Here is a 72,089-nt window from a genome sequence, read left to right as displayed (position 1 = left end):
ATAATGTGAGATTTATGATGGCAGAAATAATTGAAGGAACAATGTTGAAAGGTAAGATACCAGATTATGGCAGTCCTTTCTGAGGTATTATGCATGTTTAACTATTCTCGGAAATATTTTTACGGTTACTGCCCTACTGATAAAATCATTGTTTTATGGGAGTGCTTTCTAATCATGATGTATAGAATGTATTGATAGCCCGACTGGTATATAATCTGTATTGCTCTATGTCTCTCTAGCATTCCATTACATTCCATCTAATGGGACTTTATGAAATAATACGCATGAATTGATGCTCTATTCAATATACATATATGGGAAGGTATATTATCCTTATTGCATTTAATCCTAGTGGGTTGGATTGATGTATTCTTCTGGACTTCTTTTCTCTGAAGAATTATCAAGATCCTTCATATTTTTCTTATGAACATTTTTTTGGGTCTTTCATTATGATATGGTATCTTGGATTATTGTACCTTGGATATCTTTATCTTGGATTCCTCTCTCGAATTTCTTTATTCTGGTTTTTCTTGTTATCTTCATCTCGTAAATTACCAATGATCACTTGTATCCAAGGTATGTTCTTCAACTTATGATGACTATGTCGATTATGAACATGCGTCTAGGTTGATTATAGTAACGTGATGACCCCCGTATCTGGATTTCTCTAAATTTTCATGTAAAGAACTGATATCAATAAAGGCATAAATGATGAAATTGCAGTTTCAGTTTGTATGGTAGATTCCTTTCCTCGAGTAAGTTAATCAAAGCTAATGCATTCAATTGAGGCATTTTTGTTATCTTGAGCTAATGCAATTGAAATGGACTTTCGCTAGTATGATAAGTGAGCTTTGAATGGTTTCATATCAAACGATCCTATCAACTGAAAAAGAGGATCTCTTAAAATGTCATTTATTGATGATTAATACCGACTTAGTGGTTCAAGTGGTATTGATTATTATTTGAAAGATTAAATAAGGTATTAGTGTCTGGGAACAAGATTTTACCTCTTTTCGGGTAAAAGATAGATAGTCTGAATGAAAAGTGGATATATCTTAGAAGACCTTGTTACGATTTAAAGTTATTCTAAGTGATAAATTTTTCATCTTGTGAAAGTTGAATGGTCTATTACATGTCATTAAAGCTTTGAATGAACGAGAACGTTATTGACCAAAGTCTTTGAATCGATGGAGTATGCGCTGAACAAAAACTTCTTGAATTTCAATAATGTGTTATTGAATAAATTGTGTTGTGTTCTAAGTCAATAAATCAATGGGATGGCTAATGTATCTACTATCATAAAGAGAATTGGGTGTGAGATTGTGCAAATGACTTAAGTTGGTTATTACCTGATCCCTGAGAAGGGAAAAATATGGTTACAAGTACTTCAGATAAAAAAAAATTGGGCTTATGTAGAGAGTTTGCAAGAAATATCACAGGAGTAATACATTGATGATCGAGTTTAGAATTAGACATTTCTGATCTTTGTAATTGAATACATGAAAGGTTATCAGGACTATCGCTGAACATTGGTTAATATCAAAACGATCTTCGTCAGTAGTGATATTAGAATGGAAATGAGAACGAGATGATTATGGATTTCTTGTCTGGATTACTCTTATATTTGGAAGAGAAAAAGGATATATGGATTTCTGGTTGACATATGATGAAATTCGTAAATCGTTTTGGTAAATGTTAAATCTACCCAACAGGCTAATGGAATCATGTATTTATGAGATTATCAGATTTCTCGGAAAGCTAGTCTTGGTTAATTGGATTGAGATTCGGACTTTTATATATCATGAGTTATTAGGAAAGCTAAATAAGACCCCAGATTTTAATGAAGGCTAAAGTAAAAGTTCTTTAGCACTAATTATGAGATAGTAAAGATTATGAGGAACTAAACCACTCTTTTGGTAAAATTTTCAGGGACGAAAATCATTAAAGGGGGGAGAAATGTAACATCCCGAATTAGGGCCTAGTCGGAGCAGTGGTTTGAGACCAGAAATTTGAAGTAGAAATAATTTTATGATTATTATAAGGTCTATGATATGTTTCCATGCTTATGTGAAACTTTTGTGAAGAAAATTTATGTCTAAGGTGCTCGATTAAGCTTTAAAGACTAAATTGAATAAATTGCAAAATATGAGTTCTAGAAGTTTTTAGTATGGTATTGAATTGAATTTTTAATTAGAGGGTCTTAAATAGAATTTGACCAAGTTCTAAAATTTTGGACAAAAATGAGCTTGGATGGATAAAATTTTAGAGAAAGGCTAAAAGGGCATTTTGGTCATTTGGTCATTAAATGGACTAAAAGACAAAATAAAAGCCAAATTTTTTGTCCATCTTCTACCTATGGCCGAATATTGCATGGGAGAAGACATGGTTAGGGTTTTCAAGCTTCCAAGCTCAATAGTAAGTGCATTCAAGCCCCTTTTTTGATGTTCTTTACATTTTTAAAATCTCGGTAACATGCTCTACTCATTTCTACCATTATTTTGAACTAAGGTTTATGTTTAAAAATTTACCCATGAATGATATGCATGTATTTTGATGTTTAATGGTAGAATATGAAGGCTCAGTGTATAATAAACAAATTTTGCTAAGTGATTTTTAGTAAAAATGCTTAAAAAGGACGAAATCATAAAAGTTATAAATTAGTCATAAAAGGGTGATTTAGCGGAAATTGGGGTCTGCCATAGTTATGAAAATGATTTGGCTAGGCTTGAAATGCAAGGAAATTGAATAAAAATCATTTTACGAGCATTGGGGAAAAAGTGCAAATATGTGAAAGTTAAGCAGTCAAAATGCAAATTTGTAAAAATATGATTTTTGGACTCATATGAATAATGTGACTAATTAGTAGGCTAAATGTGATATTACAGATCAAGGAAAACAAGATTCTGGCTTAGAACAAGGTTGAACAAGGTTAAGCACAAACTCGAAATAAATAGTCGTACTCGAAACCGAGGAAAGTTCATATGTCAATGATAATACAACAATGTTATTGTTCATACTTGAACTTAAATTGATGTGTTAGCATAGTGTGATGGATATTTATTTAGTTGATGTAAAGATTATATATTGTAAGAAATGCCTAAATATAATTATATGCAATACCATGTTTATTTCATGGACTAATGTCTAAATAAACATGGGAATGTGTTGAATTGGATGTACTTTGCATGATTAGCTATGCATAATGAGATGCTTGATGAAAAGAGAAAATCCCGGTTGAATAAAAAGGGAAATCCGATGAATAAACCACGGCTTACATGACTTGAGATCCTGCATGTGTTGCAAAAAATGATTTAGCCCAGACGGGTAATCCGTTGATCTCAAATATCAAAAAGGATCTAGCTCGGGCGGGTGTTCCTTGAGTGATCAAGCCTCCCGAAGAATATGTGTGCATTAAGGATTTAGCCCGGATGGATAATTCGATTAGGATCTGAATTTAGCCAGGACTGGTAATTCAGATCCAATCTCATTTGAGTATATGTCATTGTAGGGGATTTAGCCTGGACTGGTAATCCCACCGTAAGATGTGAGGTTCACGGGAGTGCGTACTTGAGATGATCAATTGTATGACTTGACGGTAAATTCAACGGGTATTATAAAGAATAATGCGATGAAAGTCCCGAGATGGGTGCAGTGATAAAGGTAAAGTTAATTGATATGCTACGAATATGTGCAAGTACGTACATTATACTCATAAGTGATGCCTTATTGAAATGTGATAAATGATGAGTAAGCAAAATCATGCATATGTATGTGTATACATGATAAACAAGTAAAAAGGTTTGAAATATGAACCATGCTTATGCTTATGATTATGAATTGTGTTGTAATATCATGTTAACTTACATTGTGTAATGAGAAATGGGTTTCATGAAATGATGAGTCCATGATCAATGAGCTTATTATAGTTACTATGAATTTGCACTGAAATAGTTTTAGACAGCAACAATAGTCTGAATTTGAAAATCCACCAAAAATAGTGGAAATTGAGTTAGAGGCTGAATAAAATATGAAATTAAATCTTATTGGGTCTAGTTTTAGATAAAGGAAATGGTGCTAGTAAAGGAATTTCATGATGAGATATTTAAATTCTTGTGAGACAGAGTCAAAATGAGTTCGGAATCCCTGTTTTAATTTGGGAAAATTACTAAAAATTGTACAAAAATAATTATGAGTTAGGAATCATATGAATGAAATCCTTGATGAGTCTACTTTCAGGATAAAGAGGCAGGAACATTATCTTAGTCTCGTACTATGAGATAAATAAACTTTAGTGAAGTAAGGTCGAAGCTGTCAAATTGTGAAATAGGGGAGACTTTGAATAATAAACTGTACTTATTGGCTAGACCAAAAATTCTAGAAATTTTATTGTAAGAAGATAAATGAGACTTGTTTCATTGAAAATTAACAGGTCTTAATTTGGAGTTCTGTAACTCCAAAAATAAATAAATTAATAACTATGACTTGAGAAAATAGCTTAACCAGAATATGAGTAAAAGTGTCATTATGGTTGATTGCCTAAGGAAACATGTTGTTATAATGCTTATTATTTTCAGATGAACTTACTAAGCTTGAAGCTTACTCCCTCCTCTCCATTTCCTTAGTGTTCTCAGGTTGGCTCGGGGTTGGAGATCGTCGGAGGCAGCATCACACTATCAAGCTATCAACTCCAGAGTATTCCCATACGTGTATTAAACACTTTCAAGTGAGTGGCATGTATAAGGACTAGTTTTTGCATTAGATGATGTTATGATTAGCCAAATGTACAGGCTTATATTGATCTATTGTATATAGCCATGAGATGTGGCTTATTATGGTTATGGCTTGTAAGCCTAATTATTCCTTCTATGGGTTAATGCATGTCGTGTGATTATAATTGGTTGCTATGAATAATTAGTATAACACATGTATGTGATTAATGTCCTAGAACCATTTGAGGTGGTCGCGGCCATGGAATGAATATGTGGCCTAGTAGTAAGTTGATAATGATTAAACATGGACAATTGTAGAATGTGTATAGATTAAATGCTGGGTAATAAACACATGTAAGACAATATGCAAATTATTTATTTGAATCTTTGTCAAGGTCGATTAACTATTAAATTGATGCTATAAGTTGGGTCAATGATGTCTAAAGTATGGGAAAGAATTAAGGACAACATACGGCTTGGAAAATAGCCTAAGTGTTGGCCACACAAGCAGAGACACAGCCATGTGTCTCAGCCGTGTGGAGGACACGGTCTAGCACATGGGTGTGTGGCTTGACTATGTGGATCAATTTGTTTAGATGACGTCATAAGCAGAGAGTTACACGAACGGAGGATACGGGCGTGTAATGACCTAAATTTTACTGTTATCAGAAAGTGAATTTTTGGGTCTCCATTTTTGAAAAATGGATTCGTAAATATTTATTAAAAATATTTACGAAATTAAATGAGTGGTTAATTAAAGTTTAATGAAGTGAATTAGCTTAAATTAAGGATAATTGGATAAAAGGATTAAATTGAATATAGTGTGAAAGTTTAATTATAGAATAAAGAAAATTGAAGGGACTAAATAAGTAAATAAGCCAAAGTGAATGCCAAGTGTGTGATAAAAATAAAATACATGTGTAATAAATATTGTACATATATTTGTAATACATGTATGTATTTATTTATTATTTAAGTAAATACTATTATTGTATATTAATTAAATAAAGAAAATAAATAAAATAAGGACAAGTGTGTGGTGGTGATGATAGAAAAATGTAAATTATATGTGTGTACAAATGTAAAATAAGTATTTGTTATTAAATAGATTTTTATTATAGATATTTATTATTGTTATTATTATATTATATATATATAAAGTAAATAAAAGAAAGAAAAAGAAATAGAATATGAGACGAAACAGGGGAAAGGAAGGAAAGAAAGAAAAATAAAAGGAAAAATGGGATTTTAAAGCTTTAAACTTTAATAGGAAAGTCAATCAAGCCCTTTTTACTTAATTTTGATGTTTTAGAAGCTTTGGAATAAGGTTTTGATGAAATTAAGTTAATATTTTGAAAGTTATTAGATTTTTAGATATTGTTCATGTTGAATAAATTGAAGAATTAGAGGTTAAATTGATAGAATTTCAAGTTAGAAGTGAAATAAGGATTGAATTGTAAAATAAATCATAAGTTTTGAATAGTAGGGACTAAATTGAAAGAATTTCAAAATTATGGTTTTATCATGAAATTAGTTTAAAGTGGAAATTGAATGGAAATATTGAGTTAAATGTGAAGAATAAAAGTTAGTCTCGGTTTAGGGACTAAATTGGAATTTAGACAAAAGTTGAATAAAATTTGAAACATTCAATGTGAAAATTGTACTTTATTAATGATCATGAATTGTATTAATTCTGTAGCTAACAGGGTGCCGAAAAACTCGACTAAGAAAGGAAAAGACGAAGTTAACGAGGGTTAGCTCGGAAATTGTTGAATTTATTACTTAATGTGTAGGGTAATGCATTGAAAGGTGAAATTGATTATTAATTATTGTATGTTAATTAAATATTTTTGTAAGTAATTAAAGTATGAATTATTGGATTTTATGATTGAAATGGATTGATTTGGAATGTGTTAAATTTATTGAATTGATGATAAATAAATTGAAAATGATATTGAATTAAGAAAGTGAACCGAAAACCCTATTAACAGTATTGGGCTAAGTCAGATATTGGCATGCCATAGGATTGGAAGTGTTCAGGGATACTCCGACTTTGTGTCGATGAGACATTATAAGTGTCGACTACTATTACTGTTCCAGATTCATTCCTAAGAGGTACCCCGTACCTTACTATTACTGTTACTGTTCCGGATTTATTCTGATAAGGTACTCTGTGTACCGTTACTACTACTGTTACTATTACTGTTACTGTTACCGTTACGGTGTATTTTGGCTTTGGCCGATGAAACACTGTATGTTATCCCGGTGTGTGGGTTGGATTCATGTATCCGTCTAGGTCCGAGTATGTTAATAGGGGGTAAATTACTTTACTGAACAATTGAATGATGTTGACAATTACTGAATAATTGACTGATACTGAACAATTGATCGTTACTGAATGATATTGATAAAGTGATTAATATTGAGAATACTGACTGTTACTAGAATGGATAAACACAGAATATTTATTGATAATTGAATCGTTGAATAATATTTATTGATATTGAATAGTGAACTGAAGTATGAATAAGACACATGAGTTAAGTATCTTTGAATTGAATATGAATGAAGAGTATCATTGTTCAATGGTTGGTGAATTTATTATCAAAAGCTATTTCGGATTAATAGATAATAAGAATTGAATTAGTTACAAGGAATTTATCTATGTATTGAATAATTATATAAATGTGAAGGATATATGATTTTTATGTTAATGTTATTTTTTCATATTATTAAGTGTTCGGATTATAGAGATACCACTGAGTTCACACTTAGCGTAGGGTTTCTTTCTGTGCGTAGGTTAGGTTAAAGATAGACCGTCGAATCAGCATCCCAGGCCGATCTCGAACTCCATAAGGTGAAATATGTTAATTGTTGGTAATGGCATGTACTTAGGATGTTTATGTGTATCATTTAGTGCCGTCATTATAATGATGAAATAAGTAGAATTAAGCTTGGTAATGATATATTGTATGAATAGGCGTAATTGAAATGAATTTGAACTAATTGATAATGTATGTGAATTATTTAAAAAGATCCATTCCAGAGGTTCATAAAATGACTTGTTGGTCATGATTTGGTTAAATTCAAATACGATTCAAAATGATTGAATGATTGGTTTTTAGATTGTTTGGTGTTATTGAATTGGAGGGTTGGTAAACTTGATGTTTAAGGCTCATTTTGAGTCCACAGGTCTAGCACACAGGCATGTGACCGGACCGTGTGAGACACATGGCTTGCACACAGGCATGTTGTTAGACCGTGTGTCCCCTGCACCTAAAATGCTACAAAACAGATTGCCACACGAGTTGAGCACACAGGCGTGTGTCCTGGCCGTGTGAAATTACTTTGTTCATAGGTAAAAGTCAGAGAGCTCCAAGGGTAGAGGACACGGGCGTGTTCAAGCCGTGTAAGCCACACGGTGTGGCCATATGGGCGTGTCACATAAGCCACACGGGCGGTGGTACTGTTCATTAAAGGGAAATTTTAAGAATTTTATGAAAATTTTTATAAGCTTCCGATTGAGTCCTGGTTTGGTTTTAACATACATTTTAAGTCTCGAGGGCCCATTGTGACAGCCCAAAATTGACCCTAGTCGGGAAGTGGTTTCGGGACCACAAAACCGAGTCATAATAATAATTAGCCATCATATTTATGCTTATTATATGTATATATGCATGTGTGAAAATTTCATGTTTGAATTTTGTTAATTGTAAGTGAATTTTATTAAATAGGACTTATGTGAGAAAATTTAGAAATGTGCTAGGCAAATGTGAAGTGGCCTATTAATGCATGTTATGAAAATGATGGGTTTGCATGTCAAATTACCCAAAATTTGAGCTAGTGGCCGGCCATGCTATGGGTGGAAACATGTTGGGAACATGTTGGCTTAGTGTGTTATGTTAGAAAGAATAAATAAAGGGTTAGTAATTAAGTAATGAAAAGGGAGGGGTGATGAAAACAAAGTTGTCTCATCCATCTCCCCCCTCCATTTGCCGTAACTAGACAAAGAAAAGAAAAAAAAAAAGAAAGGGTGTTCATCCTTTAACACCTTGGCCGAAAATTTGAAGGAGGAAGGAAGAAGAAAGGTTGAAGAGATTCGGCCATGCATGTAACTAGGCTAAGGTATGTTTGATGATGTTCCATGAGATGCATGCATGTTTTAGTTGTTAGTTTGAGTTCTACCTAGCCCATGGTCTAAATCTTGCTATGTGACGGAGATGATATTCGGCCATGGGTGTTGTCTTTCTTGGTTGGTGTTTTGATGTTGTGGTGATGAGGCATGAAGATGATTGAGCTTGAGTGTTTAATAAAAAGGTTTGGATGTGAGAGTGTGTGAGGAGTAGAAATGAGGGGTCTTAGCAACTTCATGAAGGTTCGGCCATGGTGCTTCAATATTGCACTTGTGTTTAACCCTAGGATTAATTAGTTATATGGTTAGTATGGGTATGGGTGACCGAATATGAGAGCATGAATAGATGGAGAGTTTGGTGAATCGATATGTGGTAAATGTTAAGTGTTAAATGAGATAGAAATGATAGATTAATGTTGCACATTCAGCTATAGTTAGGCATGTTGATGATCTTATCTTGACTTAGATAATTTGGCATAAAAGGGTGGTAATGAGGTTGAGGTTGTTGAATGGTTAGTTGGGTAACAAATGAAGCATTCGGCCATCACTTGGGAGCTTATGTGATGTTGAGTTTAAAATTAGCAAAGGTGATTACCGAATGTCCAAGTATGCATATGCATGTGTGATTAGATTATTGATAGTATGGTAATTGCATGAGGTTATTAGCCGAATAGCTAAGAACATAAAGTAGCAAGATGAAAATTTTACCATGTCGTTTCGTATGTCATAAAATCATTAAAATGTGGATACCAATATATGTAGCAAAGCGGTTAAATGAGTTAATTTATTTGTTTAAGCTCAAGACTCTAAAGGAGAGGCGTCCAACAAGGGAAAATCGAAGGTCATCGAGTAGCCGACTTGGAACTATTTTACCTAACACAAGGCAAGTCATTAAGCATATCTTTGGTATTGATTTAAATGATCGTAATACCTATACAATTGTGTTTAATGAGATGAAATGTATACAAATGTATATGTATGTAGAGATGAAATTTGTCGAATGTAAAAAGGAAGTGAAGCCTATAGAGTGGCTGGTTTTCGGCACTAAGTGTGCGGGCAATAAGTGTTCACGGTTGTGAGATCGGCACTAGGTGTGCGAACTTGAAATGCATGGCACTAAGTGTGCGAGTTTAAAGTACATGGCACTAAGTGTGCGTGGTTGATTATTAAGCACTATGTGTGCGAACCCACTATATATATATACTTTCTATAAATTATTTACATTAAGGATGCGACATTACCGAGTCGATTTTGGACAGCGGAAAAGGTAAGTACCTTGAGTTCATGGCTAATAGGCGCTACGTTTATATTTGGAGTTGAGCTTGGTAAGTTTTGAACCTATGTGACAATTATACTTGAAGTCACGTATATAAGATTTATCGTGGAATAGGTGAAAGGTCGTCTAGTTGTATGATTGTAATGAAAATAAAATGATGTATGAAAATGCCTCAAATATCCTATCAATTAGTATATGGAATGTGAATGCATGACTTGGTATGAGATGGAACCGATAGGCCTAAGGAACTATGGTATGGTTCGGTGTGGATGGAGTAACTAGCCTCGTTCCATTTTGTTTCCTCTTGTGATAATGTTATTAATGGATGGTAGTGCATTGCTTATGACTTACTGAGTTATATACTCACTCGGTGTTTTCCTTGTCACCTATTTTAGGCTTCTTGGATTCGTTTCCTTCGCGTGGTCGGGCCGTCATCGAAGTCATCACAGCAGCTAGCAAGTTTTGGTACTTTCTTCTTAGTCGGCTTAGGAGAACATTTCGGCATGTATAGGCTATTATGTTGTGTTTGAACTTTGGTATGTAAACTTTTAGCCATGCGAAAATGGCATAAATGTTCGGTTGGATTTGGTTTTATAATGTTAGGTCGTAAGTCTTGGTAATTCGATTTTTTTATGCCATATGTCATGGTTGATTATTTTTGGTGTTAAGATTCATGATATGGAAATAGTGTAGTAGGGAGATGTTTGACAATGATTAGCCTTTGGTATGGCTAGTCATGATTATAATTTTGTGATATGTATGATGAATTACTAGTTAGATCAATGAGAAATCACGAAATAGGCATAGTTGCTTCAGTAACAGATGCTGGCAGCAGCAGTGACGTGAGATTGAAAAATTACAAAAATTATTAGGAATGGAATTAAATAGTGAATAAATTATGTAATCGAAGCTCGATGAGTCTATTTTCATATAGAAGTAACGAAACGATCATATGGACAGTATGTTAAGAGATATTCAGGTTCTCGTGAGACAGGGCCAGAACGGTTTCTGGATTCCCTGTTCCAAATTTGGAAATTCATTATAAATTAACCAGAGATAATTAGAAGTCATGCCATATATTTATAGATTCCTCTATGAGTCTAGTTTCTATAGAAACAAACGGCATCAGTATTGAAGCTCTGTGCAGGGATTTATCCAAATCGTAATGCATGAAGGTCAGTGTAGTCGCACCCTGTAATAGGGGAGAATTTAACTAATAAACTGTAGTAATTGGCCCCACCAAAAATTCTACAAAAATTCTACCATATAGGTATATGAGTCTAGTTCCAGGGAAAATTTACGGAACTGGATTTCGAGTTTCAGAACTCAAGATATGATTTTTAAAGCTACTAGTACGCAGATTGGCAGCTTGTCTGGGAAATGTCAAATAAGTGGTTTGAAGTTTGTTAACACCTCGTGTTCGACTCCGGCGACGGTCTCGGGTTCGGGGTGTTACACCCATTAAATGAACATTAAGATATATTTTATGAACTGAATTGTATTTTCTTTCTTTATTAATCGTAATCGAACTGTAGTGACCGGTAATACTCCGTAATCCTGTTCCGACTACGGGATAGGGTTAAGGGGTGTTACAGGACATGTCCCAAGCCACACGAGCGTGTCCCAAGCCACACGGGCGTGTCTAACCACTCGGCCCTACCCACATGGGCATGTGATTCTCCAAAGCAAGAAAATTGGTTATGTTGTCAAAAGTTTGTCGAAAGTTCTCGGTTTAGTCCCAAGCCACCCTGATGTATGTTATAGGCTTCAAAGGCTTGTATAAGGGACGATATGCATGTGTTTGAGATGTTTTAATTTCGAGCAAAAATTTTGTGGCCTGGTTTTGCATGTTGTGAATGTTTAAGTCCGATAACGCCTCGAACCCTGTCCCAGTGTCGGATACAGGTATGGGGTGTTACATAAAGCTTAGTAAGTTTGCATGTAAAAAAATAACTACATTCTAAATGAATTATCAAGATAACCTGAACCTTTCGAACGTGGACTTATCTTACCTTCCCTTTTGGTACACTCTTTGAATTTTCCGTTGAACCATTTGGAATACTAAGGATACATGGGTACCTTTCCTTTTTAAACTTACCATTGACATGTCTTGACATGGTCTTACGTGGTATCCTTGCCTTATGAACTCACCATTGCCATACCTTGGCATGGTCTTACATGGGATCTTTGCCTTATAGTAGTTTATTAATGCCATGTCTTGACAAGGTCTTACATGATTTCCTTGCCTTGTAAAACTTACCAATGTCATGCCTTGGCATGGTCTTACTTGGTATCCTTAAACTCTAATGTCATGACATTTGTATCCTATACATTCCTAAGGTTCAACTGAGACTTTTAAGTATCATTTCTCCGTCAATTCTTACTTGAATCATCAAGGAATAAATTTATAAAATAAATATATAGATGCTGAAAAGTAACATCATTAATTATAAATAATAAAACATTGCATTTATTTACCGCAAACTTACCTCGATACAAAATACGATCAAATATTTTCATTTAGTCGTCAACCTTTTTCTTTCCTCGGTCTAACTCTGAATTTCGTTCTTCTTGATCTATAATAGCAAATTGAACTTATTAAATATTCACATTTATCAAAATAGTCCTTAACTCTAACTTTGAAAAAATTACAATTTTGTCCCTAAACTTTTACATATTTACACTTTTGTCCCAAGGCTCGAAAATGAAACTTTGTCCCTAATTCTTATGTTTTATGACATGTTGATCATTTATTTACCTACGGCAACATCAAATTCCCACTCTAACATGTACTTATGACCATTAGGTATTTTTACCGATTATGTCATTTTACTCGTTTTCACTTAAAATCACTCAGCTCAAGCCGTTTAACATAATTTCAAGCTTAATATTCTACCATAAAACATCAAAATAAACACATTTCACCTATGGGTATTTTTCCAAATATGAGTTCTAGGTTAAATTATTGCTAGAATAAGCTAAATCAAGTTACCGAGACATCAAAAACATAAAGAACATTAAAAACGAGGCTTGGAATCACTTACTATGAAGCTTGGAAGCTTGACAAAACCCTAGCTATGAAAAACCCTTGAAATTTTAGCCTAATGAAGAAGATTGGACATTTTGTCATCTTTTTCCCTTTTTAATCTTTTAATTACCAAATGACTAAAATACCTTTCATTAAAACTTTAGCTATTTTTATCTATGCATGTCCATTGTTGTCCATGAAAACCTAATGGTCTAAATCCATTTAAGGACCTCTACTTCAATTATACTATTCAATTTAATCCTTTAGCATCTAAAACTCATATTTATCAACTTTTGCAATTAAGCCCTAGTAGGCAAATTAAGCATGCTATCTATAATATTTTCCATCGATACTCTAACACATGCATCTAATCACCTGGTAAATTATAAAAATTAATCGAAATAAACTTTTCTATCTCAGATTCACGATTTCGCAACAACTGTTCCGTTTAGGCCCTATTTTGGGATGTTACAACAACACAACTTAAATAAAACACAATCCAAAATATATCAAAACAATTTATACATATACAAAACATATAATACATAAATAACTTCATTATTGGAATATTAGACCTATTTTTATATAAGTCATGCGCATACACAAGATATACATCAATTGAAATAAATTTCATTACTAACCCATTAATTCATATATGCGGCATTAATATATTAGTCTGTATAAAATTCATATGTTTTGCATATTAACACAAATTAAAAACAAGCATTCAGTTATATGTAAACCCATTTCACTTCTTTGTCCATTCGGCTAACACAATTCATTTATACATATTCATAAACTTACAAATAACTAACGAATCTATATAACCATGCACATATACATGTCAACCATAATATAAACACATATATACATACATGTCAACATATAAAAACTCAACTAACATGACATGACCGAATACCAAGTGTACATATCCTTTATCATTAACTCAAACTCCTTATATAAATCTAAGTCCCAATGTGTCTTACTTATCATAACAACAAATCATATGTCATTCATATCATTAATAAAGTCCATAATTGTATACCAAATTTATACCATGCAAATGTCTTGACTATTACCTAACAAATACATGACCTACCTTAGCTCAATTATCATCCATTATAAACCAGATGGCCGAAACACATAGCAACTTCACAAACATCATATATTTTGGATACACTTTCAATATAGGCTCAAACCAAAACCAAACATATGTATAACATAGTCGATTCATTCATGCCACATCCGAATTCAACAACCAACCACAATATACGATCACATAACACAAATTATAATTATCCATAGAACATGGCATAATAACCAAAATAGACTTAAACCATAATTAAACTAAAACAGATTTCAAGCATAGAAGTTAAGCCATTTTCGCATGGCTCCACTTATGCATAAACAAAATATTCCAGCCTATACATGCCATAATTCAAGTTCAACTTATTATGTACCAAAACAGTAGATAGTGTGATGAACTTTGCTGAAGATCCTCGAGCTCGTAACTTGAAATCCAAGAATCTATAAAACAGAGTAAGCATGAACACACAGAGTAAGCTATCATAGCTTAGTAAGTCATAAGCAAATAAACAACCCAATGATATAATCAACTCATTTTAAACTAAATCGAAATTACATTAATATTACCATGCTTAGTTTCAAACTTACAAATTTTATAAATAATACATTATCATACTCAAATCCTACCTTGGCCGAATGCTCACATATTCAAGTTAATATATTATTATTCATCTTCCAAAGCCAAATAGTCATCATAAAACCTAGTCCACATACACTCAAATACATAAGTTCATGTATCAAAATATAACTTCATATACATATGTTAGTTATGTGGCCTAATATACATGATAATATATGCACATAGTTAAGATTCATTTCAATAATATCCACAAGAAGAATACACTTACCAAATTCACATATATTCTTCATTTGCATCACACATAATTTATAACAACTATCAAGTTACTTACTTACCTTATTTCAAGTAGACAACAAGCTAATTCATACCTGGCCATTTAGCTCACTTTACACATTCGTTCATAACTTATCGTTGCCCATTGAACCATTCAGAATTGGATAGGACACTCAAATAATCACATATATCGTACAATGCCAGCGTCCCAGACGTGGTCTTACATGTAATCACATATTGATGCCACTGTCCCAGACATGGTCTTACTTGCACACAAATATCGAAATCACATATTGATGCCATGGTCTTACTTGCACATCACATATCAGAATCCTATGTCATGACATATGTATCCTAACTATTCATAAGGTTCATACAGGGCTTTCGGACGTCATAACTCGATCGTAACGAATTCATAAATATAGTTGCCAAGCTAACTCACATTCGGCTATTGCATATATTAAATCACACATTTCATTTCAGCATATATAATTTTCATTTAATTAAAATTCAGTACGTCTATTTGCTTATAAACTTACTTCGGACGATATAAAACGGAACGGGACGGCTAGTCGACAACTTTTGTTTTCCCCCGATCCAAATCCGATTTCTTTGGTTCTTAATCTAAACATATTCAAATTAAACTCATTCAAACATATTTTCACTCAATTTAGTCCAAAAACACATAAATGGGAAAATTACCATTTTACCCTTGATATTTTACACTTTTTACAGTTTAGTCCGTATTGCACAAAACACAAAATAGCAAAATTTCACTATACCCATGTTAGGCCGAATGTTCCTAGTATTCATACAAGTCCATATATTTTGTTTATTTCGTATTTTAGTCCTTCAAATTGTTATTTTTGCAATTTAGTCCTAATTACTCAAAATCATCAAAAACTCCAATACAAAACATGTTAACCCAAAACATATATTTAATATTTCATTATCAAACAATAAAAATCACAAGCTTTCAACAATGGCATAACTCAAAATATTCACCAAAATAAAAAATTCAAGCATGGGTCTTGAAGATAACTTAGCAACGATCTCAAAAATGTAAAAATTATCAAAAACCGAGTAAGAACGAACCTTGAATCAAGCTTGGAAGGTGGCAAAACCTAGCTTTCTTTTATTTCTTTCTTTTGATGATTATTTCGGTGGATGACAATGTAAAATAATGAATATATTAACTTTGGTTTTATTTAATATAAGTTTATTAACTAAATTACATATATAACCTTTATAATATAATTTAAAACCATCATAAACCTTTATTTAATATAAGTTTATTAACTAAATTACATATATAACCTTTATAATATAATTTAAAACCATCATAAACCTTCGCTATTACCGTCCAATACAATTTTCAATGGTCTAATTGCAACATAAGATTTAAAGAACAACCACTATTCAGCTCCTTTTTATAATTAACCACCAAATTTTCATTTTACGCGATTAAGTCTTTTTATTTAATCGGACACCCAAACGATAAAATTAAAGCACACACATACAAATTCACACAAAATAAACACAGAAAATAATTTCTAATTATTTTTTTGACTCGGATTCATGACCCCAAAACCACCGTTCCGATTAGGGTCTAAATCGTGCTGTTACAATGGCACTCACATAAATCATTTATTTTTTGTCGATGATGCCCTTCTTTTTATTAGGAACAAAAAAAGTGAAGTCGAAGTCTTCATGAAAATCCTTAGGGAGTTTGTGCAGGTTTTGGGTCAAAAAATAAACCTGGACAAGTCAATGGTGTTCTTCAACCCGAATACTCTCATAGACCAACATCAGCTTTATGGTGATTTGCTTCGCATGAGAGTGGTTGACAATTTGGAAAACTATCTTGGGTTACCCCTCTACGTTGGAAAGAAAAAATCTATGGCTTTTCATAGCATTCTTAGTCGCTTTTCTTATAGGATCAATATCTGGTCTAAGAGGCTCTTTTCCTACGATGGTAAAGATTTTTTTATAAAATCTATCATTCGATCACTCCCGACTTATGCACTTTCTATTTTCGTTACTCCTAAGGTCTCTCTAGAGGAGATGCAATCTAAAATCTGTAGGATGTGGTGGATATGCAAAGACAAAGGACGAAGGTGGGCAATGCTTGCATGGGACAAAGTTTGCTTCCCCAAGGGCATGGGAGGGCTTGGCTTTAGAGACCTTCGGCTTTTTAACCTTGCTTTCCTTGGTAGACTAGTTTGGAGGCTCTTCACCATCAAATACACGTTGTGCTATCATGTGCTCAGCTCAAAATATTTCCCTAGTGGCGACCTCTTCCACCCTAAAAAGGTTGACAAACTGTCTTACACACGAACTAGTATTGCTACTGCTGCTAAAGCCCTCGAAAATGGCTTCGATTGGCAAGTTGGTGATGGGAATAGTATTGATATTCACAAAGACAATTGGGGCTTTGAAGGTTTAGACGGTGACTCACTGCGCTGCACTACTCTGAATTTTTATGAAAGAAAAGTGCACGATTTATGGGTTAATAATCGTACAAGCTGGAATAAAAATAAGGTGCATGAAATTTATGGCTGCAGTATCGTATTTGTAATTTACCTATTCTATCCAATGGCCCAAACGACAGCATGGTTTGATTCCATAACCCTCATGGATTTTACACCTCTAAGTCGGCCTATTCGTGGCTTCTTCTTAAGCAGATGGGTTTTGGTCCTCATAGATTCTTTGGAAGACTATTTGGAAGCTAAAAACCCTTCCAAAATTTCAGGTTTTTACTTGGCGTATGGGACATGAGCTTCTCCCTATGAATGCAAAGATCTCCTCTATAACACAGAACTTTAGAAGGGATTGCCCTAGGTATGGTGCAAGTGTTGAAACCCTTGTCCACACCCTTAAAGATTGTCCAACTGCTCGAGCCATTCTTACCCTCGGTGGACTTGATGGTAGGCTTCTCAACAAAGACTACTTATGTTGCATTGACTGGATCGAAGATGCCATGTGTTTATTGGATAAGAAAGCTATAGTAGATTTTATAACAACGTTGTGGAATAGTTGGAACAACCGAAACAATTATATTTTTCATGGTAAGAAAGAAGAAGCACAGGTCATTTGGGATAGGGCCATAACTCTTTGTTAAGATTTTTAGATTCAAAATATGGTCAACAAGCCGGTGTTACCTTTAACCCCTGCTCTTAAGAACTGGGAGAAGCCATTAAGCGGGACAGTAAAGATAAACTTTGATGCTATTGTTTCCAACGATAAAACGGGGTTTGGTGTAATTGTACGTGACTCTGATTGCTTCGTTATTAATGGGGGCTGTGGTTTCAAAAATGAGAAGATGATGGTAGATTGGGCAAAGCTATATGCATTTGAAAAAAGCCCTAAGATTGCGCGCTCCCTTAACATTGCAAATGCCATCTTCGAAACTGATTATGCTAGCCTCGCAAACAAGATTAAGAAACCAAGAGAGGATATTACAATCATTGGTCATTATATTAATGAGTCTTTGAAAACCATGGAGATGTTAAATAATGTCGTTGTTAATTGAGTCAACCGAAGTTTTAATAAGGATGCGGACTTCATGTGAAATATGCCATTACTAATTATTGTAATTTGGTCTTTAGTATGGACTACCCTACGAAAATCCATGATCTTGTAATTGATGATTTTATTAATTGAATTTTACTCTTTCCGATTTTTTTTTTCAAAAAAAAAAGTCTTTATCGCATTAGATTTTTTGGCTAGATTTTAACTAGCCATATTCATAGGTAGTAGTCACCCAAGAGGGAGTATCATGCACTTTATATGTTGTAAATGACTAGATACATAAAAAATAATTTTTAGTATATATTACGAGATTCATGTACTCGTATGATATATAAATTATAAAATGGACCACCTTCTTCTATCCATGTAATACATGTATGTGTTATTTATTGAATTGTAAAATCTATCATCCTTTATGTATTTATAACTCTAGAGTAAAAACATGTTTCAAACAATAAGAGTAATAAAAAAAATTAGTAGCACAACAAATTCCTAAAAAATTAAAATTACTAAAAACACCTTTGTTTTAATCTTTCTCTACTTTTCACATCTATTGATCATATTAAGGTGTTCATGCTAAGTTTGATGAGTATTGTTTTTTCCATATATTTTAATATATGAACTAACAATAAATTAATTCAATTGATAACATTTAGTTAATTTTATGACTTAATTTTAGTAAAGAGTAGAAAAAGTAAATTTCGGAGATTTTATTTTTGACTAAAAATTTTATTTATATTTCTAATTTCGAGCTTAAATTTATATGACTATTCTTTAATTTATGTCTAGTTATGATAATACATACATAATAAATAAATAAAAATTATGACCAAAGAAAAAAAAAATTCCTGCACACTAGTAACCAAACCAGATAATAGTGTTGGATATGGTTTCCAAAGCCCCATAAAGGTTACCAAGCAGGATGTTATTTTCTTTTTCCTCTATAAACATTTTATATGAAATCTGCAACTCCATGAAAACCGAGATAATCCAACTGATTTATTAAGTTACTTTCAAAAGATGACAGCCAATAAATCTGGAGTTTAAATTACAACATCTGCAAATGTTCCCGACTATGATCTCTTTTGTCTCAAAAATAATTCATCCCATAAGATAAAGTAGGACTCCGATAAACAAATCATAACTCGTCATCAATGCATTTCAGCATCCTTATCATCAAAATAATCCCCAGTATAAGAATCAATAAAATTCAATAAGACAACAATGACCGATGACTCCTGAAAACCAGTTCTACCTTTTACCTGTTATTTGTTCGCTTGAGATGTAGTGATGAACTTGGTAAGAACAAAGCAGTCAGGAGGGTCAATGTTTGTGTAATAGCTCTTGATTCTCTCAGTGATTTCAAACCCGAATTTCTTATAGAAGTTGATGGCATCATCATTGTTTGTCTGAACATGCAAGTAAATTTCTTGTATGTTTTGCTTCAAACAGAGATCAAGAACTGTTGAAGTTGGCATGCATGCAGCAGATAAAGCAACTAAGGAGCAGACCGTACAACATAAGTTATCCAGATGAAGTATGAAGAAGCAGATCAAGCTGCTGTAGTATTTCCGGATGAAGTACTTACAACTACTGAAGTTGATGCTACTATTCAATTTCAGTTTCATTTTGTAATATTTTGTATCTTAGTTAAATTAGAACTAAGTAGGTAGTGTATTTAATGCATTCGGTGCTGATAAGATTGATATATCAGTTTATCAAATTTTACAAGTTGCAATTTGCAAGTTGTGCATGTTGCAATGAAGCCTAAAAATAGTAAGTGAAACTTGTCAAATCTGACCAGCTTATGACTGGTATATATACTGGCAGTATGCCATTTTTCAATCCAATGAATTTCAATAGAAATCTGTAACACCCCGAACCCGAGATCGTCGCCGGAGTCGAACACGAGGTGTTAACAGACTTCAAACCACTTATTAAAAATTTCCCAGACAAGCTGTCACTCTGCGTACTAGTCGCTTTAAAAATCATATCTTGAGTTCTGAAACTTGAAATCCAGTTCCGTGAATTTTCCCTGAAACTAGACTCATATGTCCATCTACAAATTTTTTTCTAGAATTTTTGGTCAGGCCAATTAGTACAGTTTATTAGTCAAAGTCTCCCATGTTACGGGGATCGACTACACTGACCTTTGCACATTACGACTTGGATATCTCCCTTTACAGGGCTTCAATACTGATTTCGTTTGTTTCTATAGAAACTAGACTCAAAGGGGAATCTATGCACATATGGCATGACTTCTAATTATCTCTGGTTAATTTATAATGAATTTCCAAAGTCGGAACAGGGAATCCAGAAATAGCTCTGGCCCTGTTTCACAAGAGTTTAATTATCTCCTAACATACAGCTCATATGGTCGTTTCGTTTCTTCTATATGAAAATAGACTCATCCAGCTTCGATTACATAATTTATTCATTAATTAATTCCTCTCCTACTATTTTTAGTGATTTTTCAATCTCACGTCACTGCTGCTGCCAGCATCTGTTACTAAAGCAACTATGCCTATTTCGTGATTTCTCCTTGATCTAACTAGTAATTCATCATACATATCACAAATTATGATCATGACTAGCCATGCCAAAGGCTAATCATTGTCAAACATCTCCCTACTACACTATTGCCATATCATGAATTTTAACACCAAAAATAATCAACCATGACATATGGCATAAAAATCGAATTTCCAAGACTTACGACCTAACATTATAGAACCAAATCCAACCGAACATTTATGCCATTTTCGCATGGCTAAAAGTTTACATACCAAATTTCAACAAAACATATTAGCCTATACATGCCGAAATGTTCTCCTAGACTGACTAAAAAGAAGATACCAAAAGTTGCTAGCCGGTGTGATGACTTCGATGACGGCCCGATCACGCAAAAAGAGACGAGTCCAAGAAACCTAAAATAGGTGACAAGGAAACACCGAGTGAGTATATAACTCAGTAAGTCATAAGCAATGCACTACCATCCATTAATAACATTATCACAAGAGGAAACAAAATGGAACGAGGCTAGTTACTCCATCCATACCGAACCATACCATAGTTCCTTAAACCTATCGGTTCAATCTCATACCAAGTCATGCATTCACATTCCATATACTAATCAATAGGATATTTGAGGCATTTTCATACATCATTTTATTTTCGTTACAATCATACAACTAAATGACCTTTCACCTATTCCACGATAAATCTTATGTACGTGACTTCAATTATAATTGTCACATAGGTTCAAACTTACCAAGCTCAACTCCAAATATAAACATAGCGCCTATTAGTCATGAACTCAAGGTACTTACCCGGTCCGCTGTCCGTGATCAACTCAATAATGTCGCACACTTAGTGCCCATAGTGATTCAAAAATATATATTAAGTCCGCACACTCAGTGCTATATAATCAACTCGCACACTTAGTGCTATATAATCAAACTCGCACACTTAGTGCTGTACAATTTAAACCCGCACACTTAGTGCCAATCTCATGATCATAAATGTTTATACCCGCACACTTAGTGCCGAGATCAACAACTCAATACATCTCACCTCTTTTCTTTTCATTCAACACTTTCATCACCACATGCATACATGTATATAAATTTATCATTCCATTCGGCATAATTACATAGACATTATGTCTATTTAGATCAATACAAAATATATGCTTGGTGACTTACTTTGTGTTGGGTAAGACGGTTCCAACTCGGCTACTCGATGATCTTTTCTTTGCCTTTGCTTGATTCTCCTCCTTTAACTCCTTGAGCTTAATCAATAAATCAACTAGTTTAACCATCTTGCTAAACATTCATAATTCAATTACACATGCATATGTATGTTTGTATATTCGGCAACCATCCTCACTAATTACCCATTTAGTCGATTATACACATAATTAAAGGTAACATCACGAATGGGCATACTTATGTATATATACATATATATATGTATATATATATACTTCGGAATGGGCTTCACAATTAGATTTAACACCACCTTCATACTCAATTAGATGGCCGAATGCATGTATATATGCACAATGTCAACTATAACATTATTTAAACACCTAATTTCATCTCATGAACACTCGGCCCATTTTTACCCCATATGGCCGAATGTGTAAGATTACATTCAACACCACCGATGTACTTAATTAGGTGGCCAAATATACCAAGTTAGACTTGACATTATACGTCACAAGAACTCTAATTTAATTTGTCAATTGCTTGGCCAAGAACTCATAAGTGCCTTATCTACAACCTATTCGGCCTTACTACTTAAACTTAGCCTTTCATACACTTATCTCTATTGTTTTAGAAGGCCGAATCCTTATGTGTTCCAACATCTAGCTTACTCAATTCAACACATCAAAACGACATTTAGGCCGATTTTGCAAGCACACAAGCCTTTGACCGAATGTCCTTGACCTCTAGTCACCTAAATTTTTATTCTTTAAAACTCATCCAACTCATATTTTTCATTGACAACCTCCTTAACTTCAATTTATTCACATCTTTAATCATGCTACATTCGACCATTATTTAACAGTAATTCATGTATCCTTTTTATTAAACACTCAAAATCAACCATCTTCATACCTCATCACCAAAGACATCAAAATACGAACCAAGAATGTAACATTCATGGCCGAATATCATCTCCATCAGTTAACAAAATTTGAACCATGGCTAGGTAGATTTCAAACTTACAACTTAAAATATACATGAATCTCAAAGAATAATATCAAACATACCTCAATCTAGTTACATGCATGGCCAAACTTCTTAGAAACTTTTCCCTTAGGCACCGAATATTCAAGAGCTTCTTAATCAACTTAAAGGTGACCAAATGCCTTAACTTCAATTTCTTCTTTTTCTTTCTTTAGGTACGGCAATTGTAATAAGGAAAAGGATGAACACTCCTTCTTCCTCCCTTATTTTATTCATCTTTTTCCTTTTTAATTCCTTTCTTTTATTTATTCTAATTTACTTACCAATATTAAATAATAAACAACATAAACTTGGAGGAATGGAACCATGCTTGGCCGGCCACTTAACATGAATTGGGCACTTTGACATGCAAACCCAAACTTTCCTATTTTAATACTATTTGGTCCTTACTTATTTACCTATCATAATTTTCCAAGTCTCTCAACTAGATCCTTTCAAGCAAAATTCACATTCCTAATATAAAATTAAAACATCAAATTTTTATACAAGTACTATCACACATATAAGATATGCAAATAAAATTTTAACTAAATTTTATGACTCGGTTTTGTGGTCCCGAAACCACATTCCGACTAGGGTCGAATTAGGGCTGTCACAACTCTCCCCCACATAAGAAATTTTCGTCCCCGAAAATCTTACCGGTGAATAATTTTGGATATCGATCCTTCATAGAGTCCTCAAGTTCCCAAGTGGCTTCTTCAATTCCGTGTTTATGCCACAACACCTTCACTAATGGGATTTTCTTATTTCGCAACTCTTTTACTTCACGCATCAAAATGCGAACCGGTTCTTCTTCATAACTCAAGTTAGGCTGAATCTCGATCTTAGATGGAGTGATTACGTGTGACGGGTCGGACCTATATCATCGAAGCATCGAGACATGGAAAACGTTGTGAATCTTTTCAAGCTCAGGGGGTAAAATTAATCGGTATGCAACTGGTCCAACTCGTTCGGATACTTCGTACGGACCGATGAACCTCGGACTCAATTTGCCCTTACGACCAAATCTAAGCACCTTCTTCCAGGGTGAAACTTTGAGAAATACTTTGTCTCCAACCTGATATTCAATGTCTTTTCTTTTCAAATCCGCATACGCCTTTTGACGGTCCGAAGCGGCTTTCAAACTTTCACGAATTACTCGGACTATCTGCTCGGCATCCTTAATCAAATCAACCCCAAGGATTTTACTTTCACTAAGTTCAGTCCAAAATAATGGGGTACGGCATTTACGACCGTATAAAGCCTCGTAAGGTGCCATCTTAATGCTTGATTGAAAACTATTGTTGTAAGCGAATTCGATCAAAGGCAGATATCTTTCCCATGAACCACAAAACTCTAAAACACAACATCTCAACATATCCTCGAGTATTTGAATTATCCGCTCAGATTGGCCATCGGTTTGAGGATGGAATGCGGTGCTAAAGTGCATCTTGGTACCCAATGCTTCTTGTAATTTCTTCCAAAATCGCGAGGTAAATCTTGGGTCTCTATCCGACACGATGGAAATAGGTACCCCATGCAACCGAACTATTTGGGAGACATATAATTCTGCCAATTTATTGAGCGAAAAATCCGTACGGACAGGGATAAAATGAGCAGACTTGGTCAATCTATCAACAATGACCCAGATTGCATCTTTCTTACTCTGAGTCAAAGGCAACCCAGATACAAAGTCCATTGTCACTCGATCCCATTTCCATTCGGGTATCATGATTGGCTGAAGTAATCCAGATGGCACTTGATGTTCCGCTTTTACTTGTTGACATATCAGACACCTTGAAACAAATTCAGAAATGTCTCGTTTCATACCGGGCCACCAAAATTGGCATTTCAGGTCATTGTACATTTTAGTACTACCCGGGTGGACTGACATTCGACTACTATGAGCCTCGTTCAAAATCATCGAAATAAGTTCCGAATTTCTTGGAACACATAATCGACCTCTGAACGTCAAGCAATCATTGTCGTCAATCCGGAACTCCGATTCCTTATTCGAAGCACATTCAGCTCGTTTGGTGACCAATTCAGCATCGACTTTCTAGGATTCAAGTATTTGACGAATCAATAATGGTTTGGCCTCTAATTCAGCTACTAGCACCCCATCGGGTGGGACGGATAAGTGAGCATTCACCGCTCTCAAAGCAAACAGTGCTTTCCGACTTAAAGCATCGGCAACCACGTTAGCCTTTCCCGGGTGATAATCGATAACAAGTTCATAGTCTTTCAACAACTCAAGCCAACGTCTTTGTCGCAGATTTAGATCTCTTTGAGTCATCAAATATTTAAGACTTTTGTGGTCCGAATAAATATGACACCTTTCCCCAAACAAGTAATGCCGCCATATTTTCAAGGCGAACACTATGGCCGCCAATTCAAGATCATGGGTCGGATAGTTTCTCTCATGCGGCTTTAATTGTCTCGACACGTAAGCCACAACTCGACCTTCTTGCATCAACACACAACCTAGCCCAAGTAAGGATGCATCACTATAAATGACAAACTCTTTGCCGAACTCCGGTTGTACTAGCACTGGAGCTTCGGTTAAACAGGTCTTTAGTCGATCGAAACTCTTCTGACGGTTCTCTGTCCACTCAAACTCAACATCTTTTTGGAGTAGTTTCGTCAACGGTGCAGCTATCATCGAGAAACCTTTTACAAATCGTCGGTAATAATCGGCGAGCCCCAGGAAGCTCCGAACTTCGGTCATATTTCTTGGAGGCTTCCAGTTAAGTATGGCTGAAATTTTGCTCGGGTCAACTCGAATACCCGATGCGGATACCACATGACCCAAGAAGCTAACCTCTCTTAACCAGAACTCACACTTACTGAACTTAGCATATAACTGCTTATCCCGCAAAATTTGCAACACTAATCTCAGGTGCTCAGCATGTTCGGTCTCATCTCCTGAATAGACTAAGATGTCATCAATGAACACAACTACGAACCGGTCCAAATACTGTCTGAAGATCCGATTCATCAAATCCATAAATACCGCAGAGGAATTAGTGAGCCCGAACGACATCACTAAGAACTCGTAGTGACCGTACCTCGTTCTGAAAGCAGTTTTGGGTACGTCTGAATCTCGAATCCGCAACTGATAATAACCCGATCTCAAATCTATCTTTGAAAACACTAAGGCTCACTTTAGTTGATCAAACAAATCATCAATACGCGGTAATGGATATTTATTCTTTATCGTCACTTTATTCAGTTGACGATAGTCAATGCACAACCTCATGGTTTCGTCCTTCTTTTTCACGAACAATACTGGTGCACCCCAAGGTGAGAAACTTGGTCGAGTGAAACCTCTATCCGTCAACTCTTGCAATTGAGCTTTCAATTCCTTTAACTCAGTTGGTGCCATACGATACGGAGCTATCGAAATTGGCGTAGTTCCAGGTACAAGCTCAATACCAAACTCTACCTCCCGAACAGGTGGTAAACCCGGTAATTCTTCAGGAAAAACATCCGAGTATTCACAAACCACCGGTACAGATTCGGGTTTCTTTTCTAATTCTTTGTCATCAAGTACATACGCAAGGTATGCTTCGCACCCTTTTCTTACATATTTCTGGGCCAACATTGCTGATATTACAGCTGGCAACCCCCTTAAGTCCGTAGACTCAACTCGGATTATCTCATTATTTGCGCACCTCAAATCAATAGTCTTGCTTTTGCAATTCACAACCGCATCATGCGCGGTCAACCAATCCAAACCAAGAATAACATCAAATTCATCAAACGGAAAAAGCATCAAGTCCGCCGGAAAACAGGAATCTCGAATTACTAGGGGGCATTTCTTACACACTTTGTCGACAAGCAGTAACGACCCAAGGGATTTGACACCCGAATTACGAACTCAGTAGACTCAACAGGTAGAGTCTTACTGGATGCTAAGGTTTCACATACATATGAATGAGTAGAGCCAGGGTCAATCAATGCAATCACATTAGTATCAAAGAGAGTGAAGGTACCAGTGATGACGTCAGGGGAGGATGCCTCCTCTCGTGCGCGAATGGCATATGCTCTAGCAGGAGTACGGTTCTCGGCTCGAACAGCCGTATCAGAGGCCCCTCTCTGACTACCACCCCTACCTCCTAAAATTCTCGGTGGTCTACCTCTAGTTGTCACTCCACTAGGTCTTGCACCTTGAATCTTATTCTTCTCATCAAGCTCCGTGCAATCTCTAATGAAGTGGTCCTTCGAACCGCATCTGTAACAGGCCCTGTTAGTAGACTTACCCCAACATTCACCTAGGTGTCGTCTTCCGCATTGGGGACATTCAGGTTTCTCTTGACGATTATTGCCCACACTAGCTACCGAAGTAGCTCGGGAGTCCGTCGGTGGTCATGCTCTGATGGAAATTCCCGCAGTCGTCCTCGACTTATTAGTGTCCTCCCTGAACTTCTTTACAACTGAGAACGGAGCTTTACCCGTCGATCTTTTACGATAGTCTCTAGCTTCAAATTCAGCCTTCTTCTTCTCCTTTCCAAGTTCTTCCGCCTTGCAGGCTCGTTCGACTAGTGTTACGAATTCTTTTATCTCTAAAATACCCACTAGTAGCTTTAAATCTTCATTCAATCCTTCTTCGAATCTTTTGCACATAGCAACCTCATCAGCTACACACTCCCGGGCATACCTACTGAGTCTTACGAATTCATGTTCGTATTCAGATACTGTCATACGGCCTTGCTTGAGTTCCAAGAATTCCTTACGCTTTTGATCAATGAACCGTTGACTAATATATTTCTTTCGAAATTCCGTTTGAAAAAAGTCCCAAGTTACTCGTTCGTTTGGGACTATAGAAATCAGGGTCCTCCACCAATAGTAGGCTGAGTCCCGCAACAAGGATATAGCACACTTTAGACATTCATCGGGCGTGCATGATAGTTCGTCAAACACCCGAATGGTGTTATCAAGCCAGAACTCGGCCCTTTTAGCATCATCAGTAACTATGGCCCTGAACTCCTCAGCCCCGCGTTTCCTAATCAAGTCTACAGGTGGCTTACTCAGCCTCACAGGATCAGTAACTGATGGCATTACGGGCTCTTGGGGTGGATTATTCAAATTCGGGAATGGTTGGACAGCCGGATTGGTTCGGGCATATTGTGCGACCCACTCATTCATCATGGTAAAGAAGGCTTGTTTAGCCCCCTCACCTTGATTATTCGCAGATGACTGAGGTTCAACAGGCGGCATCCCTTGTGCAGGAGCAGCCGCTACACTTTCAACGTCATCCGCCAAGGTTCTCTCTCCACCGGGATCCATTCACTAATCACAACAAAAATTTTAACCGTCAGAAGTCATCACACATTTAAACATTAACATTAAGGCATGTATAGCTAGACTCATACGTGCTATGGTAGTCCTCGAACCGACTAAACCATAGCTCTGATACCAATCAAATGTAACACCCCGAACCCAAGATCGTCGCCGGAGTCGAACACGAGGTGTTAACAGACTTCAAACCACTTATTAAAAATTTCCCAGACAAGCTGTCACTCTGCGTACTAGTCGCTTTAAAAATCATATCTTGAGTTCTGAAACTCGAAATCCAGTTCCAAGAATTTTCCCTGAAACTAGACTCATATGCCCATCTACATATTTTTTTCTAGAATTTTTGGTCAGGCCAATTAGTACAGTTTATTAGTCAAAGTCTCCCATGTTACAGGGATCGACTACACTGACCTTTGCACATTACGACTTGGATATCTCCCTGTACAGGGCTTCAATACTAATTTCGTTTGTTTTTATAGAAACTATACTCAAAGGGGAATCTATGCACATATGGCATGACTTCTAATTATCTCTGGTTAATTTATAATGAATTTCCAAAGTCGGAACAGGGAATCCAGAAATCGCTCTGGCTCTGTTTCACAAGAGTTTAATTATCTCCTAAGATACAGCTAATATGGTCGTTTCGTTTCTTCTATATGAAAATAGACTCATCCAGCTTCGATTACATAATTTATTCATTAATTAATTACTCTCCTACTATTTTTAGTGATTTTTCAATCTCACGTCACTGCTGCTGCCAGCATCTGTTACTAAAGCAACTATGCCTATTTCGTGATTTCTCCTTGATCTAACTAGTAATTCATCATACATATCACAAGTTATGATCATGACTAGCCATGCCAAAGGCTAATCATTGTCAAACATCTCCCTACTACACTATTGCCATATCATGAATTTTAACACCAAAAATAATCAACCATGACATATGGCATAAAAATCGAATTTCCAAGACTTACGACCTAACATTATAGAACCAAATCCAACCGAACATTTATGCCATTTTCGCATGGCTAAAAGTTTACATACCAAATTTCGACAAAACATATTAGCCTATACATGCCGAAATGTTCTCCTAGACCGACTAAAAAGAAGATACCAAAAGTTGCTAGCCGGTGTGATGACTTCGATGACGGCCCGATCACGCAAGAAGAGACGAGTCCAAGAAACCTAAAATAGGTGACAAGGAAACACCGAGTGAGTATATAACTCAGTAAGTCATAAGCAATGCACTACCATCCATTAATAACATTATCACAAGAGGAAACAAAATGGAACGAGGCTAGTTACTCCATCCATACCGAACCATACCATAGTTCCTTAAACCTATCGGTTCAATCTCATACCAAGTCATGCATTCACATTCCATATACTAATCAATAGGATATTTGAGGCATTTTCATACATCATTTTATTTTCGTTACAATCATACAACTAAATGACCTTTCACCTATTCCACGATAAATCTTATGTACGTGACTTCAATTATAATTGTCACATAGGTTCAAACTTACCAAGCTCAACTCCAAATATAAACATAGCGCCTATTAGTCATGAACTCAAGGTACTTACCCGATCCGCTGTCCGTGATCAACTCAATAATATCGCACACTTAGTGCCCATAGTGATTCAAAAATATATATTAAGTCCGCACACTCAGTGCTATATAATCAACTCGCACACTTAGTGCTATATAATCAAACTCGCACACTTAGTGCTGTACAATTTAAACCCGCACACTTAGTGCCAATCTCATGATCATAAATGTTTATACCCGCACACTTAGTGCCGAGATCAACAACTCAATACATCTCACCTCTTTTCTTTTCATTCAACACTTTCATCACCACATGCATACATGTATATAAATTTATCATTCCATTCGGCATAATTACATAGACATTATGTCTATTTAGATCAATACAAAATATATGCTTGGTGACTTACTTTGTGTTGGGTAAGACGGTTCCAACTCGGCTACTCGATGATCTTTTCTTTGCTTTTGCTTGATTCTCCTCCTTTAACTCATTGAGCTTAATCAATAAATCAACTAGTTTAACCATCTTGCTAACATTCATAATTCAATTACACATGCATATGTATGTTTGTATATTCGGCAACCATCCTCACTAATTACCCATTTAGTCGATTATACACATAATTAAAGGTAACATCACGAATAGGCATACTTATGTATATATACATATATATGTATATATATATATACTTCGGAATGGGCATCACAATTAGATTTAACACCACCTTCATACTCAATTAGATGGCCGAATGCATGTATATATGCACAATGTCAACTATAACATTATTTAAACACCTAATTTCATCTCATGAACACTCGACCCATTTTTACCCCATATGGCCGAATGTGTAAGATTACATTCAACACCACCGATGTACTTAATTAGGTGGCCAAATATACCAAGTTAGACTTGACATTATACGTCACAAGAACTCTAATTTAATTTGTCAATTGCTTGGCCAAGAACTCACAAGTGCCTTATCTACAACCTATTCGGCCTTACTACTTAAACTTAGCCTTTCATACACTTATCTCTATTGTTTTAGAAGGCCGAATCCTTATGTGTTCCAACATCTAGCTTACTCAATTCAACACATCAAAACGATATTTAGGCCGATTTTGCAAGCACACAAGCCTTTGACCGAATGTCCTTGACCTCTAGTCACCTAAATTTTTATTCTTTAAAACTCATCCAACTCATATTTTTCATTGACAACCTCCTTAACTTCAATTTATTCACATCTTTAATCATGCTACATTCGACCATTATTTAACAATAATTCATGTATCCTTTTTATTAAACACTCAAAATCAACCATCTTCATACCTCATCACCAAAGACATCAAAATACCAACCAAGAATGTAACATTCATGGCCGAATATCATCTCCATCAGTTAACAAAATTTGAACCATGGCTAGGTAGATTTCAAACTTACAACTTAAAATATACATGAATCTCAAAGAATAATATCAAACATACCTCAATCTAGTTACATGCATGGCCAAACTTCTTATAAACTTTTCCCTTAGGCACCGAATATTCAAGAACTTCTTAATCAACTTAAAGGTGACCAAATGCCTTAACTTCAATTTCTTCTTTTTCTTTCTTTAGGTACGGCAATTGTAATAAGGAAAAGGATGAACACTCCTTCTTCCTCCCTTATTTTATTCATCTTTTTCCTTTTTAATTCCTTTCTTTTATTTATTCTAATTTACTTACCAATATTAAATAATAAACAACATAAACTTGGAGGAATGGAACCATGCTTGGCCGGCCACTTAACATGAATTGGGCACTTTGACATGCAAACCCAAACTTTCCTATTTTAATACTATTTGGTCCTTACTTATTTACCTATCATAATTTTCCAAGTCTCTCAACTAGATCCTTTCAAGCAAAATTCACATTCCTAATATAAAATTAAAACATCAAATTTTTATACAAGTACTATCACACATATAAGATATGCAAATAAAATTTTAACTAAATTTTATGACTCGATTTTGTGGTCCCGAAACCACATTCCAACTAGGGTCGAATTAGGGCTGTCACAAAATCATTCCAAAAAATACTCTCTCAAATTTTGTTTTCTTTTACCAAGTAAAATTCTGTGTTGTTTATCCTGCAAATACAGAGTTTTTTTAAGCTTAATCTTCCTTCATTCTTTATCCGGGTAAATTACGTTGTTGCTCAAGTTTACACTAAGCTTCATACTTCATCCGGATAAAGTGTGTCAAACACCAACAATTGGTATCTAGAGCCTTATTCTTAGTGGACCTGTCATATTTCAATTCTTACAACCATGGCTTCATCAGGCTTCTCACCAACTGCACCACCAGGTTTTAATGGAGAGGGCTACCACATTTGGATAGTGAAAATAAAGGCCTACCTGCAGGCATTCGATTTGTGGGAAGTGGTCAACTCAAATGTTGAACCAGAACCACTCAGAGCCAATCCAACAGTGGCTCAAATCAGGCAGCATGCTGATGAAAGAACAAAGAGGCATAAAGCTATGTCATGTATCCAGAATAGTGTATCTGATGTGATTTTCACAAGAATCATGGCTTATGAGTCACCAAAGCAGGCCTGGGATAAGTTGAAGGAGGAGTTCCAAGGGACTGACAGAACAAGGCAGCAGCAGCTACTGAATTTAAGAAGGGACTTTGAAAACTTGAAGATGAAAGAGGAAGAAACTGTCAAGCAGTACTCAAACAGAATCATGGCTGTAGTAAACAGCATAAGGCTACTTGGAGATCAATTTAGTGAAGCAAGAATTGTAGAGAAGGTGATCTCAACCTTACCTGAAAGGTATGAGGCAAAGATCTCATCTCTTGAAGACTCAAGGGACTTGACCAGCATATCCTTGACAGAACTGATTAATGCTCTTTATGCTCAAGCAAAGGAGAGCAAGTAGACTGGAGGAACATCAAGAAGGTGCCTTCCAAGCCAAAACTAGACCAGCCTCAAACTCCTCTAGATACAAGGGGAAGAAAACCTGGTCAGACAAGCCAAAGACAGATGGTGCAAGAAAATATCCACCTTGCCCACACTGTAAAAGGCTAAGTCATCCGAGTGAAGTATGTTGGTTTAAACCTGATGTGCAGTGCAAAATCTGCAAAAAGATGGGTCATGCAGAAAAAGTTTGCAAAAACAAAGTCAAACAGAGGCCAAATCAACCTCAACAGCCAAGAGCTGAAGCTCGAGTAGCAGAAGAAGGCAGTGACCAAGAAAAGCAAGTCTTTGCAGTTTCTTGCTCAGCTACCAAAAGAAAAGCCATAAAAGGATGGTTGATTGACAGTGGATGTACTAACCACATGACTCATGATGCTACCATCTTCAAGAAAATTGACAAAAGCTTCAAAACAAGGGTGAAGGTTGGAAATGGACACTTCATCAAAGCGGAAGGCAAGGGAGATGTGCTGATTGACACTCCTATAGGTACCAAACTTGTGTCAAATGTACTTTTGGTGCCTGAAATAGATAGAAATCTGCTCAGTATAGCTCAGTTGCTTGAAAAGGGCTACTCTGTGGTATTCAAAGGCAATGAGTGCCTAATCAGTGATCCAAATGGATCCAAGCTCATATCAGTGACCATGGTTGACAAAAGTTTTGTGGTGGACTGGAACAAAGGCGTAGACAGTGCCTACACAGCTGCTCAGGATGAATCCAAGCTATGGCACAAAAGACTTGGCCATGTCAATTACAACTCAATGACTCAGCTAACCAAAAAAGATTTGGTTGAAAACTTCACTAACTCAGTTGAAAAAGAAGAAGTTTGTGAAGTATGTCAGCTAGGAAAACAAGCTAGACTACCATTTCCTACAAACAAAGCTTGGAGAGCCTCTCAAAGACTGCAACTTGTACACACTGATGTGTGTGGTCCAATGAAGACTCAATCTTTGAATAGCAGTAGGTATTTCATCTTATTCATTGATGATTACTCGAGATATTGCTGGATTTATTTTTTGAAACAGAAATCAGAAGTGGCTTCAGTATTTTTTAAGTTTAAAGCTGCAGCAGAGACTGAAACAGGTTGCAAGTTGAAGACATTGAGGTCTGATAATGGGACTGAGTATACTTCATCTAGGTTAAATACGTTTTGTGATGAAGCAGGCATCAAACACCAGCTTACCAACACTTATACACTTCAACAAAATGGTGTAAGTGAAAGAAAGAACAGAAGCTTGATGGATATGGCCAGGTGCTTGATGTTTGAAAAAAATTTGCCTAAGACATTTTGGGCAAAAGCAATTAACACTGCTGTTTACCTCCAAAATAGGTTCTCAACCAAGGCTTTGGCTCAAAAAACTCCATTCGAGGCCTGGTTCGGGTTCAAACCATCATTGGCTCACCTAAGAGTCTTTAGATGTGTTTGTTATGCTCATATTCCAGCAGCAAAAAGAGACAAGCTTGCTAAAAAGCTCATCCTGGTATTCTGGCGGGCTACAGCAGTATCAAGAAGGGTTATAGAATACTTGATCCTTCAACAAACAAAGTCTTTGTGAGCAGAGATGTTGTATTCGATGAGAAAGTAAGCTGGAACTGGGATAAAAACGAACCAGAGGCAGTCTCTGAAGATCTTGCAACAGACCAGACTGAAGCTGATCAAAATGGTCTTGAAATGGACATTGATGATGAACCAGTCAGAGGCACTAGACCATTGGCTGAGATTTATGAAAGAGCTCATGTGGCTGCTATTGAACCAAACTGTTTTGAAGAAGCTGAAGCTCATCAAGGATGGAAACAGGCAATGGCTGATGAAATCAGTATGATTGAGAAGAATCAGACTGGCAGCTAGTTGAAAGACCAATCAATAGAAAGGTCACTGGAGTGAAGTGGGTATTTAGAGGCAAGCACAATGCTGATGGAAGCTTGAACAAATTGAAAGCAATGCTGGTTGTAAAAGGGTTTAGCCAAAAGTATGGCATTGACTACTTTGAAACCTTTGCACCAGTGGCTAGGCTTGACACCATAAGGCTACTAGTTGCCTTAGCAGCACAATTGCAATGGAAAATTCATCAACTCGATGTGAAGTCAACCTTTCTCAATGGTCTCCTTGAAGAAGAGATACATGTTGAGCAGCTTGAAGGCTTCAAAATTGTTGATCAAGAAGACAAGGTGTACAAACTGAAGAAAGCCTTGTATGGCTTGAAACAGGCTCCAAGAGCCTGGTATAGCAGGATTGATGGCTATCTAGCTAGCCTTGGATTTGAAAGAAGCATCAGTGAACTTACTTTGTATGTGAAAAAGCAAGGTAGAGAAACTCAACTGATAGTGTCTCTATAAGTTGATGATTTGTTAGTAACAGGAGGAGACAAAGCAATGTTGACAAACTTCAAATGCAAGATGCAACAAGTGCAAGATGCAACAAGTGTTTGAGATATCTGATTTGGGACAAATGTCTTATTTCCTTGGCATGAAAATATCCCAAACTCAGCAAAGGATCTTCCAAAGTCAGAAGGTTTTTGCCTTAAAAATTCTAAACAAATTCTCCATGCAGAATTGCAAGGCAACAAGTACACCAGTTGCCATTGGAGAGAAACTATCAAGCCAAGGCGATTTTGAGAAGGTTAGTGAATCAACCTATAGAAGTCTAGTTGGATGTTTACTCTATTTAACTGCCACTAGACCAGACATTATGTTTGCTGTAAGTTTGCTTTCAAGATTCATGCATTGCTGCAATGAAAAGCACTTCCAAACTGCCAAAATAGTTCTCAGGTACATTAAAGGTACACTGAGCTATGGAATGATGTTCACCAAGGCTGAAAGCATGAAATTAATTGGCTATACTGATAGTGATTGGGCTGGATCGATAGATGATATGAAGAGTACCTCAGGGTATCTATTCACCCTTGGTTTAGCCATCTTTTGCTGAAGTTCAAAGAAGCAAACTGTTGTTGCTCAATTAACTGTTGAAGCAGAGTATGTGGCACCTGCAGGAGCTATCAACCAAGCCATTTGGCTAAGAAAAATAATGGTCGATTTAAATCAACACTAAAGGGAAGCAACAGAGATTAATTGTGACAACCAATCTGCTGTTGCAATTACAAAAAATCCAGTGTTCCATGGGAGAACAAAACACTTCAAGATCAAATTTCACTTTGTTAAAGAGATGGAGCAAGCTCAAGAAGTGAAGCTGATTCATTGCAGTTCTGAAGAACAACTTGCTGATATCCTAACAAAGCCCCTTAGTGTGTCAAGATTTGAAGATTTAAGAGCCAAAATAGGAGTTTGCACAATGCAAGCCAAGGAGGAGTGTTGAAGTTGGCATGCATGCAGCAGATAAAGCAACTAAGGAGCAAACCGTACAACATAAGTTATCCGGATGAAGTATGAAGAAGCAGATCAAGCTGTTGTATTTCCGGATGAAGTACTTACAGCTACTGAAGTTGATGCTACTGTTCAATTTCAGTTTCATTTTGTAATATTTTGTAACTTAGTTAAATTAGAACTAAGTAGGTAGTGTATTTAATGCATTAGGTGCTGATAAGATTGATATATCAATTTATCTAATTTTACAAGTTGCAATTTGCAAGTTGTGCAAGTTGCAATGAAGCCTAAAAATAGTAAGTGAAACTTGTCAAATCTGACCAGCTTATGACTGGTATATGTACTGTATGCCATTTTTCAATCCAATGAATTTCAATAGAAATCATTCCAAAAAATACTCTCTCAATTTTTGCTTTCTTTTACCAAGTAAAATTCTGTTTTCTTTACCCTACAAATATAGAGTTTTTTTGAAGCTTAATCTTCCTTCATTCTTTATCCGGGTAAATTACGTTGTTGCTCAAGTTTACACTGAGCTTCATACTTCATCCGGATAAAGTGTGTCAAACACCAACAAGAACATGGTTCAGTAGCCTCGTACCTGCAAAAATACCAACATTTCAACAAATTTCTGGACAAATAAGAAACCTGAAGGTACATGGTTTTTAACCAAATGAACAAATTTTCAGTGAAACATGTTTGGGACGGTTCTTGCATTTCAATATTTGTTTCTTCAGAGTAAGCTCTCAACATTCGGTTGATTATTCTTTCATGATAGTTATCAATAAGCATGAATCAAGGTTATTCCATTGAATCCTTGCAAGACCTACACCAGAAGAAAATTTTATTTGTTTACTAACCAATGCCTAGCCCGCGATATGGTGCTAAAACACCTAATGTCATGATATACACGCAGATGGCCCCACCTTCCTTCTTCTCCAGCCGACAAGCAATTGATTCAACACATATGTCACTGTAATATGCTGAGTTAGAAAGCAAAAGAGTGACAGTTAGACAAGACCGAACATGACTTAAGTATTAAATATAACGTATAGTGTATATAATTATCATGACAAAAGGAAATGGTATGATAATTTTTCTTCGAAAAATAACAGGTTTTGAAATGTCTACAGTTTCAGTGAACAGATATAGACCATAAAGCTCAATAAGCAAGTACCTGCTACATAGCATCGTAATTTTTGGAATCAGGAAATGTTAGCTTCGTATTTTATGACTTTCAGAAGTTTTCTAAAAAAGTTTAATACAGCTACAAACCAACTACCTAGAAGCTCAAGAGCAAAGCAGGGTTAAGATGGATGTATTAGCATTCCATAATATGAGGACAAAGATAGAAAAGACGGTCCAACGTTGAAGATCCATAATGTATTTGAGTCTATGGCAGCAGAAGAGATAATTAATAGTTGCATAGTAGGAACATATATATGCATGTCTTGAAGAGGATGAATGGCACAGATGATGACACTTTTCTTAAGTTCAATAAGCCCAAAAAATTGAATATTGGGGAAAAAAATGGTTGAAGGTGTTAGTTATCAAATGCTGTGGGACACAATAATTAGAACAAGCAATATATATATATATATAAGAAAAGGTTATTAAACCTAAAACCATGAATCCAACAACAAATTACTTTCAAAAAGGGTTCCCCTGGAACAATGCAAGGGGCAATTAATCAAATATAGAAGTTAATGTTTCAGGAACAAAGGCTGCCAATTTCATTACCTAATTAAACATAATGGCTGCAGTTTGGTCTTTCATAATAGAAACATAACCAATGGAAGTTTCAACTTCATTATAATCCCGTTGCGAGGCTTATAAATTCTTATTAAACTACTTATGGATCATTTGTAGGCCCAGAAAAACTGGCATTTTTGCAATGCAAAGAGATAAAACCCTAAAAATGCAAAGCCAAAGCCAAAGCCAAAACCAAAACCAAAAAACACAATAAAAAAATTCCCATAATATGATATGCAGCAGGTAAACGGAAACAATAAATTACCCAATAGATAGTATATGCTAATGAACAGAAAAGAAAAAGCCATGATTGAGAAAAGCCATTGCAGAGAAAGAACTAAACGGCATAGAATAAACAAAGAGAACTAGGCATTGTGTTTTCAATCTAAATAAGGAAAATCCAGAAAGGAATAGGCAAGATATAAGGAGCAGACCAAGCTTGGTGAAATCGCCAGAAGCGAGAGCATCGGCGTAGTACTTGTCGTTGTAACGAACAGGGAAGAGAACAGTGTTGAGCTTCTTCAGCTGCATCACATTCTTGTCCCTCACTCCGTCTAGTGATATTGCAAATTCTCGGCCACCCCCCATTGATTACTTTATGGGTCGAAGAAAATACAAGATTTTTGCTGAAACAATGGTGATGATTGGAGAAGGAATGGTACGGACAAGACTGGAACTCTTGTATGTACAACAATGGTAGGCTTTTATACCAAAGACAAGGAAGGATAGGGAGGAAATTTTGGGTTTCCTTCATTTTTCTAAATTATTATTGTTCGCTTCCCACGACTTTTCATGGTTTATTATTATTATTATTATTTATGCTTTCTTCTTCAAAGCTGGGATTGGGCGTTTAGAATATATGCCAGCAAATGTCAAATGTAGTTACCAACGACAAACTTGTATACATTTCAAAATTATCTTCATAGAACAGTCAAATCAAACAATAACAAACGAATTCCATTTCAAATTCTTCTTATAAATAAAAAGAGAAAAAAAGAATTAATTTTTGAGGACCATAATTGATTCTCACCTCCAAGCGGATACCACATATTATTCTCACGGTTAAAAATTATTACTCCTTTTAATAAAAGAGATTTAATTCATGTATAACCCTTAAAAATTATGCATTTCTATTTTTCAATTTAAAAATCGTTTATTCATTAAATTTATTAAGTATTTTTTTAATTAAAATTTGTTAACAGGTTAGGATTGATAAAAATAAGTATGATAATTTTTTACATAAACTACCAACAATTATAATTATTCAACTAGGATTTTTAAAATGAAATGGACTAGAATTCAAATTCTATACAATACAGGGGCTAAAATCATATTTTAACCTATTCTTATTCACGTCTGCATCTACGACTACAATCAAAGAGATCCCATTGTCACATGCTCACCAACACCCTTTCTTCACCACAAATTCCCTGCTAAACTAGAGCGAGAGAGCTCTAGAAATGGCTGAGAAGCAGAAGAAGAAGAAATCAAAAGTAATCATCGTAGGAGGGAGCATAGCAGGGGTCTCATGCGCCCATGCGCTTACTTCAATAGGATGGCAAGTTGTGGTGATCGAGAAATCTGCCGCTCCCCCAACCGGTAGCCCAACCGGTGCTGGACTGGGGCTGGACCCTTTGGCTCAAATGCTCATTACTTCATGGATTGCTAATCCCCACCTTCTTCAGCACCCCACCTTGCCCCTCACAATTGATCAAGTAAATGTCAAATCTTTTTACTTTCCCTTTACCAGATTTTCACTCACATTAGCTATGCAGTTTCTTAATAATTGGGCCTATCTAGATTGAATCTTGTGGTTTCTCGTATTAATTTGACATCTACATGACTACTTTGCCGGGTAGTTTTATCAGTCGGTAATCTTTACATTACATGATTGGTTGCTAGTTTTGTTACTATATTGTGCCATTTTTTGTGGAAATGTGTTATTAACAGAACCAAGCAACTGATAGTTCTACAAAGGTGAGTTGGACACTGACAAGAGATGAGGAATGCAATTTTAGAGCAGCACATTGGGCTGATCTCCATGGCCTTCTGTACAATGCATTGCCACCAGATATATTCTTATGGGGTCATCAGTTCATCTCTTTCAGCATTTCTGAGGACAAATCCTATATCAAAGTTAAGGCTAAAGTTCTTCGAAACGATAAGATCGTTGAGATAGACGGAAATTTACTGGTCGCAGCAGATGGGTGCCTGTCTTTAATCCGCCAGAATTTTCTCCCAGACCTTAAATTGAGGTATATTTCAGTATGTGTAGCTTAATAAAACTTTAAATTTGCTCCTACTTTGCTGACTGCAGTGCTGTATGGTAAGTATCTTTTGTTAAACTGCGAGTTAATGCAACACTCTTCGCAGGTATTCCCGTTACTGTGCATGGAGAGGGGTTCTTGACTTCTCAGGAAGAGAGGATTCCGAAACCATTGAAGGCATCAGAAAAGCATACCCTGACCTTGGGAAATGCTTGTATTTCGACCTCGGCTCTAAAACTCATTGTGTGCTTTATGAACTTCCCAATAAAAGGCTGAATTGGATTTTCTATGTCAATCAACCTGAGCCTGAGATAAAGGTGCTTGTTTACTCTAATTTGATACATTTTGCTGCTTACATAGCAATTACATGTTATATTAATGACGTTTTCAGGACAGCTAAAGTCGGATACGATCGTACTGCTTTGACATGCCTCTGCATTTCCTTTTTGCTGCATGTTCAGAGAAATTCAGTTACTATGAAAGTAAGCGAAGACATGATCGATGAGATGATGAAAGAAGCAGAGAAAGCTTGGGTTCCGGAGTTGGTTAAAGTGATGAAGGAGACCAAGAACCCTTTCTTAAATGCCATATATGATTGTGACCCTCTAAGGCAGATCTATTGGGACAATGTAGTGTTGATTGGAGATGCTGCTCACCCAACAACTCCTCATGGTCTAAGAAGCACAAACATGTCGATACTAGATGCAGCAGTTCTTGGCAAATGCCTCGAGAAGTGGGGAGTGGAGAATTTACACTCAGCTCTGGGAGAATATCAGTCGATTAGGGTACCTGTTACCTCTAAACAAGTGCTGCAGTCACGGAAGTTGGGCCGTATTAAGCAAGGGTTGCATCTTCCTAATGGAAAACAGTTTGATCCGAAGAAAGCAAGGACCTCAAAGAACTTCAACAGAAGAACATGCCCTTCTTCACTAGTGTTTATTAATTACCTGATTCTATCTTACACCGTGTTTGACTCTCAAAGGATGAAAAATAAAAATTGATATTAAAGTATTCTGCAGAATACCTGAACTGTAAGAGAAACAATTTCCTTTGATCTATACATTGGCTCTCCGGTCAGAACATGGTGCATATAACTAGGTGACTTTTTTGCTGTTGACCAAAAACGGGAACTTTTATTAATAGGTATAGTATATACATAAGCACTAAGGAAAAAATTTTCAACCATAAAAATATCTTTTATTTTTATCATATTATTAAATAAATATTTTAAAATATTTATAATATTTATTAGTTAAAAAAAGTTACTTAGAATAGAAGTGGTGATATTTATACATTTAAAAATTATTATAATTTAATTTACCAGTTATTATTTAAGAAAAAGTTTGACGCTAACAAAATTTTGATAATTTTAAAATAGAATTATAAGTTGAATGGAACTCTAAGAATATTAATATAAGAAAAAGTTGTGATAATTATAATTATATTTTAATTTACATTTATTAATTAAAAATAATTATCATTTAATTTTGGCATTATTATAAAAATGAAATTTTTATTTTTTATTTAAAAAATTGTTACTTTTATATATGTAAAATAGAGTTATTAATTAAATAGAACTCTAAGTATTTTAGTTATCACTTAATTACTATTGTAGTTAAATAATCACTTAAGTATCATAGTTATGTATGGATTAAAATTTAATTTTAGTTTTACATACGGATTAAAATTTATCTTTAGCTTTATAGATAAGATGTAATATTTACTATATTCGATCAAGTAGCATCTAAAAAGAATTACTCACAACAAGTAAAAAATTGTTAACAATAATAAACTATAATTATATAAAAAAGATTAGAACATTAAAATAATAATTTTTCAAAAAGACAGTTTTAAATCATATTTGAATGACGACACCAAAGGTAAACATAATATTATTTGTAAACATTTTTTGTTTTTACCCTTTTTCAAATTTGTATATTATTTTATTAGTTTTATGTATTTATTTAATTTTTATTTTCGTTATTTTATTTTCTCAAGTATTTTTTTCAAAACTAATTGAACTTTAATATAAATTAAATTATATTTTTAAAATTATAAAAAATATATTATTTAATAAATTAAAAATATATAAAATTATGCATAGCACATGCGAGACATTAGAAACTAGTACTATAAAAAAATATTATTCAACAAAATAATACAGGGTCAATATTATCTACCAAAACAACACAAATGTGACGTGAGATTGAATCCAATAAGATTAACAATGACGATAAAATTAATTACTATAGCCCAAAAAAAATCCCAGTGCCACAACTCATCCTCTTAACCATAAATCATGGTTTTCATAGAAAGTTTTATTTCTCACTCGACAAATGTGTTATAAGAACGAAAAAGAGGAGACACTTCCAAGCAAGTTTCTAAATAATACATACTACCAATAACAAAACAAAAGAAAAAATGTGAATTTCATTTCTGATAACCGGCACATGAAACAAACAGGTTTGCATTCTTAACCCAATAGCTATTTTCTACTAAGATCGTGAAATTAGACCGACTTTGCAGGCCATGTTGCTTGAGCTGACATGATTATACCTACGATCACCCCGAACAGTCCAAGTGCACTGCCAAAAATCTCAATCACAAGAATCTTCACAAACAGTGAGGAGTTTTGTGCATCAGACAGCGCACAGCTACTTCCAATTATTCCAACACACAATCTGTCCCCAAAACAATCCATAAGTACACAAAAATAAGCAAAAATATTAATTTAGATTAAAAAAAACATTAAGGTAGGGAGGCACACCCGCAAACAAGGTTTGCAAACCCAACAATAATTCCTGAAGCAAAGATTGCATATCCAGCTCTAAGAGTCTCTGGTTCATATATCTGTGATGAAGGAACACTCTCTAACTTTGTTTGTAAAATAATTGCCACAATAACACCATAGATAGCAACAGCTTCGCAGAAGATCACACTGCAATGACAGTATAGAAGAGCAAAAATTACTATTTCCATAGGGCATATTACAGCATTTCAAAATCAACAATGCTGAGAAAATGTTTAACCTAGATTGAGACATATTTTAACGGCACCATAAATTGAAAAAATTCGCCTGAAAAGGATGGGCACTGTTTAGTATCTTCAATCCTATTCCATGACTCATAATTGTCCCCCCATTCAGCAATGCACTCTAATTTAAAACTCATCCAACAGACAGACAGTACACACAACACCTAAATCCCATAACAAGAAACGAGGATTAGCTATGATATGTAAGTAGAAACTTGAGCTCATACATATGAGGCACCTTTTGTTGGACAAAACTGTGAGGCCTTTGGGACAAAGTGGATAATACCTCACGGGTTGGTGCTGTCTCACTGTACATGAATAGAGTTGAGTAAATAACCAGCAACTTGTCTCAATATTTCAATTGCAGCAGGCATATGAAAATTTGTAAGGCATTAAATGGGAAAAAGCCAGAGTCAAATTTCAAGTGATTGATTAACTAATTGGGTCCATTAGATAGCTAGCCCGTGTCAAGGTCAGAGCCATTTATTTTGTGTATATCTTTTTACTATTTTACTGTTTCTGTTAAGTCGTTGGTAACTGCAGAAAGGTGAGAAATGAGTGCACCAAGAATCTTGGAATATAACGAGCAAAAGGATCAACGAATTGAAAATTCTCTCTCAACAACATTGGCATCAAAGCTCTGATTCCGACACCATAGTTGATGGTGTAGCTACCAGAATGCAAAAGGAACTCACCCAAGTCCAAGGCAAGACTAAACTCGATGTGCAGCAATTCAATAAGAAGTTTGATGACATTCGAGCAAAGTTGAAGCATGATTTATAAAACTTCCTTGATTTGATGACCCAGAGGACAATCAGATGAAGCATCTAACACTAGGGTCAACAAAGAGTGACACTAGGAAGACAAGCCTTTACTCCAATTCAACCAAGGTATTTGGATCAAGGGAATCACCGTTTCTTCAAGTGAAATACCCCAACTTCAATGGTGAAGATTTTAAAGGGTGGTTGCTCAAGCTTTGAGCAATACATTGTGGCTGCACGAGTAGCTAACAACCATACGGTCAAGGTGGTAATGCTAAACTCGGAAAGGACGTGCCCTTCAATGGCACCAGTACTAGGCCCAAAATACGAGGGGGTCTGGGTAATCCAGTATGAGCTACTGGGAAGCAATGAAGGCTCGTTCGCTACAGGAGAATATGGTGATCCTATGGAAGAGTTGGTCAACCAAAACCAATCTGGTACCATTGATCACTACCATGAGAAATTTGTAGGTATACTCAATTTACTCCAGCTTGATGACACTTGCGCGTCAATTATTTGTGTTAGCAACATGAAACTTAAGATATCTCAAATCTTTAAGGCTATTTATATCCAAGTCCATGAATGAGGCCATGCACTTAGCTAAACATATCAAGGCTATAAACCCTAACGACAAGAAAACTCCTATTTTACCTACCTATAAACCAACTTGCCTTCTTCTTTGCCAGACAGCCTATACCTCCACTAAGCCCTGATCCTTACCACCATTGCAACCTACTCAAAATTTCCACCAAATTCCAACTGAACCTAAAACCAAACACCTTAAATACTGAAAAAGGTCCCCCTACCTATAACCAATATACCAACTACAAAAACAAAAGGCTGACAGAAACTGGGGGAAGAAGGAAAAAAGGTCTCTGCTACTGGTGTGGCTTGAAATTCTCGTATGGTCACAAGTGTATGAAACCCCAACTCATTCAGTTGTTAGCAGAATCTATGGACGAGAAGAGTGAACCTAAAGTATTCTCGAACTGTTGAGACAACCTTGATGCTCTAGCAGTTGAGAATGAGCAGCCAATATTGTTTCTCCAGGCCATGATGGGGTCACTTGGTTTTCAAACTATGAGAGGCAATGGGAAAACTGGTGAGCATGCCATCAGTATGCTTGTGGACTCTGGTAGCATTCATTAATTTTATTGACACTAGAGTGGTTAAGCAATTGGCGTTAAGGGTTGTACCTGGACCTAGAATGGGAGTGACTTGCAAACGGTGGAAATCTATTTACAATGAGCAAATGTCTAAAATTACAATGGTCAGCACTGAACATGATGTTTTGCTTAGACTTTATGGTTCTACCCTTGTCTGGCTGTGAAATAATATGAGTACAATGGTTGGTCACTCTTGGACCAATCCTATGGGATTTCTTCTCACAAAGCAATTTGGATTCAATGATAAGTCGTACAAGCTATAGGGAGTTCAAGCTACTACAGTTAGCTTATCATCCCAGAAAGTTGCTACTGAGTTATTATTGTCATTTATGTCAATAGAAGCATCACAACCTTGTGCTTATTAGTTAACAGTTTCAAAACCTCTTACCTAATCTAATTTTATCATTGATGAACAACAAATCAGTAACAAGGGGCAGATGATTAAATCAACACTCTATGAGTTCAATCATTCATTTACACTCTTACAAGATTGCCACCTGTTAGGATCCAAGATCATAGAATCTCACTGAGGGATGAGAATCAAACAATAAAAATTAGGCCCTCCAAGCATCCTACTGCCATTGAAAGGTCGATAGAAGAAAAGCCAGACAATGGTGACCTTGGAAACAATACCAACTCATTTGCTTCTCCTGTAGAAATAGTGAATTTGAGGACCATTTGCTACATTTGAGAAAGGTATTTGAAGTGTTACAAAAAATCAATCGTTCCTTAAACATAGAAAGTGTCTTCTTGCTGCTCAAGAGGAGGAATATTTGGGTCATATCATTAGTGTTGTAAGGATGACTATGAATGCTAGCAAAGTACAAGCAATGCTAGATGGCTTACCCCATGTCATGTGTAGACAGATTGTCAAAATATGCACATTTTATACTTGTCTATACCCTTTTACAAACCCTCTGTTACCAAGTCTTCATCAACTTTTTAAGCTACATGGTTTACCCCATATCATAGTCTTTGATAGAGATTAGGTATTCCTTAGTAGCTTCTGGTAAGAACTCTTAAAGACTGGACTACCTTAAAGTTTTCAACATCCTACAACCCTCAAGCACATTGAAACCTATTTAAGATGCATGACTAGTGAGACTACTAAAGAGTGGGCCATGTGGTTACCATTGGCTATGTATTGGCAAATTTAACCCATATCCCCTGTCCGTGCCGTGTCGACACAGGAATGGCTTCCCCTTTTCCTAGTCTGAGCAACAGAGGTTGCAAAGTCAAATTTCATGTTATTTCAAATTGGTTAAATTAGTTGTAATCAAAAAATGCCTGGTTGTAGTGGGTCCATTAGTTAGTTAGCCCATGTCAAGTCCAGAGTCATTTACTTTGCAATTATCTTTTTACTATTTTATGGTTTCTCTTAAGTCATTGGTAGCTGCAGATAGGTGAGCAATGTGTGCACCAGCAATCTAGAATATAATGAGAAAAGGAATGAAGGAATAGGAGAATGGAATTACCTTTTGGAAATTCTTTCTTTCTCCCTTTCTTCTCTGTTATTCTAATACTCTTCTTCTTCCGGTTACACATATGACATATCAGTATCATCTTGGGACACATTCGAGGCCAGCAGTAACACAAAAAGAGATAAAAAGGGGATTCATACAGAAGAATACTAAAATTATAGCTACTCTTGTTACTTATGCTTGACGTTAAAGCCTTATACCCCAATTGAATTTCCAAGCAATAAAAATTATATAGAACGAAAGCCTAGGAATCAGCAAACTTGGGTGACCTAAAATTTTCTTGCTTCCTAGTTTCCCCCTAATTGATTTTAGAAGGCCAGTAACAAAATTTAATTCAATCCAATAATTTATAAACTGTAAAACAAACTTAATCAATAGATTAGTGTTTATGAAAAAAAAATCGATGCATTTACAGATAAAATGACACAATAACTGCGAAAACCATAAGAAAATGAAAAAATTTACCTAATGAGATTCTTGGAAGTGATTCGAGGAGCTTTAATAGCGGCACCGATCAAACTACTCCCAGTTATGTAAATTCCCCTATGAATATATATAAGCAATTTAACACATATTTCATGAAATTATGCATAAGATTTATAGAAAATAAAGAATATATATATCTATATATATATAAAAGAAGGGGTACCAGGCGGCGCCGAGGACGGAAACGCCGATGGCAATGGCGATACCGACGGCGGAGAAAGTATAAGGTGAAATCTTGACAAGAGCAGTGGACCAGGAGCTTGAGTCTCCTAATGTTGCTGCCATTTTTCTTAATTTGCTTTACTTCTTGCTCTGATGATTTGTTGCCCTTTGAATGGATCTAATGAGATCAGGGAAGAGAGGAGAGAGAAAGAGAGAGAGAAATCTTTTTCCCAAAAAAAAAATAATTAAAGAAACAAAAATACAGATTTATGTCCCCGACTCAGGAAAAAAAAACGAAATTTCGTGCTTTGGGTTGAGAGACGACGTCGTTTTCTCAAATTTGTTATTGGGATAAAGCAACATTTAGTCCCTAAACTTAATAACTTTTCAACTTAGTCCTTACATTTTCTTTTGTCTAGATTGATACTCAAACTTGGATTTCATCAAACAATTTAGTCTATTTTTGTGACAGTTAAATGATGATGGCATGACACTCTTTGATTGTGTCATATCATTATTTGAATTTCTTTATGCTCTATTTGTAAACTTTTTGAAAATTTGAAATAGAATTTCAATTGTAATGCAAATTGTAAAAATGAAATGAATATGTTATGTACAAATTAGTTTAGATTCAAATTAATATATATTAAAAAGTATAAAAATATGAATTTGTCAAAATTAAAAATATTTTAAGGATTTTAAGTTTATTACTAAATATAAATCTGAGAAATAATCATAAATATTACCTTTCTAAATAATTTACTACTCAATCCATATTATTTTTAAAATTCAAATTCAAATTTTGAAATCCTAATTCAATAAACACTACCTTCAAGATAACGTGTCTAAATTTATTAATACCAAAACACTAAAGAACAGATGATACGTTAAATTTTCTCAAACCATTGAACCAAGTCTACGATTCCATACCCTTTTTTGCCAGATAACCAGCCACAATATTCGCAGGTTGACAGACATGCAGCAATCAATATGAGTGAAATCTAGAAGAAAGAAATTGGGACATATTTAATGATACATCCAACCGAAATTAAACAAGACTAGATAATTGAAGCTTGAATGGGCAGTTGCCTTCCACCTACACATTCTAAAGTCCCAAAGCAAAAAGTAATAAAATCGTCAAATATTCAAATAATATACAAGTATATACAATCGTCAACAAGTAATAAAATAGTAAGTAAAAGGTATCGTCTCCACAGAAACTGTATAGGTAAATATTGTGAAAATAAAATCTTAACAAATTGGTGATGAAAATAATTGTGAGTAGATTGAATTAACTAATTAATTTAACTAAAACTTAAGTATGCTAAAAATGAATGAAAGATGTAAACACATAGCAATAAGCAACACTTCACAAGTTTAATTACTATGACATGAACAATATTGATGATGTTACGGAAGAAATCCATGGTAACTCGGTTATATATTAACCCATGAAATCACGCTTATTAAATTATTAATTTTTTCTAGCATATTTCTGTGTTCAATCAACTTAGTAATTTTCATAAGCAGACATCAAATAATGTGAGATAACAAAAATATTTCTATATTGAAACAGTTTAATCACATTAATCTTAAGGTTATGAAATTCAATAAATTTATTTTGATATTATTATTAATTTGACCTAATTTATCATAAAAAGATCAAACATGCACCATTTAGATATTATGTCAATTAATTACAATTTCGGTCTGATTAAATAATTAATTCAATTGCATCCCTACATTTATAATGTATGAATAACATGTTCATGATTTTATTTGACTGAATAAGCAACCAAGACACATAACATCATTTTTAGCAAATGAGAGCCTCGAAAAACTCTCTTCACATGGCCGATCCTTACTCTAAGGAAAGTGGGTGGATGGCTTTGCTATTGTGATAGCCCTAATTTGACCTTAGTCGGAAAGTGGTTTCGAGACCACAAAACCGAGTTGTAAAAAAATAATTAATCGTCATATTTAATGCTTAATATATTTGAAAGTGCATGTGTGAAAGTTTCATACTTTAATTTCTTTAATTGTATGTGAAATTTATTAGAAAGGACTTATGTGAGAAAATTAGAAATGTGCTAGGCAAATGTAAAGTGGCATATTTATGCATGTTATAAAATAATTGTACTTGCATGTCAAATAACCCTTTTGGTTATAGTGGCCGGCCATGATGAGGAATTTATATTAAAATAGATGTAAATAATTAGTTAATGGTTGTATAATTGAATTTTGTTAAGTAATAATAATAATAAAAAGAAAAAAAAGGTGATAAACATTCTTTTTGGTTCTTCTTGGCCGAATTGAAGAAAGAAAGAAGGAAAGATTTCGGTCACTTTAAGCTCAAGGAAGGTTAGTTAATTGTGTTAGATTTTAAAATTTTAAGCTTGTTTCTAGTTAATTAGCAAATTTCTTACATAGCCCATGTCAAAATTTGAAATTTTGGTGATGGTTTGAGCATTCGGTTTCGGTTATTAAAGGATGAGCTTGGGTTATGATCTTTATGTTGTATGAAAAATTGTTGAAGAGAAGGGTTTAAGTTAGTCAAATTATAAATTTTAACACTCATGAGTATAACAGCCAAACATAGATTTGTTTAATGAATTGAACAAATACCGTGTGAGTGATTGAAATGAATGAGTTTGAGGTTGGATCATATTAAGATTCGGCTTTGTACATAAATATTAAGAGTTCGATATTTTTTTTAATGATTATTGGATGGTAAATAAGGTTATGCATAAGATAAATATTAAGATTATGGTTGACTTGTGTTTAGTGAAGTTCGGCCAAGGACTTTATGTACATGCTTATTCGGTTTAAGTAGAGTAAATGTGACGGGTAGATATGACTAGGTTGTAGTTTATTATTGATTCGTTTGACTGTATGAATTAGCTTGTAAATTGGTTTGGGTATAGTAAATAATAAGCATGCTTGGTAACGGTAAGGTTATTGATAATATGTCATGACTTTAACTTAACTAGTTGATTGGATAAGAAATGAATTGGATATATATAGATAATATTGACGAACCGCTTAGCTTATGAGTTTATATATTGGTTCGGCTACTAAGCTAGAAAATAATTGTTGGTAACATGGTATCCGTATCTATGCACCTATGTAGATATATATATGTGGTATTTTAAGTATAATTGTTCATTTGATAAAGTTGGCTAATAGTTCAAGTAAGGATTACTCTATTCGATATGTCCATGAATTGAGGCAATGGGTTCGGTAATTAGCTTAGTACATTCGGGTAATATCACATGTCCGATCATAGTTAAACATTCGATAGTTGTGATTCTTTGGCTATAATATTTGAATATCACTATGGGAAAAATATATGATCGGTTGCCTATTATTTACTTTGAAATGAATCTTAATAAATAGGTATTCGTATATAGTAAAGTTGGACAAGTAATTGAATAAATTTATTTGTTTTATTAAGCTCAAGAGCATAGAGGGTCTAAATTAGATAAAGGAAAAGAGAAAGCAGTCGAGTAGCCTATCCACAACCGTTCGAATATACCGAGGTAAGTCGTTGAGTAATGAAACTTAGTTTATGATTTGATAAGGCAATTATTTATCTATGAGCATAATAATTAACTTGTGACCTAATGATTCTACTTGAATTACATTACAAAATAAATAAGTAAAGTATTTACTTGTAGCCGTTTGGTTATAGAAATCTTGTGGATTAACGAAACGGGATCACGTTATTTGTTTAAGACTAATGAATCGAACGATGTATGGTTAGTAAACATACTGTAATCGCATTCAAGTATCAGGAATAATATTCAAATGTGATATGATATATAGATATGTATGCATATATGTGTGAATGTTAATCGGGGTGTAAATCCGAGCTTGGGTTCGAAGGGCTTTTGAGCCAGTGCTAATAACCGAACTTAATTACGAAGGGCTTTTGAGCCAGTGCTAATAACCGAACTTAGTTTCGAAGGGCTTTTGAGCCAGTGTCATAACCGGACTTAGTTCCGAAGGGCCTTCGAGCCAGTGGCCTAATCCGAGCTTGGTCTCGAAGGGTTTTGAGCCAGTGTTAAGAATCGTGCTTGATTCAAATGTTTATGATCTGATCATGATGCATGAGTTCAAGATTAGAGAGTTCAATTTCATAAATATGAGATATATGTGTATATGCATGAGATTGATATGGAAATTTGAGATGAACAGGATTCGGCTATAGATTGAATTTAAATTGGATATATTGACTTTACCTTTGTGATATGATGATAAAAATGATACCTTAGTTAGGTTTATATTCGGCCAAAGGATGGAACAAGTAAACTTTGAAATTATTATGCCACTCTTTTAAATGATTTCATTACTTAAAACTTACTAAGCATCGAAGTGCTTAATCTTTTGCTTAAATTCTCTGTTTTATAGATTTTATTCGTCAGCTGTCGGACTCGAAGGTGTCAAAGTCGAAGTCATCCACACTATCTAAGCCACTTTTTGGTACTCTTCAGTTGAATTTGATAATGGCATGTATAGGGCTGACCCTTGTTGTTAATTAAGTATTTTTTGGTAATGTATATTCGTATAGCCATGCGAAAATGGCTTGTATATTTTGAGTATAACATTATGATCATTTTGTATATATGGTCTTATGATATGGTTATTAAGTGGTGTGGAAATGTTTGGTAATGATTAGCCATTGGAATGGCCAATCATGGTCCTATTGGTGCTACGTATGTCATGGCTAATCGTGATTATACTTGGAAATAATGTATGTCAAATTACTAGTTGATTCATGGAAAACTATGAAATAGGTGAAATTTACCTTAAAATAGATGCTAACAGCAGCAGTGATGTGAGTTTGAAAAATCACTAAAAATAGTAGAAATGGAATCAAATAATGAATAAATTATGTAATCTAATCTTGATGAGTCTATTTTCATATGAAAGAAACAAAACGACCATATGAGTCGTATTTTATAAGATGTTTAAGTTTTCGTGAAACAGGGCCAGAGCGATTTCTGGATCCCCTGTTCTGACTTTGGAAATTCACCATAAATTAACCAGAGATAATTAGAAGTTATGCTTTATATGTACAGATTCCGTTTTGAGTCTAATTTCATTAGAAACAAACGGCATAAGTATTGAAGCCCTGTACAGGGAGATATCTAAGTCGTAATGCATGAAGGTCAGAGTAGTCGAACCCTGAAACAGGGGAGAATTTAACTAATAAACTGTACTAATTGGCCTGACCAAAAATTCTAGAAAATAATTAGTAAATATATGTATGAGTCTAGTTTCAGGAAAAATTTACGGAATTGGATTTCGAGTTTTGGAACTCGAGATATGAATTTTAGAGTGACTGTGATGCAGTTAGCCAGCTCGTTTGGAAATTTTAAAAATGAAATGTATGAGCTGTTTAAGTAAGGAATTAAGTCCGTCAGCACCTCGTGTTCGACTCCAGAAACGGTCTCGGGTATGGGGTGTTACATTTAATTGGTATCAGAGGTACGGTTTAGTCGATTCTAGGACTACCGTAATACGTAGGGGAATAGCTATACATGCCATTATGTGTTTATCTGATAGTGTGGTGATTTCTGACAGTTAAAAATGTGTTTATTTATAGTAATGGATCCTGATCCCAACCGAGCGGTAGCTGATGATGTTGAGAGTGTAGCGCCTGCTCTCGCACATGGGACGACGCCGGTGGACTCTCAACCTATTGCTAGTAATCAGAATGATGAAGCTAGGCAGGCTTTTTATAGCGTGATGAATGACTGGTTCAATCAGTATATTCGAACTAATACGGCTGTCCCACAACCCCCACCCCCGACTAATACAAACCCTGCACCTGTAATATCTCCTGGAGTTGACCCGTCGAGGTTGAACAAGCCCCCGGTTGATAGGATTGGGAAGCATGGGGCTACTGAGTTCAAGGCTACTGACAGTGATGATGCTGAGCAGGCTGAGTTTTGGCTTGATAATACCGTTCGTGTGTTCGATGAATTATCGTGCACATCTGATGAATGTTTAAAATGTGCTATATCTCTGTTACGTGATTCTGCCTACTATTGGTGGAATACTTTGGTTTCCGTCGTGCCGAGAGAACGGGTTACTTGGGAATTCTTTCAAACCGAGTTCCGCAAGAAATATATCAGTCAAAGATTCATCGATCAGAAACGGAAAGAATTTCTTGAGCTTAAGCAAGGTTCTATGTCAGTTACTGATTATGAGCGAAAGTTTGTCAGACTTAGTAAATACGCTCGGGAATGTGTTTCATCCGAGGCTATCATGTGTAAACGCTTCGAGGACGGGTTGAACGAAGATATAAAACTGTATGTTGGCATTCTTGAAATTAGAGAATTTGTAGTACTTTTCGAACGAGCTTGCAAAGCCGAAGAGCTCAATAAGGAGAAAAGAAAAGCTGAAGTGGAAGTAAGAGAATTTCGTAAGAGGTCTTCGGGAAAGCCCTTTCAACAATCATCGAAGAAATTTAAAAGTGATCCAGGCCGATCTAAAGACACTTTGGGCTTTTCCAGACGAGATCGTGATCGACGCCCTGTGAGTACGCGAGTCACTTCGGTTGCCAGTGTTGGAAATGATCGTCGGGATAGGACGGAGTGCCTGTATTGCGGTAAATGGTATTCGGGGAGTTGTAGATTCCATGACCGCTCCTGTTATAAGTGCGGATCAGCTGACCACTTTATCAAGGATTGCCCGAGACTGTCTGAACAGAATGTAAATCAGAGTGGGAAACCGGGTGCTACTACTGCTCGAGGTAGACCATCTAAAAATGCGGGGAATGCTAGTGGCGGTCAGAGAGGATCTAGAGATGTTACCACTAGATCTGAGGCTCGTGCTCCTGCTAGAGCTTATGCTATACGTGCACGCGAGGATGCTTCTTCGCCTGATGTTATTACTGGTACATTCACTCTCTTTGATACTGATGTGATTGCTTTGATTGACCCTGGTTCTACTCATTCTTATATATGTGAGACTTTAGCATCCAGTAAGACTTTACCTGTTGAGTCTACTGAGTTCGTTATTAGAGTGTCGAATCCCTTGGGTCATTATGTGCTTGTTGATAAGGTGTGTAAGAAATGTCCCCTAGTAATCCGAGGTTCTTGTTTTCCGGCTGATTTGATGCTTTTACCGTTTGATGAATTTGATGTTATCCTTGGTATGGATTGGTTGACCGTACATGATGCAGTGGTGAATTGCAAAAGAAAAACTATTGATTTGAGATGTGTAAATAATGAGATAATTCGAGTTGAGTCTACTAACTTGAATGCATTGCCAGCAATAATATCTTTGATGTTGGCTCAGAAATATGTGAGAAAGGGATGTGAAGCATATCTTGCGTACGTACTTGATAGCAAAGAGTCAGAAAAGAGACTTGAGTCAGTGCTAGTGGTTTGTGAGTATTCAGATGTTTTCCCTGAGGAGTTACCAGGATTACCACCCGTTCGAGAGGTTGAATTCGGCATCGAACTAGTACCTGGTACCACTCCAATTTCGATAGCTCCGTATCGTATGGCACCAACGGAATTGAAAGAATTGAAAACTCAGTTGCAAGAGTTGACGGATAGAGGTTTTGCTCGACCGAGTTTTTCACCTTGGGGTGCACCAGTATTGTTTGTGAAAAAGAAGGACGGAACCATGAGACTTTGCATCAACTATCGTCAGTTGAATAAAGTAACAATAAAGAATAAATATCCGTTACCGCGTATTGATGATTTGTTCGATCAACTGAAAGGAGCATCTGTATTTTCGAAGATAGATTTGAGATATGGGTTATTGTTGATAGACTGACAAAGTCGGCTCATTTTATTCCTGTACGTACGGATTACTCCCTTGACAAGTTAGCTGAAATGTATGTATCTCAGATTGTAAGGTTACATGGAGTACTTATTTCTATTGTGTCAGATAGAGATCCGAGATTCACATCGCAATTTTGGAAGAAATTACAAGAAGCTTTGGGTACCAAGTTGCATTTTAGCACCGCTTTTCATCCTCAGACTGATGGTCAATCTGAACGGATAATTCAAATACTCGAAGATATGTTGAGATGTTGCATCTTCGAGTTTAGTGGTTCATGGGAACTCTATTTACCTTTGATTGAGTTCGCTTACAATAATAGTTTTCAATCAAGTATTAAAATGGCACCTTACGAGGCTTTGTACGGTCGTAAATGCCGTACACCATTGTTTTGGACCGAGCTCAGTGAAAGTAGAATTCTCGGAGTTGATTTGATCAAAGATGCTGAGCAGAAAGTAAAAATAATTCGTGAAAGTTTAAAGGTAGCTTCAGATCGTCAGAAGTCGTACGCGGATTTGAAACGAAAAGACATTGAGTATCAGGTGGGAGACAAAGTGTTTCTTAAAGTTTCACCTTGGAAAAAGATACTCAGATTTGGCCGTAAGGGCAAGTTGAGTCCGAGGTTCATTGGACCGTATGAAATATCCGAACGAGTTGGTCCAGTTGCATATAGATTGATTTTACCCTCTGAACTCGAAAAGATTCACAATGTTATTCATGTTTCGATGCTCAGACATTATAGATCCGATCCATCGTATAAAATTAACCCATCAGAGGTTGAAATACAATCTGATTTGAGTTATGAAGAAGAACCGATTTGTATCCTAGCTCGCGAGGTAAAAGAGTTGCGAAACAAAACAGTTCCATTAGTGAAGGTGTTTGGTAATGATTAGCCATTGGAATGGCCAATCATGGTCCTATTGGTGCTACGTATGTCATGGCTAATTGTGATTATACTTGGAAATAATGTATGTCAAATTACTAGTTGATTCATGGAAAACTATGAAATAGGTGAAATTTACCTTAAAATAGATGCTGACAGCAGCAGTGATGTGAGTTTGAAAAATCACTAAAAATAGTAGAAATGGAATCAAATAATGAATAAATTATGTAATCGAATCTTGATGAGTCTATTTTCATATGAAAGAAACGAAACGACCATATGAGCTGTATTTTATAAGATGTTTAAGTTTTCGTGAAACAGGGCCAGAGCGATTTCTGGATCCTCTGTTCTGACTTTGGAAATTCACCATAAATTAACCAGAGATAATTAGAAGTCATGCTTTATGTGTACAGATTCCGTTTTGAGTGTAGTTTCATTAGAAACAAACGGCATAAGTATTGAAGCCCTGTACAGGGAGAAATCTAAGTCGTAATGCATGAAGGTCAGAGTAGTAAACCCTGAAACAGGGGAGACTTTAACTAATAAACTGTACTAATTGACCTGATCAAAAATTCTAGAAAATAATTAGTAAATATATGTATGAGTCTAGTTTCAGGAAAAATTTACGGAATTGGATTTCGAGTTTTGTAACTCGAGATATGAATTTTAGAGTGACTGTGATGCAGTTAGCCAACTCGTCTGGAAATTTTAAAAATGAAATGTATGAGCTGTTTAAGTAAGGAATTAAGTCCGTCAGCACCTCGTGTTCGACTCCGGCAACGGTCTCGGGTATGGGGTGTTACAGCTATTTTTGTTTGATTCATGCTTGATTTATGGGAGATAAACCTTGAAATGAATAGGGGGTTGGATGGTCACATGTGTGAATTTTGTGGCTGATTTTTAATGTTTTACCAAGTCTTGAGGGGGCTAATTTGGGAACCTCTATGGATGGTTGGGCCTTCTCCTCCTTAATTGATGGTTTGGGCTCCTATTTCCTTAACAGTTTGTCCATTTTTGCTAACCCAATTTTTGAATTGGGTCAAGAGAATTTCAAGAGTCTAATAAGTCTTCGATTGGGCGTCCAAAGTTGACAATATATCAGCCCTCTTCTGTATGACTTATGTTGTAGAAATGCTACAACATTGAACATCAAAAGGTGAAATTCAAGACTGTCTTTTCCTCTAATCCATCAACTATCTCAAAAACTGCAAAAACCATGTGTTTTAGTGTATAAAAAGATCAAATTAGCAAATTCAACTTAGTATCAACTAATAAGACAAAATTATAACAAAAATTCCAAATTTTGTTATCAAACACTCAAAATTTGCATGAATTACTAGTTTAAAAGTGTTGAAGATAACTCTATATTTTAGAATTATCACACCCCCAAACTTAATTCATTGCTTATCCCGAGTAATGACACTTTATAAATGCAAGAAAATGTAATTGCAACATAGTAAGTATAATTAATTATTCATTTAGTCATTCATCAATGACATCATACTCAATTTATTATTATTATTTTTTTGCAAATATGTAACTCAAGAATATACATTTTCCAAATTTATTAAAACATTAGAGTGCCATAAAAAATTATGAATTGAATGCCTTCTCTTCATGAATGTGCACTAAGTTCTCTCCAATCAATTTTTTGTTTCCCTCAAGTAATGCTAAGAAACAATCCTAATGCTCAAATTATGTCTTCATATGTTGAACTCAGTAGCTCTTCTCCGTTAATGTACAAGCACAGAAATCTAAATCAATAGGTTTTTGATATGGTTATAATATGGCTTGGATTAATATAGGAAAAGATAGACAATTTTTAGGCTAAAATATTATACTCAGCTTACCTCGAACCTTCGAAATGCAATTATCCCTAAAAATACCTACTTTTTTTTCAATTTGAGTATATATGCTCTCTGTACATATTTTCTCAACAACTGGATTTTTTTTAGCAACAACATATACTTTCTTGAGCATATAAATCAACATTTGCACTTGTATTGTGTAACATCCCGAATTAGGGCCAAGTCAGAATAGTGGTTTCGGGACCACAAATCCAACGTAAGAAAATTTATTTTTATGGTCTACTATTTCACGGAATGATTTCATGAAAATTTGTTCAAAACTTTCGACGTTTGGGCACTCCATTTGGTCAAAAGGACTAAATTGTAAAAAGTGCAAAAGTTGAGTTCTACATGTTAGATGTATCAAATTGTTATGAAATTTTAAATGGAGGTCCTTAAATGGTAATTAGACCATTTTTAACTTGCTGGACAAAATGGCCTTGGATGGATAAAATTTCAAAGAAAGGCAAAAATGGCATTTTGGTCATTTAGGGGTAAAATGCATTAAAAGACAAATTTTAAAACCCAAATGTGTCCCTTTCTTCTTGCTTCAGTCCAATTTACCTAGAGCAGCCATGGCTAGGGTTTGGCCAAGCTTTCAAGCTCAATAGTAAGTGATTCCGAGTCCCGTTTTAATGTTCTTTACATTTTTGAAATCCCGGTAACATGCTCTAGCTATTTCTACCATTATTTTGAGCTAGGTTTTGTGTTTAAAAATTTACCCATGAATGACATGCTTGTATTTTGATGTATAATGGTAGAAAATGAGTGTTGGGTGTTTAATAAACGACTTTTACTAAGCGATTTTTGATGAAAACGTTCGAAAGGACCGTTTTGTAAAAGTTGTAAAATTGGCCATAAATGGGTGATTTAGGGGAAATTGGGTGCTGTCATAGTTATGAAAAATGATCAGGATGTCATAAAACATAATAAAATAGGATGAAGTTTAATTTTCGAGCATTGGGGCAAAAGTGAAAATATGCAAAAGTTTAGGGGTCAAAACAAAAATTTGTAAAAATATGATTTTTGGACCCCTATGAATAATGTGACTAATTATTAGGCTAAATGTGATATTATAGATCAAGGATAACAAGATTCAGGCTTAGAACGAGGTTGAACAAGGTTAAGCACAAACTCGAAATAAATAGTCGTACTCGAAACCGAGGTAAGTTCATATGTCAATGATAATGCAATGATATTATTATTGTTCATACTTGAACCTAAATTGATGTGTTAACATTGTGTGATGGATATTTATTTAGTTGATATGAAGATTATGTATTGTAACAAATGCCAAATTATAATTATATGCAATACCATGTTTATCTTATGGACTAATGTCTAAATAAACATGGAAATATGTTAAATTGGATTTACATTGCATGAGCAGCTATGCCAAATGAGATACTTGATGGAAAGAAAAAAAAAATCTTGGTTGAATAAAAAGGGAAATTCGATGGATAAACCATGGCTTACATGACTTGAGATCCTACATATGTTGCAGAAAAGGATTTAGCTCGAACGGAAATCCGTTGATCTCAAATATAGAAAGGATCTAGCCCAGACGGGTGTTCCTTAAGTGATCGAGCCTCTCGAAGAATATGTGTGCATTAAGGATTTAGCCCGGACGGGTAATCCGATTGGGGTCTGAATTTAGCCTGGACTGGTAATTCAGATCTGAGCTCATTGAGAGTGCTTGTCGTTACAAGGGATTTAGCCTGAACTAGTAATCCTGACATCACTCCATGAGTTTATATTACAGGGGATTTAGCCTGGACTGGTAATCCCGCCATAAGATGTGAGGTTCGCGGGAGTGCGCATATGAAATGCTCACTTGTATGAATTGACGGTGAATGGAATATCTGTAACAGTCCAATTTTGACCCTAGTCAGAATAGTGGTTTCGGGACCGTAAATACGAGTTTAAAAAATATTTTAATATTATTTTCTGTGTCTATGATATGAGAATTTGCATCTGTGAAATTTCTGTGATTTAATTTGTCTGTTTCTGTGCTTAATTATGAAAAAGGATTAAATCGCGAAAAGTGTAAAACTTGAGTGCTAGATGATAAAGCACCTATTTGGCTTGGCTTTTAAAATAAAGGTCCTTGCATGTCAATTGTACCATTTGTTTAAATGGTGGACAATTATGGGCATTAGTGGATGGAAATTTATGTTTTATTAACAAGGGCAAAATGGGAAAATGATTAATAATGTTAATTAAAAATGAAAACAAAACAAAGATGACCTTATTCTCATGTATGTTAACCAAAAATCAGCAAATGAAAGAAATGTTTGAAGCTTTTGTATATTCGGCACTTTGATTGATAAATTAAGGTATGAATTTTCGTCCTTTTTGATAATTTCTACGTTTCTGTGATCGTTGGTTTGTGTTCTTCAAAGCCCATGTTCGAATTTCTGTTTCTGTTAAAGATTTCATGAAATGCCATTGTTGATATCACGAGTTTTGTGATGTTTTTGGATGAATTATGAAGGCTTGTTAGATGGGTTATATGTTTTGTTCTTGAATTTTTGATGAAATGAGCTATTTGGGCTAATTTGTGAAAATGAGGTTTTGAAGGACTAATTTGTGAATTAAACATGTTGCATGGGATTATATGGAAGCCATGTATATTTGGCCAAGCTATAGTCTTGGTGAATTTGGCATATTTGTGAATTTGTGAAAAATGGACTGAAGTGTCAAAATCTAAAATTATAGGGGCTAAATTGTAAAGTGCCCTAAATATGTATTCATGGACTATTTTGAAAGAAATATATGATTGAATGGTTGAATTTGAATTGTATTAGATCAAGAACAAAGAAAATCAGACTTAGATCGAGGGAAGTCCAAAGTAGTCGAATAGTCGACTCATTTTCGTCCGAAATCCGTATGAGGTAAGTCAAACTACACTTATGTGTTAAGTTGATTAAATTTTGTGTTTGTAAATTGTTATCTGCATTGGATGGCCCTGAGAGCCTGATAAAATAATGTTGGTATTAATCTGAATTATCGTGTAAGACTGTGTCTGGGGCATAGGCATCGATTTGAAATTTACGTGTAAGACCATGTCTGGGACATCGGCATCGTATTTGATTTCGTATAAGACCCTATCTGGGACAGAGGCATCGATACTGAATTACATGTAAGACCACGTCTGGGACATTAGCATTATACTCGTTTATGAATATTTGTATCGTTTCTAAACCGTTTGATGACAAAGTATGAGATATGAAAATGAACATGTGAAATGTGTAATCTATACAGGTATGTTTGTATCGTACTTAATTTCTAAATGTGAAAGACTCTGTTTCTGCGAAGTAGGTTCAGAATCATGGAAATGAATATGATATGCATACAAGCAAATGAGCATGGTTAAGTTTATGAACAACTCTGAGAAATGGCTATGAATTCTTATTGTTGTTTTGAACTACTTATATATACTTTAGTAATTAGACCATTTGTGTTTGGCTTACTAAGCTTTTTGTAGCTTACTCTATAATTTTTGTCTGTATTTCAATTGTCGTAGCTACTGAAGGCTCACGGATAGTCGAGGATCGTCACCACACTATCGAACTCATTTTGGTACCCTTGAAGTGTAAATATTGCTAAGTATGGCATGTATAGGCTAGAATGTCTATGTATTAAGTTTTGAATTGTATAAAAGTTATGCCATTTGAATTGGCTAGCAAATGATATGTTTGTGTATTGTTTTGGTGTATGTGGTAATGTGCCAGGTTCTAATGTGTTTTGGTCATATTTGAGCAAGGAATTGGTTGGAAATGTTGGTATAATTGTTGCATATTAATGCTTGTAGGATTGGAACCGTATGGGGTGGCAAATTGGCTTAAACCAAGCTTGCATTATGCCACATGGCCAGGGAACACGGGCATGCCTTGTGGCCGTGTGAAAAAGTCAGTAGCTAGCTAAATTTTACACGGTCTTGGCACACGGCAGTGTCTGTTGGCCGTGTTAAAAAAGTCAGTATAGGACCTCTTTTTGGCATGGTTGGACCACTTGAGCGTGTCTTGTGCCCGTGTGAGTCATAAGGGCGTGTGACTTTGTCAGTTTTGAAAAGTTTGATTAAGTTCTGAAAATTCTGAATGGGTTCGGTTTAGTCCCGACCTTTCCTAAATGTATGTTTTAGGTATCGTAGACCATCTTAATGGATGAATTGTTGATGAATGCAAATGTATTAATGTTATATGATATCTATGAATCCGTGTTGTTCAGAAATGCTCTGTCTGAATGGTGACACCCCTTACCTATTCCAACGACGGTTACGGGATAGGGGTGTTGCATTTTATTGGTCTCAGATCTACGGTTTAGTCGGTTTTAGGACTACCATAGCGTGTGCGAGTCTAACTATACATGCCATATGTCTGAAACTGTGATAGTGTGATGAATCCTGACATTTGAAATGTGCTTTGATATAGCAATGGATCCCAATAGAGCCGTAATTGACGATGTTGAGAGTAATGCGCCTGCTCCCGTGTAAGGGACAGTGCAAGATGATTCTTGACCGGCTACTAGTAGCCGTGATAGCGAGGCTAAGCAAGCCTTCTATCAGATGATGAATGATTGGTTCACCCAATATATTAGAACCAATCTGACTGTTCAACAACCTCCACCCCCGGTTGATCCTTCTCAAATTCCTATTATGATTTCCATGAATCCAGTTCAGTCAAGTAGACCACCAGTTTACAAGATTAGAAAGTATGGGGCTGAAGAATTCCGAGCTACAATGAATGATGCTGCTGAAAGAGCCGAATTCTGGTTAGAGAATATGATACGAGTGTTTGATGAAATGTCTCTGAATCCAGAGGAATGTGTTAAATGTGCCATTTCACTTTTGAGAGATACGACGTACCATTGGTGGAAAACTTTAATATCTGTGGTTCCGAGCGAAGGGGTTACCTGGGATTTCTTCCAAGCTGAATTTCGGAAGAAATACATTAGTCAGAGATTTATTAATCAGAAACGTAAAGAGTTTCTCGAGCTTAAACAGGGCCGAATGCCTGTCACTGAATATGAACGGGAATTTGTGAGATTGAGCCAATATGCTCAGGAATGTGTCTCAAATGAAGCAATAATGTGCAAAATATTTGAAGATGGACTAAACGAAGATATCCGTCTGCTAGTGGGGATTTTGGAGATTAAAGAAATGGTAATGCTCATTGAGCGAGCATGTAAAGCTGAAGAATTAAGCAAAGAGAAAAGAAAAGCTGATTCTGAAGCTAGAGATGCTAGAAGGAGATCTTCGAGTAAATCATTTTAGTTTGGACCAAAGAAATTCTGAGATGATCAGAACCGTTCAAATACTAATGTGAGACATTCAAATCGAGATCGAGCTAGATCGTATTCGAACACCAGAGCCCCTGTTACTTCTGTTGCAAGTGTTGGAAATGTCTGATCTGAGAAACTTGAGTGTAAACATCGTGGTAAAAGACATCGAGGAAATTTTAGATTGAATGACCGAGCCTGTTTTTGATATGGGTCCTTGGATCATTTTGTAAGAGATTGTTCTGAACCTGCTGAGTAAGAGAATGTACAGAATCCGAGACAGAGTAACACCTCGGCTAGAGGTAGACCTTCCAGAAACACGAGAAATATAAGTGGTGATCAAAGAGCTACTAGGGATACTGCTATTAGATCTGAGGCCAGAGCACCTGCTAGGGCCTATGCAATCTGAGCTCGTGAGGAAGCCTCGTCTCCAGACATGATTACTGGTACTTTCACTCTTTATGATACTTCTGTGATTGCATTGATAGACCCTGGCTCAACGTATTCTTATATCTGTATGAATTTAGTGCAAAGTAAGACTTTGCCTGTAGAGTCTACTGAATTTGTAATTAAAGTATCGAACCCTTTAGGCAAGAGTGTTTTAATTGATAAAGTCTGCAAGAACTGTCCGTTAATGATTCGAGATACCTATTTTCCTGTTGATCTGATGCTATTGCCTTTCGACGAATTTGATATAATTCTGGGGATGGACTGGTTAACATTGCACGATGCTATTGTGAATTGTAAAAGAAAAGTCATTGACTTAAGGTGTAAAAATGATGAGATAATTCGAATTGAGTCTAGTGATCTAAATGGCCTACCAGCTGTGATATCTGCAATGAAAGCACGAAATTATGTAAAGAAAGGTTGTGAAGCCTACTTAGCTTATGTGTTAGACTCGAAAGTGGATGACAAGAAAATTGAATCAGTACCCGTTGTCTGTGAATTCCCCGATGTGTTTCCTGATGAACTACTTGGTTTGCCTCCGAATCAAGAAGTCGAGTTTGGCATTGAATTGGTACCTGGTACTACTCTGATATCAATAGCTCTGTACAGAATGGCTTCGACGGAACTAAAAGAATTAAAATCTCAGTTGCAAGAATTGACCGATCGAGGATTTACTAGACCGAGTTTCTCACCTTGGGGTGCTCTTGTTCTGTTTGTGAAAAAGAAAGACGGCAGAATGAGAATGTGTATTGATTATCATCAACTTAATAAAGTGACTGTAAAGAACAAATACCCTCTACCTAGGATCGATGACTTATTCGATCAGTTGAAAGGTGCTACTGTGTTTTCAAAGATAGATTTGAGATTGGGTTACTATCAGTTGCGAGTAAAGGACTCTGATATTCCGAAAACTACTTTTAGAACATGGTACGGGCATTATGAATTTTTAGTTATGCCGTTTAGATTAACGAATGTGCCTACTATCTTTATGGATTTGATGAATAGAATTTTCAGATCATATTTAGATCAATTTGTTGTTGTATTTATTGATGACATATTGATTTATTCACGTAATGAATCTGAACACGCCGAGCATTTGATGATAGTGCTACAGACACTACAAGATAAATAGTTGTATGCGAAGTTTAGTAAATGTGAATTCTGGTTGCGAGAAGTTGGTTTTCTGGGTCATATTGTATCAGCCTCTGGTATCCGAGTTGATCAGAGCAAAATTTTAGCTATTATAGATTGGAAACCTCCAAGAAATGTATCTGATGTCCGTAGTTTTCTGGGACTTGCTGGTTACTATAGAAGATTTGTGAAAGGTTTTTCGATGATTTCTACTCCATTGACAAAATTGCTCCAAAAAGATGCGAAGTTTGAGTGGTTAGAAAAGTGTCAGAATAGTTTTGATCAGTTGAAAACTTTGTTGACTGAAGCTGCAGTATTAGTACAACTTGAATCAGGTAAAGAATTTATAATTTACAGTGATGCTTCATTGATTGGTCTGAGATGTGTGCTAATGCAAGAAGGTAAAGTCATTGCTTATGCTTGAAGATAGTTGAAGCCACATGAAAAGAACTATCCGACACACGATCTTGAGTTAGTTGCTATTGTGTTTGCTCTGAAAATTTGGCATCACTATCTATTTGGCGAGAAATGTCATGTGTTTTTTGATCATAAAAGTCTGAAGTATTTAATGACGCAAAAAGATTTGAATCTGCGACAGAGAAGATGGTTGGAATTGTTAAAAGACTACGAGCTAGCTATTGATTATCATCCGGGAAAAGCAAATGTTGTTGCTGATGCTTTAAGTTGGAAATTATTGTTTGCTTTGCGTAAAATGAACGCTCATTTGGATCTATCTGATGATGGTTCAGTTTTAGCAGAACTGAAAGCAAAACCCTTGTTTATGCAACAGATCTGCGAGGCTCAGAAAACTGACAATGAATTGATAGTTAAACAAACTCTGTGTGATTCTGAATTCCGGGTTGATTTTAATGATTATTTGAGATTCAGAGATAGACTCTGTATGTAACAGCCCGATTTTGGGCCTAGTCAAAACAGTGGTTTTGGGACCACTATTTCGAGGCCAGAGAAAATTATTTTAGTATTATTTTATGTGTTATAATTTAATTTTATAAGTGCATGTAAATTTTGGTAAGTTAATTTTAGCAATTTCTAGTCCAATTTCGAAAAAGGACTAAATCGCATAAAAGGTAAAAGTTGTGTTTTAATACCTAAAGGTGTTAAATTGCCTTGTATATTAAATTGGGGGTATTTAAAGTGAAATTAGGCCATTGAAAGTGTGATGGCCGGTCATGGGAGACAAAATTGTTGAAAAGTCAAAATTAGGTGAAATTTGGTCACCAATTTTGACTTGTTTTATTATTAACAAATCAAAAAGAAAAAGCTATCATTTTTCTCTTCTCCTTTACCGAAATATGCAGCAAAAAAAGGGTCTTGAAGCTGGAAAATTTTCAGCAACATATTTCCCTTGCTTGTAAGTGATTTTAATATCTTTGCTTGATGATTTTTACATTTTTGGAACCCTTAAAGCATGAGCTTTCATAAGAGGGGACTATTTTGCAAAATGATGAAGAGTCTAGGGTTTTTCCATGAGAGTAAATGTGTTGTTTGCTGTGTTTTTATGGAAGATTATGAGTCCTAATTGTCTAATAAACAACTTTTGTGAAAGAAATTGCATGAAAACACCTTAAAAAAGGGCTAGATTGCTAAGTTGTAAATGAGTTGTAATGTGTAAAATAGTTGAAATTATGAGTTGCTATAGTTATGAAAATGGTTCATCTAGACTCAAGGAGTAAATAAATGTGATCAAAATTATTTTACGAGCATTGGGGCAAAAGTGTAAATATGCAAAAGTTTAGGGGTCAAAATAAAAATTTGTAAAAATATGATTTTTAGACCCATATGAATATTGTGACTGATTGGTAGGCTAAATGTGATATTATAGATCAAGGAAATCGAGATTTGGACTTAGAACGAAAAGAAATCGATTAAGGGATGATTATGTCCTTTTCACCTTTGTGGTATCGAGGTAAGTTTGTATGTAAATAATACCATGCTATACATGTATTTAAATGTTATCATTACATGAATTGTACAGATATTAAGTGTATGTGATTAATAGAAATATGATAAGACAAAGCCTTAATAGACGAGGAAAAATCCCGTTTGAACCTTAGGAATAGAATAGGATACGAGTGATATGTCACTAGGAATTATGAGTCTAGATGACTAGCTTGTGAGTAAGCATTGAAATGTCATGAGATATGAGGTAGCTTTAGCTACAATTGAGGCACTTATGTGCAAAGGCTTTTCCGAGTATCCAATTAGTATTCCAAGTGTTCAACGGGTAATTCGAGGAAAGAGTTGATGATGGTCCCAATGAGGTAAGTCATTGGTGAGTATGCACTTGAGTTATGTTACGAGCTGTGCAAGTATGTATACTAAGCCTATGATAATGCCTTGATATGTGATGATCTATGATGCATAATATGTGTTCTTACCATGATGGATTAAATGATGTTGTATTAATTTTGTGAACAATGATCATGAATGAGTAACTTAGCCTTGACAGATTTGAGTTACTGCAGTAGTATAATTTTGAAAATACACTATGGGATTAAAGCTTAATGAGTCTATTTTCACATGAAAGAAACAGGGGAAGAAAAAGAAATCTATATTATGTGATTTTGAATTCTTGTAAAACAGGGTCTGAATGAATTCGAGATCCCCTTTTTTGACTTTATAAATTCACCATAAATTGTAAAAAAATTATTAAGAGTCATAACTTACATGAATAGATTCCTTATTGAGTCTATTTTTAAGAGAAACAAATGGCATGGTCATTGGAATTCTGTACAGGGAGAAATTCGGTTCGTAGTGTACAAGGGTCAGAGTAGTCATACCCTGAAACAGGGGAGAATTTAACTAATAAATTGTACTAAATGGCTTGACGAAAAATTATGGAATTTTTTTGGAAGAAAGATAAATGAGTCTAGTTTCATAAAAAATTTACGGAACTTAATTTAGAGTTTCGTAGCTCCAGAGATAAACAATTTAGTGACTATTGCGCAGGAAGACAGCTTGTCGTGAACTTGAGAATATGTTGTAAACATTGATAAAACAAGTTAATGAGTTGCTTATAGTTTTCATATGAACTTACTAAGTGAAAGCTTACCCCCCTTCTTTCCCATGTTTTCTAGGGTTTCCAGGTTTTTCGGGTTGGAGTTCGTCGGAGATATTATCACACTGTCAAGCTAACGCTATTGGTGTAGTGATTTCAAGTACTTTGAATCTATGGCATGTATAGGAGTTTAAATATTAGAGTATGTGATATGGCTTTGACCATATGTGTTGGCCTATTTTGATTATTGGATTGTAAATTCATTTTAATTATACATGCATCTGCTATGGTATTACGTGATGAGTTTATAATGATTATAGCATGAATGTGGTAAAGATGTGAGAAAAATCTATGATATCTATTGCATGTGAAATTACCATGGTCATGTCATGTTAGGAATGTTTAACTGCCTAATTTTTCCATGTTGTATGCTATTGTATAAGTATGTGTGCATGTGTTGTGAGGGTGACAAAATGGCTTGGAAAATAGCCTTGTATTTGTCCAGGTTTTTGGACATGGGTTTGGGACACGGGCGTGTCCCTAGCACACGGGCGTGTGCTCTATACCCACACTGGCGTATGAAGTGTAACACCCCAAACCTGGCCCAGACGTTATGACTGGATCCAACATGCCACATCGAAGCGTTCAAAACATTTTATATTGTTGATCCAGAAAAACTTACGTAGTGTTTTAAAAGATAATTTCATTATAGGTTAAAGTGAATGGAAGCTGTGCACCAGGTAGGAAACCGAAAAAGAGGTGGTGAGTCCATCGGACTGCTTAAGTACCAAGCTCCCTTCGGATCCAATCCTAGACATGCATACCGCCATTGCCACACCTTAACGTCATGGATATTTCTAGGAAACCGATTTGATTAAGTCATTTTTAGGAAAAGTGATTAATTTTGGAAAATACTTTCATTGCGGAAGCTTTGCTTGTTGTCGTGTTATTTTGAAATCAATTGTTGTTTTTGAAAACGCGCCCTAAAGCTATCCAATTTCAACAGTTAAAATAAGTAATACCTATCTTAGTAATACATATTAAAACCATCAAAAATAATTAAGCAGCCTTATTACATTTAAAAACCGAAAACTTCAAACGTAAATAAAAGGATGTCCAGTTCACCAGAAGAAAATTAAACTTTCAGAACGGGTGGCCACTCCGAATTCCCTCACAGCTCCAAGCCCACTATGGTTGGGGATTACCTGCGTGGATGAAAATAAAAGGGGTGAGTTTGGGGAAACTCAGTGTGTAAATTAACCCAACCATAGCCTACATCAGCTCAAACCACAAAAATAGAATAAGTTGGCCTTCACCCAGAACAAAATTCAGAATAAAGCCCATAGGCCCATAACAGAACAGATATTACATGTTTATGCAGAAACCCAACCCAGATTCATCCATAACACCCCCGTACCAGCCTTACACCATGTGGGGAGACTACTCGACCCACTCAACCGCTACACACCACAAAAATCGCAGCGAGGCTGCCAGATATTGTGACGAAGTCACCAGATACAGATATTGTGGTAGAGCCACCAGAACAGATATATGTGGCAGAGCCACCAGATCAGATAATTGTGGCATAGCCACCAGGACAGATATATGTGGCAGAGCCACCAGATTAGATAATTGTGGCATAGCCACCAGGACGCTTCCTCCATAGTATAACCCAAGTCCCCATGCAACAGATATATAATCATGGCATACATCATACAGAATCAGATCGTCATGCTTTTCAGTCAAAAGTAACCCTAGGGGTATAATGGTAATTTTGCATACATAGGGGTATTCAAGTAATTTAACTATTCTTAAGGTTTTCATACATAACATAGCCATTTACGTACGATCAGAAACACTTACCGCATTTTCTTACCAATGTGGGCCCGTTGGCCCATTATCCCGTTTTTGGCCCATTAAGCCCAAAAATATCGAAATGTACAGAATCGCACACTCTGCAGTCTTATCACTTTAATTTACCATATACATCAAACTATTAATCTCATGAGCATTCATACACTCGCAAGATCTCAAAATATCGGCTTTTCGGCTTGTGCCGATCTAGTCTATAAGAGGGTGTTAGTTACACACTTATTTGCGACGATATGCTGACGAGATCCACACACGAACCGCCTACAATTGGATTACTAACACATTAATCTAACTATTCAAATACGAACTACGTATTAACCCCTTACAATATTCGGCCAACCACACCTACAGATCAGAGTAAGCTTATAATAAATCAATAAGCGACTCATTAACAAATTTCTGTCAGTATTTACCACATAATCATAATTTCACTGCAAGCTGTCTTCCTGAGCAATAGTAACTAAATCATTTATAACTGGAGCTACGAAACTCCAAATCAAGTGCCGTTAATTTTACCTGAAAATAGACTCATATATCTTCTATCCATAAAATTTTCAGAATTTTTGGTTTATCCAATCAATACCAGATTTTTCTCAAAGTTTCCCATGTTTCACTGTTTGACTAATCTGACCACTCTTCATTAAGAATCAAATTTCTCATTGTACAGAATTTAAAATATGTTCTTGTTTTTTTCATTTGAAACTAGACTCAATAAGATTTAATTACATAATTTATTCAGCTTCTAATTCATCTCCCACAATTTATGGTGATTTTGCAAAGTCACGTTACTGCTGCTGTCCCAAGCAGATTTATTACCAGATCACTCTTTCACACATACCTTGCATGCATGTTATTTAAACATGTATATCACCAATAAATCATCACATATCTATGATTTTACTTAAGTATAATCTCCATTTCATCATTTTAAAGCACAACATGTTAGCCGATTTTTCCCTTTAGCATCTAAGGCACATGCATGCTCATTTGTTTGGCTCAACTTCACCTATCTTCCATTTTTCATCAAAAGAACATGAAACATCAACCATTTCCTTCATTTTAATTCATGACTAAATGCTCACAACACAATTAAAAACCAAAATATGCTTCAAGAGTTAAGGTAGAATCAAGAAGAACTCATGAACCTCAAAATAGAAGCAAGGTACCAAGAACTTACCTTCAATTTTCCTCCTCCTAGTGACCGAATACTCAAGAGCTTTCTCCTCTCCTTTCTCTTCTCTAACTTTCGGCTATGATGAACAAAGATGGACAAAACTTTTTTCTTTTCATACTTTTGTTATTTTATTACCCAACATTTTATGACAAAAAATAACCTATATTATTTGTGCCATACCTATGCCATAATGTCAATAAAAAAAATGCCCATAATGCTTATCATGCCCATCATGGAACATTTACCTAACCCATTATCAAATTTTTTTATCAATTTGTACCATAAATTATGGATATCAAGTGCACATATTGTCTTCAACAACATGATGGCCGGCCACTTCTTGTAAAATGGGAGGTTTGACATGCAAATCCTCCTATTTTGCACTACTATTTATTTGGCCACTACAAATTAGCCTATAGCATTTTCAAACATTTTCACATAGGTCCTATTTCATAATTTCACTCACAAATGACAAAATCAAAGCATGAAATTTTGCCAACATTCACAGAATTCCCGAAAATTGGGGCGTTACAACTCTACCCCCTTAAAGAAATTTCGGCCTCGAAATTTACTTGATCCAAATAGTTGAGGGTATTGTTGACGCATAGTCTTCTGATTCCCAAGTAGCTTCTTCCCTTCCATGATTACGCCAAAGCACTTTCACTAACGGGACAGATTTCCTTCTGAAAACCTGAACATCTCGAGCCAATATTTGCACAGGCTCCTCCTCAAAGGTCAAATCAGTCTGAACTTCAATTTCTGCAACTGGCAGGACATGAGCAGGGTCAGAACGATAACGCCTTAACATGGAGACATTAAAAACATCATGAATCCTGTCTAACTCTGGAGGCAATTCCAACTAATAAGCCACTGGGCCTACTCGCTTCAAAACCCGATAAGGTCTAATGAACCGCGGACTCAACTTGCCCTTCTTACCGAACCTTAATATCTTCTTCCAAGGAGAAACCTTTAAGAAGACCATATCACCTACTGAGTACTCAATCTCCTTACGCTTCAAATCTGCATACGACTTTTGCCTATCAGATGCTTCTTTTAA

The 72,089-nt window shown here is 35.5% G+C and overlaps 2 protein-coding genes and 1 pseudogene across 6 annotated transcripts; 1 reads left to right on the top strand and 2 right to left on the bottom strand.

Moving 5' to 3' along the window:
- Positions 1-19,591: 19,591 nt before the first annotated feature.
- LOC107951977 (N-alpha-acetyltransferase 50) lies at positions 19,592-39,092 on the bottom strand. 2 transcript variants are annotated; one of them, XM_041086968.1, is made up of 4 exons: positions 38,658-39,092; positions 37,332-37,454; positions 37,052-37,072; positions 19,592-20,077 (listed from the first exon to the last, which is right to left on the bottom strand). In XM_041086968.1, exons 1-4 carry the CDS (start codon positions 38,809-38,811, stop codon positions 19,881-19,883), a joined length of 495 nt encoding a protein of 164 aa, XP_040942902.1. In that variant the 5' UTR covers positions 38,812-39,092; the 3' UTR covers positions 19,592-19,880. The 2 variants fall into 2 exon arrangements, with proteins under 2 accessions (XP_040942902.1, XP_040942899.1); XM_041086965.1 differs by having other exon boundaries at positions 37,332-37,444; positions 38,658-39,089.
- Positions 39,093-39,595: 503 nt separating this feature from the next.
- Positions 39,596-41,548, top strand: LOC107951976 (aurachin C monooxygenase/isomerase-like; annotated as a pseudogene).
- Positions 41,549-42,776: 1,228 nt separating this feature from the next.
- LOC107951974 (V-type proton ATPase subunit c''1) lies at positions 42,777-48,303 on the bottom strand. Of its 4 annotated transcripts, none has more exons than XM_016887172.2 (5): positions 47,581-47,835; positions 47,397-47,474; positions 43,751-43,831; positions 43,258-43,428; positions 42,777-43,171 (listed from the first exon to the last, which is right to left on the bottom strand). In XM_016887172.2, exons 1-5 carry the CDS (start codon positions 47,700-47,702, stop codon positions 43,000-43,002), a joined length of 624 nt encoding a protein of 207 aa, XP_016742661.1. In that variant the 5' UTR covers positions 47,703-47,835; the 3' UTR covers positions 42,777-42,999. The 4 variants fall into 4 exon arrangements, with proteins under 4 accessions (XP_016742661.1, XP_016742662.1, XP_016742663.1 ...); XM_041086957.1 differs by lacking the exon at positions 42,777-43,171 and adding an exon at positions 43,520-43,687 and having other exon boundaries at positions 43,347-43,428; positions 43,762-43,831; XM_016887173.2 differs by lacking the exon at positions 43,751-43,831 and having other exon boundaries at positions 47,581-48,303.
- Positions 48,304-72,089: the final 23,786 nt, after the last annotated feature.

Source organism: Gossypium hirsutum, chromosome A02, assembly GCF_007990345.1.
Source record: "Gossypium hirsutum isolate 1008001.06 chromosome A02, Gossypium_hirsutum_v2.1, whole genome shotgun sequence".
In the NCBI taxonomy this organism is placed as follows: domain Eukaryota; kingdom Viridiplantae; phylum Streptophyta; class Magnoliopsida; order Malvales; family Malvaceae; genus Gossypium; species Gossypium hirsutum.
Note: the sequence above shows the minus strand (reverse complement) of the source record. Positions and strands in the feature narration are given on the sequence as shown.

Coding starts and splice junctions, on each gene's coding strand:
- LOC107951977 (XM_041086965.1), bottom strand. CDS start 38,977: ATGAAGGAAACCCAAAATTTCCTCCCTATCCTTCCTTGTCTTTGGTAT. Junction 37,445..38,657: donor TGGCGATTTCACCAAGCTTG/GTCTGCTCCTTA, acceptor AGCATATTACAG/TGACATATGTGTTGAATCAA. Junction 37,073..37,331: donor ATATCGCGGGCTAGGCATTG/GTTAGTAAACAA, acceptor GTATTTTTGCAG/GTACGAGGCTACTGAACCAT.
- LOC107951974 (XM_016887172.2), bottom strand. CDS start 47,702: ATGGCAGCAACATTAGGAGACTCAAGCTCCTGGTCCACTGCTCTTGTC. Junction 43,832..47,396: donor ACTTCCAAGAATCTCATTAG/GTAAATTTTTTC, acceptor ATTCATGTACAG/TGAGACAGCACCAACCCGTG. Junction 43,429..43,750: donor CAACAAAAGGTGCCTCATAT/GTATGAGCTCAA, acceptor CTGTCATTGCAG/TGTGATCTTCTGCGAAGCTG.